Here is a 71,444-nt window from a genome sequence, read left to right on the forward strand (position 1 = left end):
ATTTTATTTGTCAAAATAATTTTTTCTCTTTAATAATATTTTGTCGCTTCACCTATGAGTTCTAAAAACTTAAAATTAGCAAATGGTACGTTTGCAATTTTAAGCCTTAATCACTCGTATTTCTTTCTCTAATTACTTATGATGCATTTGAATCTTTGACTTAAAAATTAATTACACTCTTCCACCCCAAAAAGAAAAAAAAAAAAGGTTACACGCTTATTTATTTATTTTCTAGTATCACTCACGAAACCTGCACGTGACCAAGTGGGACAAATTTTTCCTACTCGACTTCCAAAAGCAAACAATTTAATATTTTCCATAATATCCCAGATCTGGAATTTCCTTCCTCAAACAAACCCCTACCGTCCGATCTAAATTCTTTACTCTCCAGCAGAAACAAATCTCAACCACACGATCAAATATCATCAACGGTCACGATTCACCCAACTGGGGCGGGCATTGAGGCAAATCTGGCCTTTATATATAGACCAGAAATAGCCTATGAGCATCGGCCATTTCACCTCTTACTCGTAAGTCCTCTCTTTCTCTCTCCTATTTTTTTCTTTTTCTCTTTCTTCGTCTTGCCATTTTTCCCATTCGGATTTTTCTTTTTTCTTTTCTTATTTTTTTGATATACATATATATTTAATTTATTTTTAGTGTTTGATGAAGAAAGAGGGGTTTCAATTTAGGGTTTCTTTGTCTCGTAAACCTAATACGGGGCCGGTTTGAGATCCATTTGGATATTGCTGGTGGGAAGCTTTTGCTAGGGTTTCTGTTTCGGCGGTCCTTTTTTTTTTTCTGGTATTTCGCATTTGTCTGCTCTTACGGTCTCTGGGCTTTTAATTTTGTTATAAACTTTGGGTTGGATTATGATTGAATTGGATTAAATTGAGCTCCGGAGAAGGACGGAATTTTTTTAAATTAGGGTTTTATTGAATTGGGCATATGCATTTCCTGTTAGGGTTTATTTGTATTTCCTGGGAATTCTTTAATTTTTTGCTAGGAAAGAAACGAGAAAAAGAAAAGATTTTGGGCTCAATGTTACTGGGCTGAACAGAATATTTGGAAGATCAGACTTTTATGTGATTTTTTTGCTGAATTTTGGAAGGGGCGAATTTTGAATAAAGAAAAAGTTGCTATGTGCAGAATTTGTGGGTTGATAAGCTTATGGCACCTACTGTTCCCATAGAGTACAGTGGACAGAGGGAATTGAACTTGATTTCGACAAAGGGTGGAATAGGCAAAATGATGGGGAAGTCCCGGAAAGTTTCAAAAGGATTTTCATCCGGTTTTGTGCCAGATTATCGCCATGCGGTCGAGACCATGGCTGAATCGGAAGGGTTTGGAAGTTCAGGGAGAGTGGATACAGAAATGACTGCATCTGAGGATTCATGTGCTCCGAAGAGGAAGTGCGTGAATTTGAATGACCGAGAAGGTTGTGATAGATTCAGTGTGCCTATTCACGTTTTGCCACTGTCTAAGATGTCTCGCTCACAGAGGAAAGATATGGAGCTGAGGTTGAGAAATGAACTTGAGCAAGTCAGGATTTTGCAGAGAAGAATTACGGCTATGAGCTCGTTAAGTTTGAATGCAGTTGTCCATTCACCTGCTAGTGATATACACAGTTGCACTGATGGCCAGAGGAGACCTCCTGTGGAGAGTTTTCGGAGGCCTGTGAAGGAAGTGCCTACTCCACCTGGAAAGAAAAAAGGTCCTCCTGGAAGAAATGGGCCCCGTACCAAAGGAGCAGGTGCTAAACGCAGTGAGCCTGCAAAGCAGACTTTGCCTTCTGATCCAAGCAACTTAATGTTGATGAAACAGTGTGAGGCGCTTCTAAATCGATTGATGGGGCATGAATTCAGTTGGGTATTCAATAAACCAGTTGACGTTGTGGAGTTAAATATTCCTGATTATTGCAATGTTATCAAGCATCCGATGGATTTTGGGACAATAAAGGCCAAGTTGCTATCTGGTCAGTATTCAGATCCATTGGGTTTTGCTTCTGATGTGAGACTTACTTTGACAAATGCAATGACTTACAATCCACCAGGAAATGATGTCCATTTCATGGCTAAGACACTCGGTAAATTCTTTGAAATGAGATGGAAGTCTATTGAGAAGAAGATTCCTGCAGCGGTTGAAGAAATTTTGCCTCCAAATTCTGGTGCTATGATAGATAGGGGGACTGCTATTGCGATGCCTCCTTCTAAGAAGGCAAAAAGTACTCCTGTAGAGAACATAAAGAAGCCAGAAAACAAAGTTAAGCAAGAAAATATCAAGAGGGTTATGAGTGATGTTGAGAAGCAGAAGCTTAGTGCAGATCTGGAGCCCTTATTAACAGATTTACCGGATCATATAGTTGACTTCTTGAAGGAGAGTAGTTTCAATGCAAGTCAAGCGAGTGAGGACGAGATTGAGATTGATTTGGATGCCCTAGGCGATGATACCTTGTTCACGTTACGGAAGCTTTTAGATGAGTATTTAATGGATAAACAGAAAAACCAGGGAAAAGATCCACAGGCTGTAGAGGTTAGTTCGTACTAGATACTCATATATGCGGATTTTTCTTTTTGCTATGCATTTACAATGGGAAAATAAATTTGGTGTCTTTTTTCCTTTGTGCAGGTTCACAATGAGTCAGGCTTTAGCAATTCGTTTCTTCAACCTCAAAAAGGTAACTTGAGGTTTTACATATTGGTTTTGGCCACTTAAGTTTTGTTATTATCCTGTTTAAGTGCACTTTTTTGTATAAGTTGAAGTTTTAGTTGATCCCCTTTTGAAATTAGGAGATGAGCCAGCTGATGAAGACATAGATATTGGCGGTAATGATCCGCCCTCATCTAGCTTCCCTCCTTTAGAGATTGAGAAGGAAACTATCCATAGGAACAGCAAATGCAGTGGTTCGAGTAGCTCCAGTAGTGATTCAGGTTCTTCATTATCTGTCTTTATTGTTCTAAACTATGATGCATGTTTGCTTTATGAAATGTGCTATTTTGCATCGTTTTTGTGAAGCTTGTAATTTTTCAATTCTGCCTCACTGGTTAACATGTCTATATTATTACACCATGAGTTGTTGTGTGGTATAAATTGACAAAAAATTGACCACAGTGAGTTAAAAATTATTGGAATTGGATTCATTGCATTACTTTCAGTAGGTTTTTAGTTGCATCTAGAATACCAAGTCACTTGTGTTTAGATGAGTTTGTGATGGACAATGAATTTAATTGGAAAAACTTAATCCACAACTAAAACAATGATTTAGATTTTGTAAGTAAATGATCTTATCTTAACGAAAATCTACTACTGATAATTGTTTGTATAGCTGATCTTGTCTTGAAAGGAGGCATATTATTTTCCGGTTGTAAGTAGTTCATGGAAATCTCATGCCAATTACCTTCTTTAATGTTCATTTTTGTTGTGTTTATTTATTTATTTTTTCCCTTCTCAGACTTCTTCACGGTTATTCTACCAATATGTATATGCTAGGATCATGATCTTTGTGATCACAATGCTGATTGGTAACTTTTTGTCCTCGAGAAGTCAAAAACTGAGGTTGATAGGCGAGTTATTCATTGAGAATACTATAGGAGCTTTGCCACTACTGCCAGATTTTTATGCCTAGCTGTTTTTGGATCAATTTTCTGCTTTGCAGAAATGCAATGCTAAAGAAAATGCTAAAAAACAAAGTTGTAAATTTGCATATTATGGTTACGATCTTTTTATGAAGGTTTTGATTTAAATTCTGCTCAATCTCCAAGATATCACTATGTACCATTTGAACTGATAATATAGTATTTTCCAGATTCAGACACTGGAAGTTCTTCTAGTGGTGAGTCGGATGCTGCGAAAGATCTTGCTGTTCTGGAACCCTCCAAGGCATGTCTTGCTTCCCTTAGTTGAAGTGGAATTTTATCGGTTGATTTAGATTTCTGGGCATGCTTATCATCTTTAAGATCTCCAGCAGCTCATGTTAGTGCTCTTAATTGTTTATTTCTCTCATCAATTTTTCGTGAATGACAGGACAACTTAGGTCATGGGGAAAATTTAGAGCAAAAGACAGGTGATCCAGAAACTGCAGGTACATTTTCTCAGGCTTTGGTGGATGCTTCTTGATTTATATATTTATCTTCTTAGGTTTCTTCTGTCTTTTTTTGCTTTGTACAGAAACTATAAGTGGGCTTGCCAGGCAGAATCCAGAGTCAATTTTGGATCCTGTTGAGTCTGGATGCCATCAAGAGGGTAAGCAATGAAAATAAATGAAGATACTGTGTGCTATTACTTTAGCAGCACTATCTCACGAATCATGCTGGTACGTTTTAGCTGAGAGTGCTCCACAAGAGAGGCAGGTCTCGCCTGAAAAGCAATATCGTGCAGCTTTATTGAGAAGCCGTTTTGCAGATACTATTATAAAGGCTCAAGAGAAGGCTCTTGAGAAGGTGAGGTTCTTCATATGCTGACTCTGGATAAGATATAAGGTTCATGGTGCAATGCTCTCAGTATTCCTATTCTGATGTTCAGGGTGAAAAGTTGGATCCTGAGAAATTACGGAGGGAAAGAGAGGATCTTGAAAGACGGAGGAAAGAAGGTTAGAGTGTTACTAATTCCTTGGAATATCTGAAGATTTGGTTCAACTGTGCATGTTAAGTTGGAAGTGCTTTCAGTTTTAAACCATTCTATAATATATTTTGGCCATCCACTGTTTTTCAGAAAAAGCTCGTCTGCAAGCAGAAGCTAAAGCTGCAGAAGATGCAAGAAGAAAAGCAGAAGAAGAAGCAGCTGCAGAAGTGAGACGGAAAAGAGAACTTGAAAGGGAAGCAGCCCGTCAAGCTTTGCAGCAGGTAAATTATTCATGTTTCATCATTCTATTTTGGATATAAAATTTTACTTATATTTTTGCTGTTCGCAGATGGAAAAGACAGTTGACATCAATGAGAACAGTCAGTTTATGGAAGATCTGGAGATGTTCAGATCTGCTCCAGATGAACAATTAGTGAACTTCATAGAGGAGACTAGTCCAGAACACTCCCAAACTGGTCTTGGTAGTTTCAAATTTCAGGGAAGCAGTAATCCATTGGAGCAACTTGGTTTATACATGAAGAAGGATGATGAAGAAGAAGAAGAAACTGATGTCCATAGCGTTCCAGATGCATCAGATGATCCAGAGGAAGGAGAGATTGATTAAATGAGATATTTGGTGTTGTATTTGCAACTGCACTATGATGCTTGAGTCATGGGACTAAGGCTGTTCATTCCTTTTTGAAGACTCAAGGAGTAATCTTTGTTATGGCCTGTCAGGGGGTGAGAGATCCTGGAAAAGTAAAATGGATTTTTCGAGGGCAGAACTCCCCTTGCTGCTCTTGGCCGTGTTGTTGATTTCTCTGATTGTACAGTGATGATTTGGGGAAAATGATTTACTGCACTTGTCTAAATCACCCCCAGCCCCAAGAGGTCTTGCGGAGTGCAACCTTCGGATGTTTTGTTTTTTCGTTTTCTAGTTTTTTTTTTTAATCTTTCTTTTCTATTATTTCATTTCATCGGTTTTGTGTATTTGCCTTAGACGGGAATGGAATGGTAGCTAGTAGTCACCTGTCTTCAGCATTTGCACGTAGGAATGAACGTGGTGCTGAGCCGGGAGCAGTTTTGTTACATGCTATACGTGTCAGCTTTAGGATGATTAGGAACATTTGTAATACGAGATCAGTGCCTAACATTCTAACATTCGTAATCTCTCTCATCTTTTCTCCTTGGTTTCTTGTCTGGCCAGCCTTGTTGCACTTCCCTGTTAGGCTGGGGGGTTATGACCATGGTTCAAAGGTGGATTCAGCCGAACCGTCACTGGAACTCGGCCCCTCCCGATATGATACTGATAAAAGACGATTATGAGTCACTTGTCTCGTCGAGAACTCGAGTCATCACGAGGGTTGAATCACTCCCACTGTAGAAGAAGAAGTCCAACAGTTGAAGGTCCATTGTAAGACTTTGAAGGAACAAGATATTAAGTCCAAGGGTTACGTGAACAATTTTTATCAATCTCCGACTTGTGTTGGGAGAATACTGCATTTGATTAGCGAACATTTTATCAATGGCTGACTTGTATTGTAAGAATACTGATTTGATTACGTGACTATTCTAAAAGGAATATTCTGGTATAGCAGAGTGGTAGTAGTAACAAAACAGAATTTATTCATCTTGACAGTATTTTCAATTTTGACACGTTAAAGCAACATTGCTGATGCCCAAAAAAAATTGGTCTTCATTTCTGACAAAACTCCTCTTTACAACCGTTAACACTCCTCTTTCTTTGGTAGTCAACCAAGGCATCTTGTGTAGTAGATAAGGCCTGCAATTATCACAGTTTCAGCTTTCACTTCCCAGTTTTTCCCTGTTTCCATCCATTGCAAGCAAAAACAATCATTTCTTGACATCCAGGCAAAATAGAAACAAAATTTGCCAGTTTAAGATTTTCTTCCCCACCGATGTCTTCAGCAATCAAATCCGGATCATCAATCCAATCCACCAATTCTTTACTGCAAAATTCCTCCTACACACACTCCTGTGCACTAATTTTTTCCACAGACCTTCAATCCATTTACAATCCCGGATGGCATGCAGAGTGGAATCCGATTCAGCTCTGCAGACTTCAGTTCTAAAGATTGCTTTTTCTTCATTGGGGTAAACAGTTTGTTATGTCTTACTAGCCATGAGAAGAACTGCCACCTACCTACCTAGTCCTCGTTGCTCTCCCATTTTCTATTCTCTTCATCTTCTGCAAGTTCCAACAAATAGCTTCATGGGGTTTGGATTGTCGGCTACCAACAAAAGCTGTAATTTATTGAGAATGTCCTCTGTTAAGTACTCCGTCCGACAAAGAATCCCATGGTTCCAGTACACATTAACTTTCTTCTTCTTCTTCTCACAATCTTGGTAGTATGTCTTAAGTAATTGATTGCTTCCTCCCCAAGAGGCCATTTCCGAGCCTCCAGCAGCATCCTTTGTCAATTAATGCAATACTTCTCTCCAAGTATGTGATGCCCCTGGCTTCTTTTGGAACACCCCACTTTGTCTTCTTCTTCAATACTTCCGCCTACAGATAATATTAAGTGCTACAAACTGATGCCTCTGGACTAAGTTCTTCAATTTTTCATGCCTCTGGATTTTTTTTTTTGCCATGATATTAAATGCTACAAACTTAGAATATATGATAAGAAAGAAAGACAATAAAGACAAATTTCCTGTAATGCATCTGCTAAAGTAAATTGGAAATTTTAGTCAAAATTTTTTTTTTATTGATCCCTATTAAAATTGATACTAATTCTGCCCAAAGCATAATCTACAATATATAAAGGGGTAGCACCACTGCACTACACAGTGCTGACACACATTTGTTGATTTTTTGAACTTCGTATTACATTTTCTCACATATAAAATTAAAATGGTTTCTAATATAATTTGGTGACCACACTCTCCTATTTTTAAGCAGTTCATGTAAAAATATCAAATTATGTTAGTATTTATCCAAAATCAAAATTAACTAGCAGATAAATAACTAAATACCATACAAAAAAATTTATTCACCACAGATTTTTTTTTTATTTTCTTAAATTTCTTTTAAAAAAAAATACTTTCAAAGGGTAAAGACCTTACTAACCAATAGATTTTGTCCAATGAACAGAAATTACTACAAACTGTCTTTCCCGCACTTGTTTCAACTAGTTTATTGGGGACCTCATGCTTCATGTGAGATTGTCCAAATTTCTGCACAATTTGTGGAAACAGGAATGGTATGATAACTAGCTTGCAAACTAGTGTTTCTCTTGGGAATAACATATAGTCCTACAATTTGGATAATAACATTTTTTTTCTTGGAACTCTTTCAGCCTCGACTCAATCATGTACTCAATACAATAATCCCAAAAAGTTTTTCAAGAAAAAAAAAAAAGGACATGCACAGCCACAAAATATAAAACAAAGTGTGTGTTTGTGTGTGTGTGTGTATATATATATATATATCTCCACATGATAGTAATATATTAGAAGAAAAGAAGAAAAGTAACGTCATTCACAAACTCAGGATCAGCACCGGCAGAGTCTGTAATAACGGTCGAATTTGTGTTCTTGCTAGCTTAGTGCTACTAGAGAAGCATATATGCCATTTTGTGACTTTAGCAGAGATTCATGAGTTCCAAGTTCTGCAATGACTCCATGTCTCATAACTGCTATAATGTCTGCATGCTTAATTGTTGATAATCGATGGGCTGCCACTATTGTCGTTCGATTCACCATCACCTCATTAAGTGCCTCTTGAACAACTTGTTCAGATGAGAGATCAAGTGCACTGGTTGGCTCATCCAGCAGCAAGATTTTTGGTCTCCTCACTATTGCTCGTGCTATTGCAATCCTTTGCTTTTGTCCGCCAGATAATTTCACCCCGCGTTGTCCAACTTCAGTGTCATAACCCTACAGAAATTTGGTGCAAATTCACAAAGTTGAGCAATCAAATCAGAGTACAAAGTAGTCGAAAATTTAAGAAAATAGCAAGTCCATCCTGCAGGTTTTTACTCATAACTAGCTCCAAGAAATTACCTGTGGCAGGTTACTTATGAAGTGATGAGCATTTGCTAGGCTAGCTGCAGATATAATCTCAGCTTCAGACACATCACGGTCCAATCCAAAAGTGATGTTGGCCTTGATTGTGTCATCAAATAAAGCTGGTTCCTGAGACACCAAAGCCATTTGCTTCCGTAACCAATTAATGTTTAGCTTCTGAATCTCAATATCATCAATCAGAATTAGGCCACTGTTAAAGTTGTAAAATCTCTGAAGCAAAGAAATTATAGTTGATTTTCCGGAACCACTTTCTCCCACGAGTGCTGCAGTCTAAGACATGAGACATGGTGCAAAAAATTTCAAGTCAGTAACATAAATAGGGACTGCATGCATCTTATTTATTTACCACACTAAGATCTTGCCTTCTAGTTTTTATTCAGTTTGTGAATCTATAATAATAACAGTCACTTTGACTATTCTCTTACCTTGCCTGCAGGAATAGACAAGCAAAAATCCTTAAGCACTTGAATGTGTGGCCTTGATGAATAACTGAAGTTTACATGCTGGAATTCTATACTTCCTTTTAGGCTCTCAATGGTCAAGCCTGTATCCAATGATGAATCTAACTTTGATTCAAGATTGAGAATGGAAGAGACAGATCTCAAACAGGGCTTGACAACGTTGAACTCTTTTAAGAGTCCTAGCCAGTTGGTGACATTTAGTACTTCATCTGTCAGTGCAAAAAGTGCCTGCAAAGGGACAAGATTCAAAGGTCAGGCAGGCACAATGTGGATGAAACTTCGAGCAGGGAAATAAAACCCATGGAATCAAACCTCTAGCTGTAAGCTTTTACCGCTAAGATTCATAGCATTATTTCTTTTTCTCTTACTAACATTCCTTTCACTTGCATATCAATTTTTTTTCTATGTCAGAAAGCTAAATTATTCTGAAACTAATTGCTGTTGTTAGACTCTGACATTCTCAAAACATATGTTATGTCCAAAATATGGGATACATACAAGGTAAAAAGTAGTACTAGTTGCTCTTCCATCCCTTATAAGATTGGCCCCAACATAAAAAGTTGCTCCATAGATGAAATACAAAAGGAAGGATGATAACCCATATGAAGCTCCTTCAGCATAAGCACATTTGATTCTCTTCTTCAAGGGGCCTTCACATTTGAGCTTGAATAGTTGCAGCACCTGTTTGTCAGCACTAAATGATGCAACAGTCCTGATATGCTCAACTGCATCTTTTGTAACTTGTCCTGCTTCCTCATAGAGAACCTGCCACCAAGAAAAGCATAGCAATTAGGTGAGACATCAAAGTTAAAAATGGACATCTTCTCTAAATGATATAGCAAATGAAGCAAAATCGAGGAGTGGATCATTAGATAATCAAATGTCAGTAAAGAAAAATAATCAGGGTCTTTCAAATATGCAATAGAAGATCTTTTCACAAATAATCTAGCAATAATCCGAGACATTTTTAAGAGAAGAACTCTATATTGTGATGAAAATGTCCATATGAGTCATCTCTATTGGTACCTTCATTTCTATGGATTTAATTGATTAAAATTATGAGACATACCTTGATTATTTTACTGGAGTTTCCATTGAATTTAAGTTCTAACCATCCGTTGAAAAGAACAAGAGGTATAAATGCTAAGCTAAGAACAGCTAGCTGCCACGATCCAGATAAAACCACAACAAGACCAGCAATTACTGTAACTGCATGCTGAACAACCTGTGGAGCTGCGTCCCTAATAAATTTGGTTAGTGTTTCCGCAATTGTGGACAATCTAGAGCTAAGTGCTCCACTTGAGTTATCCACATGATCAAACCAATCAACTTCCATGTGCACAATCTTGTTGAAACATAGGGGATTTACTACCCTCAATAACCAACAACTAGCCTGAATTAGGATATATTTCTGACTAACTGCTGCCACCGGTGATATTAGAGCAACTACTGCAATGATTATGCACCAAAATTTGATTTCCTTTTGAAGCCTTCCAGCTTCCAGATTGAATGCTCCAATCACGTAGGCAATAATAACACCAAAAATTATAGGTATCAAGGCCTTGGTTATAGTTGCAACGAGACCAAGAAATAGAAAAAAAACCTGTTTCAATCTTACAAATCTCCAAAACTTAATAATGGTCTTCTTTGATGGGTATGATATTTCCGATGATGGAAAAACATCTCCCGAAGATTTTCTCAAAGATGCCCTTTCGCTCATAGAGAAAGGACCAATTGAGTTTTCTTTATTGGATTCTTCTCTGATATTCTGCATCTGAATCAGTTGACAAAATGGACCATTTTGATCCATAAGTTCGGAGTATGTACCTAAGGCACAAACCAATAAGCAAAACATATTGAGCTGGTATAAAACGCAATGACGTGAACGAAAAATCACCAATTTTCTTAGTTTCTTGCCATATTTTAGTGAAAAATTTTCAACTACATTTAGTCAACCACATTTAATCTACTACCTAAAGCTTATCTATTCAGCTGTCCTCTAAGACTTACCTTCTTCAACAATGGACCCACGTTCAAGAACAAATATCTTATTTGCATTTGCTACGGTACTCATGCGATGAGTTATAAGCAAGGTTGTTCTGCCAACAGAAATCTTGTTTAATGAATCCACGACTATCTGTTGTGACTCTAAATCCAATGCACTAGTCGCTTCATCCAGGAGGATTATGCGTGGGTTCTTCAGAATAGCTCGAGCTATGGCGATTCTTTGTTTCTGTCCTCCTGAAAGCTGAACTCCATTTTCACCAACCATTGTGTCAAGTCCCTGCAAATTTAGGCTTGTGAATAGATAAAACATGGATTCTTGATGTGGTAGTTTCAACATCTAGTAAGACATCAATATATTTGGTTGACTAGACATATAGGGAATTAGATCATGCATGCTTAATCCTTTCTTAACCAACAAAATGAGATGAAAAGCGGTGTTACCATAAGCATTGTATTCTTATCATTGAAAATCAATCAAATGCAGAAATGTCTTATGAGGATGCTCACTTCGGCCGCCCCGCGTGGCCGAGGTGAACTCACCTCGTCCCTCATCAGAGCTCGTCCGTGTCTTGAGCACGACCCCTGAGTTCGACCAGATCCCTAGTCTACCGTGTAGGTGACTTCGGCACCTCCACCTCGGCTCCACGCTGATGACGTCTAGCCCTTAAGATCACTCAGGACCAGTGCTTTATCTGAAAAGCACTGGAGACACTTAATGGAACCTGCTTAGTACTCCCCGTCATCATACTCAGGCGGCTACAGTGTCAGAGTCAGAACTCCTGACACGGGACAGAGCCGTAATGACCAGAGGGTGGGTCCCACCAGTATAAGCCCTCCGCTCTGTCCTCTACTCTCCTTCTATAAATACCCCAGACACACTCCCAACAAGTAAGCACACTGTTCATTTGCTTATACTTTAGCATTCTCTCGTTCCCTTACTAACTTGATCGTCGGAGTGATCCCAGGGGAGAAGCCCCGCCACTCACTTCGGACAAGGAGGTTCATTTCGGACACAGGAGTTCACCTCACTTCATTTCAGAGAGGACTGATTCAGGTCGGTCTAGTTACCAACCAAAAATCACCTCTTCAATTGGCGCCGTCTGTGGGAAACGAGACTACTATTACTAAAATGAGATGCACGCGCTCCAGAAGCGGAAGAGTTCCCTCGACAGGGCCTGGGCAGACCTCGGAAGCCCAGCAAGACCGCATTTCTGAAGAACCAGGGTCCCAAAGGACCCAGCCCAACAATGAGGAGGCCATCGCCAAGATGGCCGAGTTTGTCACGGACAACCCCAACATCTTTGAGGAACTAGGAAGGTACCTCAAGAGGCAGGGAAAAGAAAAAGCCGAGTCTTCCAAGAGGAGACCGACGAAGTCCCCTGAAGTGCCTTCAGGCGAGGACTCCGAAGATGGGCGTCTATCTCGGAGCACCTCCAGGCGAGCCTCATCCAAGGCAACCTCCAAGATTGCCTCCATCTCCCGAGCGTTTTCTCGGGGACTACTGGGAAAACGAGCCGAGGACCCACCTCGGCGTCCCGGAGGCCTAGCTTCTGATTACATGAGGGCTCCGCCCTTCACTGATGACATCAACGGGGAAATGGTGCCCCCGAACTTTAAGCTTCCAAATTTGCACACCTATGACGGCCGAGGTGACCCCGAGGATCACCTCCGCGCCTTCATCTCCGCATTCCGACTCTACTGCGTCCCCGACGCCGTGATCTGCGGGCTTTCCCCATCTTCTTACATGGGACTGCCCGAAAGTGGTTCTGGAGTTTAGAACCGGGGAGCATTTCCTCCCTGGATGAGCTGATAGACCGGTTCATCCACCGCTTTGTGTCGTCCCGACCGATAACAAAGACTTCAGCTTACCTCTTGAACCTGCAACAGGGTCCGGGCGAGTCACTTCGCTCGTACGCCCAGAGGTTCAACGAGGAGAATGTGCAGATACCTGATCAGAACGAGCAGGTAACCATTGCTGCTTTCACCAACGGGTTAGTGGCAGGAATCTTCAACACAAAATCCATCGGCAGTACCCCCGTACACTTCGGGAGCTCTGGGAAAGAGTGGACCAGGGAATCCGAAGTGAAGATGTAAATCGCATGAAGCGAGAAGCCCAAGCATCTCGTACGGGGCAAGATCCCCGGAGGAGGAAAGACACTGGCCGAGGTGAACCAGGCCCAAGTGGCACTTCAAACCAACTCCGAGACCGCCGAAGTGTCTTCGACCGGATCGTGAAAGGCAGATCGTCCACCTCGGACGCCGAGCTGACGCCCCTCAATTCGAGCCGGACCCACGTCCTGGCTGTGATGAGGCAGAATCACCTCGGCCGCAACCCTCCCGAAATTCCGGGGAGGAGAGATAAGAGGAACTCGAACCTCTACTGTGCCTACCACCGTGATGTAGGGGCACGAGACTGAAGACTGCAATGACCTGAAGCGGGAAATCGAAAATTTGATCCGGCAAGGATACTTGAAGCAATTCGTCCGCAAGGATGGAGGCTTCAACCGAAGCGTCTCCCACCGGGAGAACCGGGGCCCCCGCCGAGACGACCGACGGGACACGAACATGCATTGCCGAGGTCCCGAAGACCGTAGGGAGGACAAGCAGCCCCCACGCGATGGCTCACCGGGCTACGGCCCCAACATCGCCGGGGTGATCAACACCATCGCGGGAGGACCAACGGGAGGAGACAGCCAGAACTCCCGGAAGCGGACCTACCGCCAGGCCGAGATGGAGGTGGCCGAGCCGAGCTCTCGGCTGTCCGAGGTCATCACCTACGGCCCCGCTGACCCCGTTCCTGCGGCCTCCAGCAATCATGAAGCTCTTGTGATTGAAGTCCTCACCAACAACTACGTAGTCAAAAAGGTCTACGTAGACCCCGGAAGCTCGGTAGACGTCCTGTACTACCGAACTTTCGAAAGTTTGAAACTGACCAGGGAGCAACTCACTCCTGTCAGAACTCCCCTCGTGGGATTCGGGGGACACGTCGTCCACCCGGAGGGCATGTTGACCCTGATGGTAACAATCGGGCGTCATCCACGCTGCCGAACTGTGCCTGTCAGTTTTGCGGTGGTCAAAGCAGACTCCCCCTACAATATGCTGATAGGCCGGCCCACGCTCAATGCCTTGAGAGCCGTATACTCCACCTACCACCTGAGCTTTAAATTCCCAACATCTGCGGGGGTGGCTGAGGTGAGCAGCGATGTGGGCGCCGCCCGGGAGTGCTACCTCGCCACCATTCAAGCAGCAGTCACCCCCCGGCCCTCACCGAGGTCAGAAGAAAAGAGGCCAGCGGTCCTCTCCATAGACTGCATCGACCCTCAGAAGGCAGAAGAGCCCAACAGGCTGGAGCCCGGGGATGAGGTGGAACTGGTGGTCGTGGATGAAGCGAAACCTGACCAAGTGGTCCAGGTAGGGGCGGGACTCCCCCCACCCCTGAAAGAAGAAATGATCTCCCTGATCAAAGACCACCGAGACGTCTTCGCGTGGTCCGCGGATGAAGTGGTCGGAGTGCCACCCGAGCTCATGACTCACCAACTCAACGTTGACCCGCAGGCCCGACCTGTGCGACAGAAACGAAGGCACTTCGGCCCCGAACGTAGCCAAGCCATATCGGATGAGGTCGACAAGCTCTTGCCGGCCAAGATGATCCACGAGGTCCAATATCCCACCTGGCTGTCCAATCCCAGTCATGGTAAAAAAGGACACCGGGGGATGGAGAATGTGTGTGACTTCACCGACCTCAACAAGGCCTGCCCCAAAGATTGCTATCCTCTGCCAAGGATAGACGCCCTCGTCGACGCAGCGATGGGGTATGAAATCCTCTGCTTCCTAGATGCCTTCAAAGGGTATCATCAAATAGGAATGAGTGAGGAGGACCAAGAGAAAACGGCGTTCTACACCGACCGAGGTACTTATTGTTACACTACCATGCCCTTCGGGCTAAAGAACGCCGGGGCGACCTACCAAAGGCTGATCAACCGACTCTTCCAGAATCAGATCGGCCGCAATGTGGAGGCCTATGTGGATGACATCCTCGTTAAAAGCCTCACCACTTCATCCTTTCTGTCAGACGTGAGGGAAGTCTTTGGTGTCCTGCGAGACTCGAGGATGAAGCTGAATCCCAAGAAGTGCGTCTTCGGCGTCACCTCGGGAAAATTCTTGGGGTATCTGGTTTCCCACCGGGGAATCGAGGCCAACCCCGACAAGGTGAAGGCCATTCAGGACATGTCCCCACCTCGGAACATCCGAGAAGTCCAACGGCTGAATGGACGCCTGGCCGCGCTGAATCGCTTCCTGTCCCAATCAGCCGAGAAAGCTCTGCCTTTCTTTAAGGTGCTGAAAAATGCTGACCAGTTCGCCTGGACTGAGGAGTGTCAGGCTGCTTTCGACCAGCTGAAGCAGTACTTGCATCACCTACCAACTCTCGCTTCACCTCGGCCCGAGGAGAAGCTCTACCTCTACCTCTCCGCAGCCGACGAGGCTGTCAGCGCTGTGCTCATCCGAGATGAGGGCACCCAAGTGCCGGTCTACTACGTCAGCCGAGCCCTCCGCGGGCCGGAGACCCGATACACGCAAGTGGAAAAACTTGTGCTGGGGCTCGTCCACGCAGCTCGGCGGTTGAAACCCTACTTCTTAGCCCATCCTATCTCGGTCAGGACCGACCAGCCCATTCGGCAAATATTGGTGCGACCCGAAGCTTCTGGTCGCCTCACCAAGTGGGCTGTCGAATTGGGAGAATATGACTTGTCCTACGAGCCACGCACCGCCATAAAAGCTCAAGCTTTAGCTGACTTCCTTGCTGAGCTCACCTTCACGGAAGGTCCGGAGTCCACTTCAGCCTTACCCGAGGTGTCCACCTCATCCCTGTGGACATTGTATGTCGATGGATCCTCTAATGGAGACGGCTGCGGAGCCGGACTGCTCCTGGAAGGACCTCAGGGGGAGGTTTGCTCTTACGCCCTCCGCTTTGACTTCCCGGCCACCAACAATGAAGCCGAGTACGAGGCTCTAATCGCTGGACTCCAGCTAGCCCGCAAGCTCGGCGCCCAGCAAATCCACGTCCGCAGTGACTCCCAGCTCGTGGTACGCCAAGTTATTGGTGAGTACGAGGCCAAGGATGAGACCATGCAACGGTACCTCTCCAAAGTTCACCAACTCACCGCGTACTTCAAGTCATTCGAAATCCAAAGGATCCCTCGGTCCCAGAATAAGCGAGCCGACGCCTTATCCCGGCTGGCTTCCACTTCATTCTCTGACCTCAGCAAAACCGTCTTGGTGGAGGTCCTGAGTGAACCAGGGTACGTGGAAGAGGTGGCCTGCCCCGTGCACTCTGAAGAAACTTGGATGACCCCGTTCATCCTTTTCTTGGGTCAAGGAGTCCTTCCCGAAGACCGAGCTGAAGCAAGGAAGATACAACGCAAAGCCCCTCGGTATGCGCTCCGCGAGGGAGAACTATATAAGCGCTCCTACCTCGGCCCATGGTTGAGGTGTGTCACCCCCGAGGCAGGACGCGAGGTCCTCCACGAGATCCACGAGGGCCTATGTGGGGCTCACATCGGCCACAGGATGCTGGCTAAGAAAGCTATGCTCCTGGGATATTTCTGGCCATCACTTCGGCAAGACTCTCAGGACCTCGTTCTCGGCTGCCCTTCCTGCCAAGTCCACGCACCCGAGCACCACCAGCCTTCAAACTTCATGGTCCCCATCACTTCACCCTGGCCGTTTGAGCAATGGGGGACAGACATCATAGGTCCCTTCCCCAAAGCCGTCGGGGGTTATACATTCTTAGTAACCGCTGTGGATTACTTCACCAAGTGGGTCGAGGCCGAGCCACTTCGGACCATCTCAGGGCTGGCCATTCAAAAATTCTTTTGGAAGTGCATTATCTGCCGCTTCGGCATACCTCAGATCATCATCTCGGACAATGGGAGACAGTTTGCCGAGAACCCATTCAAGACTTGGTGCGAGAACCTCGGCATCAAACAACACTTCACTTCGGTAGGCCACCCTCAGGCCAATGGTCAAGCAGAGAACTTCAACCGAACTCTCCTGCATGGTCTCAAGACCCGACTACACCAAGTTGGGTCATCTTGGGTGGAGGAACTCCCCAGTGTCCTGTGGTCGTATCGGACCACGCCGAGGTCAGCGACGCAAGAGACCCCATTCTCCCTGACCTACGGTGCCGAGGCGGTCATCCCGGCTGAGATCCTTACCCCCAGCCCTCGGCTGGCAGCCTATGCCGCCGAGGTGAACGACGAAGAGAGGCAGCTGTACCTCGACCTCGTCGAAGAACGAAGGAACCTCGCCTCAGCCCGGATAGCTTCTTACAAGAACACACTGGCACACTACTACAATGCCCGCATAAAACATCGTAGATTCCAACCTGGAGACTTGGTTCTGAGAAAAAACTCGATCAGCCGAGCTGAGCCCCAAGGCAAACTGTGTCCGAAATGGGAAGGCTCCTACCGGGTTGTCGAGTCTAATCTCAAGGGATATTGTAAGTTAAGCTACCGAGATGGCTCATTGGTGCTGAGGTCTTGGCACGCCGAGAACCTCAGATTGTATTACGCCTGAATTTTTAATCAAGCAATGACTTCAGCTATTATGTTATTCTTCAACATCGTTGTTACGCTGTTAAAAAATAAGGGGGACAAGCAAGGGATGAAGTCAAAGCAAAAAATTAAAGCACTGAGACGAGAAGAAGTAGATATTTCATTCAATAAGAAAGAGCGTTACAAAAATATAAGGCCGAGGTCCGAGTGCTACTAAGCACTCTTCACCTCGGCCACCCCCTTAAAGCCTACGACCCTAGACCCCCGTCTCGGCTCCATCCCCGGTCTCGGCTCCCTCCTGGGCATCCTTCTCTTCGGCCTCTTTTCCGTCGGGGTGAACTTCATCTCCATGCTCTTTGCCGACGTCCCCTCCGACTTCGTCCCCTCCGGCTTCGTCTTCCTCAGCGTCCTCTCCTCCAGCTTCTTCCACTTCCACCTCCTCGAACACTTCGTCGAGTTCGGACAACCACTTGTTGAACTCGACCTGGACTTCGGCCAAGTTCCTTCCTGCCTGGATGCCTTCGGCCATCCGATCGCATAGCTCCTTGGAGTCCTCGTTATAGCTGGCATGGTTTTTCAGAGACTCCAGGACTTCGGAGGGGAGGTGAGCTGCAGCCTCGTCTATGGCTGAGGTGAAGCCAAACATGAAGTTCGGTGTGAGTAGCTGGCCGAGATCTTTGATGAAGGCCTCGGACCTTCGAAATGTGTCCACCGCCGAGGCCCCAGTGCTGTTGAGGGCTTGCTCATGGGACTTCTTCACCTCGTCCCCCCTCTTCTGCTCTTCTTCAAGGGCCGACCTGAGACTGTTGATAGTAGCCACGGCCTCCTCATCCTTCGCCTCGGCCTCCTTAAGCCGCCTTTCAAGCTTGGCCTTCTCAGACTCGGACACCAACAGTTTTTTCTCCAACTTGGAGATTTGATTTTGCAACTTGCCGGTGTCCTGCTCATCTACCAGAGCACAGTACCGGTGTGCCATCTCGGCCACAAAAGACGAGGTGGAAGCTGTGGACACCATGAGGCTCTGGACCATCTCAGCCGGAGTCAGCTTCTTCATGAACTCCAAATCCCTTGGCAAGGGGGAGTGCATTACTAGCTCTTGGGCGACCCGAGGATGCTGGCACCTGTCGTTGACCGAAATCTTCCAGTTCGGACACCAATGCCCGCCGGAGTGCGTCTTCTCGTCTCCGGGAAACACTGGGGGGCTGTGGAAACGATTCCATAGCGAGGTCCCTGACACCGGATTGACTGGAGGCTTCAACTGCTTGCCTCGGCCAGAAGGAGGTGTGACTGTTGTAACAACTCCAAGAGGAACTCCCTCTGGCATAGACGAGGTGGACCCAGTAACCGCGGTGGCCGAGCTGCTCTGGCCAACCTTGGTGGGAGTGCCTTTAGCCACCGAAGTCTTAGCGGCTGGTCCTTGTGACTTCTTCTTCTTTGGCGGAGGTGCTGATGTCTCGTCAGTGCTCTTCCTCTTCTGCCTCTTGGCCACTTCGGACGAGCCAGAGACGACGAGGTCGGACAGTTTAGTCACTGCACAATAAACAAATATTATCATACGCCTTAGCCGAAGTGAAAGCAAAGCTACGAAAGAAAAATTACAAGGTATCCCAAGTTCAGTGGAAAAGAAGGGAGGCTTGGTGGTATTGATCACAGCTCGGCTTATTCCCCCATCAACGAGCACGACTTCGGGGTAGTCATGGCTGAACAGCCGAAGGTCCGACTTCATCAACTTTTGGAATGACTCCTCTTCGGCATCCCCCGCAGAGGGGTCGGCCTTCGCCTTGATTGGTCTCCACCAAAAACCCCTAGGGAAGTCCACTCCGGACACGAAGAAGTAGTCGCGCTTCCAATTTTTGATCGAGCTGGGAGCACCAATCACCAACTTCGGGATAGCATTGTTCCGATTGCCAACATAAAACCATCCCTTATCCGTCGCGTGTGCCTTAAGGGTGTAGCATCGGCGGAAGAGGTCGACGGATGGAGTCACCTCCTGATGTCGGCACAGCATCTCGAACCCCACGATGATGCGGACCGCATTCGGGGTGAGCTGGGTGATCCTCACATGGAAGTGACGAAGCAAATTCCTGAGGAACCTCGACGTCGGCATCCTCAGCCCGGCCTCCAGCTGTTGAACATAGACGGCCACCATGCCATAGGGGGGCTTCGCGGCTGTGTCATCCACCTCGGGCGGCAGAATTTCGTACCCCGGCCGGAATGGGTACTTGTTAACTATCTTCTGGGCCCTATCTCTTCCTACGCGACTCCTAAACTTCGGCAACTTCCCGAAGTCAATGTTGGCCATATCCTTAGGAGCAACGGGCTCCAATACGTTCTCATCGTGTGGTATCTCGACGCCGAGCTCTTCGTTATAGTCCACCACGGAACCATCTTCGCTCATCTCGGACGACTCCAACTCCGAGGCTGTCTCTCCGACCCTCACCTCGGTCGACCCCTCTTCTGAACTCGGCGTCGACCCTTCAGAGCTGGACGTCGTCGCTTCTTCCTCAGGATCCGGCCTCACCTCGGTCTGGTAGCTCGGTGTCACGGTTTCTTTGTGGGTTTTAGCCGTTTTGGCCATGAGTGAAAGATGAGATAAGAAAGAAAAGGGATACTTACTATTGTCTACGGAACTGGACGAAGTGGATGACTTCGACTGTGACTTCGGCTGGCAGAATTGATCTCGGCAACAGACGTAAATTTGGCAAGTCCCAGGCAGAGGAAGAAAATGATGGGCCATGCGGTGAAAAGGACCCCCTATTTATAGGGGATGGCCAGAATCCGAAGAGGCGGCAAGAATGCGAAGAGACGACCACGTTCGAATTCAAAACGCCGTGGCACACTCTCTCTTCATTAAAGACCCGTCCTTTCGACTGACACCCCATCATCGCGAAACGTCCCACTACTTCACGACGTGACGGTTGCGTATCAACTGACCCTCCACGTTCTGATAACTGACTCGCCCACGTGTCACGTCCCCGCATCTTCCGGAGCAGTTTCGGGACCCCGACCCTTCATGACTTCGGCACAAGGAAGCCTCGGCACCTCCCTTGCTCGGAGCATCCGAGGCTTGGGGGGCTTATTGAGGATGCTCACTTCGGCCGCCCCGCGTGGCCGAGGTGAACTCACCTCGTCCCTCATCAGAGCTCGTCCGTGTCTTGAGCACGACCCCTGAGTTCGACCAGATCTCTAGTCTACCGTGTAGGTGACTTCGGCACCTCCACCTCGGCTCCACGCTGATGACGTCTAGCCCTTAAGATCACTCAGGACCAGTGCTTTATCTGAAAAGCACTGGAGACACTTAATGGAACCTGCTTAGTACTCCTCGTCATCATACTCAGGCGGCTACAGTGTCAGAGTCAGAACTCCTGACACGGGACAGAGCCGTAATGACCAGAGGGTGGGTCCCACCAGTATAAGCCCTCCGCTCTGTCCTCTACTCTCCTTCTATAAATACCCCAGACACACTCCCAACAAGTAAGCACACTGTTCATTTGCTTATACTTTAGCATTCTCTCGTTCCCTTACTAACTTGATCGTCGGAGTGATCCCAGGGGAGAAGCCCCGCCACTCACTTCGGACAAGGAGGTTCATTTCGGACACAGGAGTTCACCTCACTTCATCTCAGAGAGGACTGATTCAGGTCGGTCTAGTTACCAACCAAAAATCACCTCTTCATCTTACAAGTTAGAATTGAGAAAGAAAACCATGCTTTTTAGTTTGCACAAACTTTACGCTGGAGTCAAGAAGAGAAGTTCTATTATTTTTAAACTGCAAGAAGGTTCTAATGTTAGAGTAAAACCAACCTGAGGCAACTCTTTGAGAAACTTTTCAGCATTGGCAAGTGATATGGCAGCTCTTATTTCTTCTTCTGTCACATCGTCCCTTCCAAATGTAATGTTGTCCTTGATGGACAGAGTAAAAAGTACTGGTTCCTGGCTGACAAGTCCAATCTTCTTTCTTAAATGTTCTAGTCTTAATTCCTTCAAATCAAAGCCATCTATGAAAATGCCACCAGAATCAGGATCATAGTACCGTTGTATTAGACTAACCACTGTTGACTTCCCACATCCACTCTTTCCTACTAAAGCAGTTTTTGAGCCATGGGTTATGGTTAATGAGAAATTAGAAAGAACTTCAATATTCCTTCTTGATGGATATCTAAACGAAACATTTCTAAATTCAATTTCTCCTTCAACATGATCTAGAGTCTTCCCATGGGAATCGAATGCATCTATCCTGGACTCTCTATTGATTATACGGAAGATGTTTGATGCAGCAACCCGTCCTCGAGGGAATGCTGAAAAATTCCCAAGTGCATTTACCAGACAACTGTTTCACAAGAAAATTTTAGTGAACAATATTCTCATCTGATTAAATAGAAGCATCATTTAGAGGAAATTTTGCTTAGTGGTTAACAAATATAATGCAAAGATCCACAAAAAGATTACTAACCTCGTTCCAGAATTTATGTATGTTGCCACTGTGATCAGATCACCTCTCGAGTAACGATCGTCCAGGACAAAACGTGAGCCATACCATATAATTAAAGAGAAACCGCAATACTCTATGAAATCTATCAAAGAAATAATACTCCCCCCTGCAACAATGCCAGCTCGTGTCAGTGATCTTTGAACCTCTTCTAGAGTTTTCTCGTACTTGCTCATAGTTTGTCTCTCGCCATTCAGTGATATAACCTGGAAACGGACAGAACAATTTAGGCACCACATATCCACAGTCAAATACAATTCGACTGGAATCTAGTAGAAACGTGTGAGATACCGTTCTTATAGAAGCCAATGCCTCCAGAACAACCGAATCTCCTTTAGCATAAGCTACCCCTTCATTTACACACTCTCTAATCAAAATCTTAATGCCAAAATGGCCAAACAAAGTGATTGGCAGAATTGTCCAGCACATAACTGCAGCCAATTGCCATGCTTGGCTGAATGCCATGATCATCCCTCCTATGAATGTTGCCATGAGTTTTATGAACAAGCCCACCTGTTAAAGGCAACGGAGCATTTCCAGACTTAGTTTGATACATTTTTAGCAGTCCTGAAAAATTATCTTCTGAAGGTGGATTTAGAAGTGGTAAACAGGAACTTATAATAACAAGACGATAAAAAGTACTACAAGTTATTGAGTAGAGTTTTGCTTCTCAACCACCCGTGAGGTTTTTATTAGCTGGTAATTAATGTGGTTGATAGTTTTTTTAATTTAGCAATGCTAACTTAACGTACTATAGAGCAAAGTAGAACCAAAGCACATTCAGATTCAAGATTTCCAATTTACAGTCTTTATAAATACAACTAGGATTCAAACGAGTCTATGACTTCCAAGCAATTACTGACATATCACATGCCTAACTTTTCTCTTGCTTCATTGCATTTAGAGTTGAGAAAAGTGTGCTGTCTTATATTGAACACCCAAAAAAAAAAAAGGCTACAGCTTAGCAGGAAAATCAGTTTTTGGCAAACGTTAGTAGGCTAAAAACGAACCCGGTAACCTATGGCTGCATCAGTTCTGCCGATATCTCTTGACATATTACCAATAACTTGTCCTGTTTTTATTTCTTCATCAAAGAATGTAATATCTTGTCTGAGGAGGCTTCTTAAGTAGGAGTAACGCAGATTTGATACTTGTCTTTCTGCAGAGACAGCCCAGCAGATTCCTCCTATGAAAGACACATTAACGGATTATTATTTTATGTATTATGTTCATAACACAATGACAATTAATCAACATAAAATTAGATAAAGCGCCAGTTGTGCATGATATACAGATTAAAGAAACAATAGGTAGTCCAATTACAATCCTAATTATCATCCTTCATAGCTTCACAAGGGCAAACTGAGAAGGAGCCTTGACAGTGCATTCTTTTGCTAGTTTTACTAACTGATCCTTAAACGTAAAAGATTTTGGCTCTATCATCTTCCTAGGAGGCTATACTTTTATTCCCTAAGTTTTTGAGTCAGCCGATAAAAGGCTTTTCCAAAGTAATTAAAACGTACCCCATGTATAAAAATGTGTGCAAAAGTTTTTGAAGCTTTGCTTTGAACTAGTATGTTAGAGTAGAATGAAAACAAGGACAAGACTTACTGATGAAAGAAGCTACTGTGGCAGCAATTCCCATGTAGAGTAGCTTTTTTACAACCTAACAAAATACAGAAAAATGAGCATCAGTAACATCATTTAAGACCTGTTGAACTTAATTAGTGCATTGCTTTTTTCATGATTTGAAACAAAAATATTAGCTAGTTAAGAAACTCGAATTATTCACTCGTATTGGCACCAGAGCTTTAGATCACGTTTTTGGTGATAATACAGGAGAATACATCTCAAAGGATATATGGCCAATTTTGCAACTAATGGAAAGAAGAAACAAAACAAGCATTGGTGCATGATAGAAAGGTACTTTTCTCCACACCTCCCTACCTCGGAATAAAAAGGCCAAAGGATGAATACAAGACAGTTGTCTGAGGAAGAAATTCAACATTAGTTGAAAAGTTAAAAATCCTGTTTACCTATCGAAATATATGTTGAGGGATTAAGAACAACTAAAATTCTGACTCTCAAACTTGCTCCTCCACTACCTATAAAGACGTTTTAGTATCGATGATTGGGATCCGAATCCAACCCTTAATAGTTTTTATCTGCTGCCATTAGTTCAATTCTCTTCATCGTAATCCCATTTTCCAAAGTTGGTCACGGCACGAGCACAAACAAGCAAAACAGATTTGTGTTGTCTTTTCATATAGAAATTCTTGTGGAGTCTAGTATAAAATAATCAAGAACTATTATGGTATATGTATTACTCTAAGGTCCATACATATCATATACTCAACGAAGTCATTATCTATTTCGGCCACATGAATATCAGGTTAAGCAGAAGATGAATAAAAATCAAGGAAACATACACAACCTCAATGACTTGATGAAACTTCTCAGGCTTTGCATGGAGGTCACTTATGAAATCAATGGTCTGGCCCCAGAAACGAATTCTGTATACCAGAAGAAGGCCATCAACAATTGCAGCAACTGTTCCAATGATGATGAGGATGATATCAATTGTGTCTGCACAAGAATAGAGTTTATAGTAAGGAATGACTTTTGAAGGCTGAGTATTGGCCTTTTCTGATCCTTTTTGTGCTGACAATGGTTCAAACTTTGCATCTAGAATGACTCTTGGTGAAGCCTCGGTAATTTCTTCACTGGCCTTTTTGTCTTTTCTTGGTCCTTCCTGAGCTGGCAATGCTTCAGGATTGGCTTCTAAATCATCATGATGGCTCATTGTGGTTTGTGCAGGTATCTCTTGTTTCTTTCTGATAATCTGATGTTAATAATCTCCTAGCTAGGAAGAAAAATGGAAATTGAAGTGAAATACGAGAATATTTAGGAGAATGCACATACAGAGAAGCGAAGTGGGCTTTTGGAATTTGAAGGAATATGATACTTCAAACTTCAGCCTTCCATAAAACCTTAGACAGTGGGGAAACAGAATCCCTTCTGTCTCCTGACCAATATTCATAAATTTATGCACCAATTACTATTTCGAGTTAAAGATTTTTTCCCCTTTTCTTCGTAAGATGGCAATGTCCTCGGTCCTCCTCATAGTTATTAAAAGAAATTTATGTGCCAGTTGTTTATCCAGTTTGGCTAATGTGGAGGCATCGGCTAGTAGTTTTAGTGGGACAGAAGATCTGTTGCGTAGTTTTCGCTAATTAGAAAAAAATATCTAAATACAGGAGTGCAATAATTTACGTTGATGAGTCGTAATTTAGGTGTGTTAGTAAAAATACGTTATTTAACCTGAGCAAATCATTTTTGTCCATTTATATATTCAACAAATAGTTTGATTATTATACTCGTATTCCCTAATCTTCCATGCTCATTCAACCTGATCTATCAAAATTCCTTAACCTTTGCATTCTCTTCAGTGGCATGGCATGCTCTCTCATAATAGTACGTATTAAAAAAAGAGTAGAGCTTTTCCAACACAATCAAAAAAATCAACAAACCAAAACTATAACTCTTCATCAAATTCAAACACTGAGCTTTTCCTGACATAAACTGTTTTGTAACAGGGAAAACGAAGGAGTCCTCAAATTGTAAGCCACCATTTGCCGTGAGTTCATTATCACAATCTGTTATTCTTTACTGACTGACTGCAGGTTAAAAAAGCTTTTCATTATAATTTAATTTATAGAATGAGTTTGAATTGCTTTAAATTTAATGAAGTAGTCATCTTTTCCATGTAAAACATATAGTAAAGAAACATGTCTTTGATTGTTCACATTGAGAAGCAGCATCACTTTTAGGCTTTCTCTATGACAGCCCACAAATCATATATGTTCAGGAGTTCATCAACATCTAATTCTAAGAGTTGAATGTTTTGCGTCTAGTTGTACAGTATCACGACTTGTATAAGGACAAATTCTTTGATTATGTGCTGCAACACATGAAAATAAAATTGGGTAATAGAGGGTGAGAAAATGGGATATCTAGTGCTTTTTTCCTATAGTGTTATAGCTTAAAATTCGAGAGATCTTTTATGATTTTTTTTTAAGGATTTGGCTAACAGATGCCTCAGGGTATTTGTTTAGGAGTCAATTTTTTAGTAAGAGCAAAACTAACTAAGGAAAGTATCCAAATATGGAGGTGTATCAAATGCTTAGTGTGAATTGGAAAAAATAGGTCTGTTAGATGATAATAGCAGGTAGCAAATGAGGGGGAATACTCTCTATTAGTATTTAGTATTAGGGAGGGAGAATAAAGGAGGCAGAGAGGGAAATTAGGAGGATGAAAGTGACAAATGTGTTTGGTATATCTTTTCGGCCTATTTGGGCTTTTTCCCATTTAATTTTCATAACTTTTATCTTTTGACCGAAGAGTAATTATTTGAAATCAAATGTTGTCTAACAATAATGCACTGGAACTAGATTTTTTTTGGTTATTCATGCAATCATAGGTAGTTTAAAAATATACAAAATTCTTAGGGTACAATGTAATGAAAGAAAGAAATTATTCTAAAATGGGACAAATTTTTATAAGCAATTGTAAAGATATATGACAACTAAACACAATTTTTAGACAATAATCAAATGTTTTCTAATAATGCAACTGGAATTAGTTTTTTTTTTTTTTTTTTTGTTATTCATGCAATCGTATGTAGTTTAAAAATATACAAAATTCTCAGGGTGCAATATAAGAGAAGAAAGAAAATTTTTCTAAAATGGGACAAATTTTTATAAGCAATTGTAAAGTTATATGACAATTAAACACAATTTTTAGGCAATTTTATAGTTTCTTTCAAGTCCATGAGTAGCGATTACATTGTTTTGCTTTTATTCAAAAGAATATATTTTGACACTTAAATTGACACCATCTACTTTTCTTTTCCAAATGACATTTTTTAACAATAATAAGTTTATTATTTCGATTTAAAATGTTAACCCTGCTATAATCCAAATAGGTCATATTTTTTTCATAATAACAAGGGAGATTAAAGAAACACATTCAATCAGTAACCAAATAGAATGGAAACAACATATGATTAGCTTACTATTGAACTAAATGTGATCTATATCAAATAACAAAAAATTTTATCTTTCTTGCATTTCCTCCAAAGGGGCTAAAATGTTAAAAAAAATGTCAATCCAAGAAATGTAGATGAGATTTTAAAAACCTAAGTTAAGTGATATTATAAGAAACATCAAGAGAGGTCTCTGAAATTATCCCATATACATACACACACACACACATATATATATATATATATATATATATGTGAATTTAATTAGACTCAATTAAATTTGATTAAACTCGAGTTCAAGTAATTGTTATTACGGGATGTTAGCAACAGCAATTTTAATCGATGGAAAGGCTTAGGTCAGGACTGAAGATGTTGATATTATGGGATAATTGCAGAAACCTCCCCTGAGATTTCTGACATTTGCACTGATCTCCCCTCTAGGTTTAGAAATTGCATTCACCTCCCCTGAACAGTAACAATTCGTTGCAGAAACCTCCTTGACAGCTTTTGTAGAAGTGAGATAAGAATTTTCTTCCAATTTTGGCCTTACTTGCTTGACAATTGCTTAACTAATTATCTAATTAGTTAATAGTTAAACTAATTAACTAATTATCTAATTAATTAACTAATTAACTAATTATCTAATTAATTAACTAATTAACTAATTATCTAATTAACTAATTTACTAAAGCTGTTGTCTGTCCGAAACTAACAAACTATTTGCATGTTAAACTAATTAACTAATTAACTAATTAACTAATTAACTAATTAACAAACTATTTGCATGTTAAACTATATGCAATACGCATTACCTATTTAAAGTATCGGCTCTTTATAGGTATTTTACTTTCAAACATTTAATTTATGATAAAAACATCAATGTTTGTAAGTAAAATTCAAAAAGTATTACAGTAATATTCTTACAAAAAGGGAGGGGCATAGGGTCATAAATTAAATGTTTGAAAGTAAGAATAATGATATTACTGTAACACTTTTTGAATTTTACTTACAAACATTGACATTTTTATCATAAATTAAATGTTTGAAAGTAAAATACCCATAAAGAGCCGATACTTTAAATAGATAATGAGTACTGCATATAGTTTAACATGCAAATAGTTTGTTAATTAGTTAATTAGTTAGTTAGTTAATTAGTTAATTAGTTAATTAGTTTAACATGTAAATAGTTTGTTAGTTTCGGATAGACAACAGTTTTAGTTAATTAGTTAATTAGATAAACATAAATTAGTTATTTAGTTAATTAATTAGATAATTAGTTAGTTAATTAGTTAAGCAGTTAATTAGTTTAACATGCAAATAGTTTGTTAGTTTCGGATAGACAACATCTTTAGTTAATTAGTTAATTAGTTAATTAGTTAAGCAGTTAATTAGTTTAACATGCAAATAGTTTGTTAGTTTCGGATAGACAACAACTTTAGTTAATTAGATAATTAGTTAATTAGTTAATTAGATAAACAAAAATTAGTTAATTAGTTAATTAATTAATTAGATAATTAGGTAGTTAATTAGTTAAGCAGTTAATTAGTTAATTAGTTTAACATGCAAATAGTTTGTTAGTTTCGGACAGACAACAGTTTTAGTTAATTAGTTAATTAGATAAATAGAAATTAGTTAATTAGTTAATAGTTAATTAGGTAATTAGTTAATAGTTAATTAGTTTAACTATGCAGAAATAGTTTGATTAGTTAATAACTATTAACAATTAGATAATTAGTTAATTAGTTAATAGTTAATTAGATAATTAGTTATTAATTAATTAGATTATTAGTTATTTAGTTAATTAGTTAATTAGTTACACTATGCAGAAATAGTTAATTTAGTGTAATTTTTATTAACAAATGTTTTGTTGGGTTTGATGAAAGTACTCATCACATTCATTTGGTAAAATTAAATCATGTCAGGGGTACTTTAGTAAATTGACTCACTTTTGCCTATTAAATTGCCTCCAACTTTTGATAGGGGAGGTCAGTGCTATTTCAAAATTGATAGGGGAGGTCAACGCTATTACTATAAAAGTCAGGGGAGGTTTCTGCAATTATCCCTGATATTATTGTTAACGTGAATAAAAGCTTTGACAAGAGGAAACTTCACTCGGATCATATTTTTAGAAAAAAACAGGGAAGTACTCATGTTATATATTGTTGAACATTCACCTAACGAACATCGTTCAAGAGCAGTCAAGAAATCTTTTTGGAAATGTAAAATGAAAAATGAAAAAGGTTCACTGGATTAGTAAATCCTAGGCTCCATATGGATTCCTATTTTTTCTCAAAAAATGTTTTATTCATGGAGTCTACAATATCAAATTTCAAAAATTATCCAAAAAACACACAAACTCAAATACACCTGAAAATAACACAAGAAAAATTAAATAAGAAAACTCTCACATTTTTTCTTCCATACACCATCCACAGTCCTCACCCACCGCCACCGCTACCCCCACCGCCCTCCCCCTTCCTCTTTTCTTCTCCCTTTCCTTCCCTCCTTCCTTTTCCTTTTCCTCATCTCCATTCTGCCTTCTCTCCCCCCTTTCTCGCACAGGAAGGGAGAAGAGAGGAGGGGAAAAGAAAAAGAAAAATTAGCAAGGTTGACCGGTGGTAAATTAGGACGTGTATCAACCTAGGGGCGGAAAAATTAAAGCCCCCCTCCCCAACTCGTGTCGTCGGTTGGATACCCATTCTGGTCCTTAACAAGCACATTTGATTCTCTTCTTCTTCAAGGGGCCATCACATTTGAGCTTGAATAATTGCTGCACCTGATATGCTCAACTGCAGCTTTTGTAACTTTTTTTCTGCTTCCTAATAAAGGACCTGCCACCCAGAAAACCATAGCAATTAGGTGAGACATCAAAGTTAGAAAATGGACAATTATTACATGATCTTCTCTAAATGATATAGCAAATGAAGTAAAAATCGTGGAGCGAATCAAATATCAGTAAAGAAAAATAATTACCGGTCTATTTTTTTTTTTTTTGTATGCAATGGAAGATCTTTTCACTCGTGTCGGTTGGATACCCATTCCGGTCCTAAACAGCCTACTAATAAGAAGAGATGCGACTCATACTGTCATGTCCCCGGAAATGGGGCAGAGACGGCCATGATTTGGCCTCAAAATTTTGTGCGGCTTAGATCACGTCTTGTAACTCGATTTTCACGCTAAGTGTGGGGCCCACAAAAATTTGTTCTAAAGTTACGTCGTGTGCAAAGAAAGTTACACAGTGTGCAATTGATGTTACTCACAATGCAAAATGCACATAACCTGCACAAATGGTTGCAACCGTTTGTGCCCCTTGTCCCATGCCCCCAGAAAGCGACGCGGTCACATCCTGGTCTGTCGGCCCATCTTCAATGGATTTGGAGAATTCTTATCATATGAACTCAATGATGGAAGGGATAATTGCAGAAACCTCCCCTGAGGTTTCTGACACTTGCACTGACCTCTCCTCTAGGTTTAGAAATGGCATTCAGCACCCCTGAACAGGAACAATTCGTTGCAGAAACCTCCCCTGAGGCTTGATGTCCCATTAAAAAATTATTTGTAGAAGTGAGATAAGAAATTTCTTCCAATTTTGCCCTGATCTTGCTTGACATTTAGTATTAACAAGGGAGGGGTATAGGCATTAAGGATCAAGCAAGTTCAGGGGGTATAAATGCAACATATTTTTCATTCCAATATCTAACTTAGTTTGATGAGTGTTTCGAAATTAAATGCAATTAAATTTCAAATTTACCCCCGATATAACAATTCTTATAAAACAAAAGAATTACACATACGACAAATTAACATCTCCATAATTGTAATTACAATAGTTATTAACTTTTTTGATAAAATATAAGAAAATCATAAACCATAACAAAAATTAATACTAGAAAATAAATATAGTGGCTGTATTAATAAGGAGTAAATTCCCAAAAAGAGAGAGTTTTTAAACTAATTTTCTAAAGGGTGGCGATTTTTGAATCTCCTCCCAAACGGTGATCAACGCATCGAAGGAATGCGTTCTTCCAAATAAAAATGTAACTTTCAAATACGTCATTTTAATTTTCATAAATTTTTCATAAATTTGTTTAAATATGAAAAATTGGTTAAATAACGCATAACATACCAGCTCTTTATGGGAAATTGGCAGGTTTTGTAGTATATTTTATACCAGCTCTTTATGAAAAATATACCAACTCTTTATGGGAAAAATTGGTTAAATAGCGCCCAAAGAAAAACTAGTATGTTTTGTATTTAACATAAATTAAATATGTGAAAGTTTAAAAAAAAAATTGCCCATAACATACCAACTCTTTATGGAAAACTAGCAGGTTTTATATTTAATGCGCTATTTAACCAATTTCGTTGGCTTGTGGAGCTAATTAACCAATTAGCGCATTAACTAATTAGTTAATTAGATAAACAGAAATTAGTTAATTAGTTAATTAATTAATTAGATAATTAGTTAGTTAATTAATTAAGCAGTTAATTAGTTAATTAGTTTAACATGCAAATAGTTTTTTAGTTTCGGACAGACAACAGCTTTAGTTAATTAGTTAATTAGATAAACAGAAATTAGTTAATTAGTTAATTAATTAATTAGATAATTAGTTAATTAGTTCATGGTTAATTAGATAATTAGTTAATAGTTAATAGTTAATTAGTTAATTAGTTTAACTATGCAGAAATAGTTTGATTAGTTAATTAGTTAATTAGATAATTACATAAATAGAAATTAGTTAATTAGTTAATTAGTTAATTAATTTAACTATGCAGAAATAGTTTGATTAGTTTAATTTGTTTAACAAATTAAACGTTGATTTTGATGAAAGTACTCAAACCTTTCATCTGGTAAAGTCAAATACAATTGGAGATACTCTAGTAAATTCACACACTTTTACCTTTTAAATTGGCTCCAACTTTTTCTAGGGAGGTTAATGCTATTTCAAAATTGATAGGGGAGGTCAGTGTAAATGTCAAAAATCTCAGGGGAGGTTTCTGCAATTTTCCCATGATGGAAACCAACTATTCCGGTAGTTGGCTGTTTTAAAACCTAATGTTCGGTGGAAAGTTCACTTTTCTGCCCACATTAGGCAGGAAGCAATGCAATGAGCCTAACTGCGGTCTGTGGGTACGCACAAAGATGGACAGAGAAATCATTAATGTATCGGGCACCGGAGAAAGTCGGTTGTGCTTGGATGAAATAATGCAATATATTTTAAAATTACAATAATAAAAGCCCTCTTAAAAATTTGTTCATCATCTAATGCTCATTACTTAGAAAATATTTTGTGAGCACTCCAATCGAGATGCGAGTCCCAATGAAAAGTGAAGAGTGAAAAAGTGAAAACATGGAAAACAAAGGTACGGAAAGGTAGATGAGATTGTTGTAATGGAAAATGGGTGAAATTTTCAACATTATTTAGTGAATTTTATACATGTCAAAACAAATATTGTGGTAGTTTTTTTTTTGATTGAGTTTGATATTTAAAATAATTGAAGCGTAAAAATAAAAGGAAGAGTTGGGATATCAAACACAATTGAAATAAAGGAAGATGTGCAATTTTGTTCCCCAACGTTTGGCTTATGAGTTAAACTAGTCCTCGATATTTTGACCAAAATAAATATGGTCCCAAATTTTTTATTTTAGGCAAATTTAGGACAACTAATAGAAAACTACAATATCCAATGAGCAAAATCAAGTTAGAATGAGTCAAAAGTTTGACTTTATATTTTTTGGTCCCTAATATTTGAAAATTTGATCAATATGGTCCCTTATATTTTAAATAATTATATTTCAAATGAAATAAAATGTGAATTAGATCAAATGCATAACAAATGTGTTCTAAATCTCATTAAAATCCTTAAAAATAATCTGCATTGTCAAAACATATCATTTAGGCGAAAGAGCATCTTTTCGTTAATTTAAGGGTAAAAAACAAAAAAAAACCCCTGTGATAAACCTAATACACAAAAAAACCCATCATGGTTTCAAAATATACAACACGACCCCTCATGCTTTGAACTAAATTGTAAAGGTGACGGAATCCGTTAACTTAACGGAAATGGACGAAATGACCAAAATGCCCTGATATAATTAAGCAAAAGACAATTCAAAAAAATCATTTGTTTTATTCTCTAAATAGAGAGAATTGAGAATTAAGGGGTAGAATAGGTATATTTGATAAAAATTAGGTATAAATTTTTTTTTTTAGGTTCCAATAAGTCATTTCCGTTAAGTTTAATGGATTCCGTCACCTTTACAATTTAGTTCAAAGCATGAGGTGTCGTACTGTATATTTTGAAACCATAGGGGGCTTTTCTGTGTATTAGGCTTACCATAGGGGGTTTTTTTTTATTTTTTACCCTTAAATTAATTACAAACAAGTGATAACACATAAATCATATATAAAAGAAAATTTAGTGGAAAAAAGATAATTTTAATTTGGGCGTATAGTAACTTTAATTGTAAACAGTATAACACAAATCGTTGCATGACTCGTGAATATGAGTTTCAATCGGTTATGGTTAGGCATTGTGATTACAATAATAAGTAAAGGTGATTACCAATATAAAGGACTCACCTGAATTTTCAAAAAATTTCTTGCTATTTCGTCTTATCTTTCCTTCATATTAAATCAAATATTTCAATGATACAATTTAATGTATTTATATTTATGTTCATCTTAAATTGATAATTTTATTGAATAATTTAAATAATTATAAAATCTTTATTTCAATTGAAACTTAATTGACAACTAGTTGAAATGCCAAAAAAAGAAAAAGAAAATATTATTCAATCAATTCACTGACATATAGTTGTTTATATTATAATAGAATGTTTAATTAACTATCTTAATTTATCAAATATAAGTATCGGGCATTAGAAGATGAACAAATTTTTAAGAGGACTTTTATTGTGATTTTAAGAGGCCAACCGGCTTTCTCCAGTGGTGTCCGGATATCCTTCTTTGTGCGTCCCCACAGAGAGCACAATTGGCCCCCTTGCATCTCTGTTTTAAAACTCGGACCGGACCGGCCGGTCGAACCGGTTGAACCGGGAACCGGCCAGGTAGCCGGTCCGAGTCATATTAAAAAACCGGAAATTCAAGACTCGGTCAAAGCCGGTCAAAAACCGGGTTTGACCGGGAAAAAACCGATTTTTCCGGTTCAACAGTAATTTTTTTTTAAAAAATTACAAACTTTTTAATATTATGTTTTGACCCCCTAAATTGTTAAAACTTATTAATATATCTCAAATATTTGATACTTTATAAATATTGTCCTAAAATTTGATGTTTTTTTTCAATTAAATTTATAATTTTAATTCTGAACTTGTTAATATTTATTAAATAATATAAATTGCTACTTGATTGTTCTAATTTCTTTGTATTTTCTTGTTAAATATATTTGAAACATCAAATATATATGAATATACCTTTATTAATATCAATATATTATTAGATATTATATATATAATATTTTAATTTTTAAATAATTTTTATTTATGACGTCATCCGGTTCGACCCCTATCGACCCCCGGTCGAACCCATTGACCCCTGACCCCTGACCTCGGCCGAGTCGCTATCCGGTCCGGTTCTGAAAACATATCCTTGCATTGCTTCTGCCTACCATGGGCAGAAAAGTGAACCTTCCATGCGTGATTTCATTTCTGTACCTTTCAAATGTGTAGGGTATACACACACATATATATATATGTGTGTGTGTTTATTTATTTATATTAATGATAATCTAGAAGCCTTTTTATTTTTCTTTGTTGTTTGGATATTGAAGCACGAGAGAACATTTCTGGAATCGCATACTTATTAATTCATGCACTTTTGCACACATGTTATGTACAACATTGAAAGTCTTATTATTTTCTTTTCAGTTTATGGGCTATTTAGGATTTTAGCTTTTCTCCAAGACAACCATTTTGCATATGTTAATTAGCTTATATCTTGAATTTTTTCAGCCACATCTTTTGCTAATTAAACATATCAGTTGTAAGTCTGAGTTTTTCCCCTTCTTCTTTGTATTCCATGTTCACATGATTGAGTATTTCTAAGGCTCTTAAACTTGATTTTGTTAAGTCTACATTTTATAGTTTTCTCTTATATTGTCAACCGTCACAAGTGTTGGTGCGAGCAAATCATAAGGTCATGGTTTTGCTTAGTAAATAGCTTTGTTAAAATAGCTTTGAACCTTAATCATACCAAAAAAAAAAAAAGCTTTGTTAAAAGAGAATGCAATTTGATCCCATGACTAACTCCAAACCACTTGGAGTTTACATGATTCATTTGTGGCTGTGTATGTTCCTTTTTCCTTTTCCTTTTACTTGCACGATTAGCATTTGGTTTGGGTGGCTTTTTCGATGCTATAAACTACTGTTTTCTCAAGATAGTTTGTTCTCATTTCTTCTTATTACTACAAATGAAGCATTCCCAAGAGATCCATTGACGCCAGATTTGTTTCCAGAAATTGAGCAGAACCTCACCCGAAGCATGAATTAACCAATTGAAACAAGTGCTGGAAAGACATTTTGTAGTAATTCTTGTTCGTTGGACCAAATCGTGTAGGATGTAGATGATAAAAATAATAGTGTACCTCACAAGAATGGAGAAGATATACGAGACAAACAATAAAGAAATAAAATGACAGGAAGCACAAATTCTGAGAGTTTCCACCACTTGCGACGTGGAATAGAAGCTTCCATCCTTAATTATAAATAGAATAGCTGGGAATCCTAGACATAAACATTCATCTTATAGTTCTCTGCCATACTCTCCAAATTCAAAAGTGTTGGATAATTGGCTACAACAATGTTAACACTATCTGCTTGAGTCGTGCGTAGCACTGTCCTAAGAAACTATTTCATGAAATTGAAATGTTTCCCCAGGATTAAACAAGCCTTCTTCTATTTATTGCGAACAAGAAAGACAAACTTTCTTCTTGTTGCAAACTAGAAGGACCAGAACTAGCAAATTAAAACCAGCAGATATATATATAAAAAGGATGAGAACAGAATTATCAGGAAGATATCAACTAACAAAAAAATAAAAGAGAGAGAGAGAGAGGGATAGAGCAGCTATCAAAAGATATTAACTGAAACTGCTGGGGTAATTTTCTGAGGGAGAAGTGGATCCTATTTATAGACTTCAGAGTGAGATGCAACCCTTCTCACTTCCGATGTGGGACAAAGACTGCAACCCTTCTCACTTCTCAATGTGGGACAGAGAAAATAATACTTCTCATTTTTTCGATGTGGGACAAAGAATATTTTTGAAATACTATATATTTTACAACAATCTCCCACCTATTTCAAAAAAATTCTTTGGATAAAGGAAGAATTTTAAAAGTACTCTGCTGGATTTGGTTGAAATGTAATTAGATTGGTGTCTTTTGGACTATGAACCAAACATAGATTGATAAAATATGATCTACAGAATTATTGGTGAAATATAAATTTCTATGAACCAATAACTCTTGATGTATGACAGAGATTTTATCAATCACATTACAACCCATAATTTGCTGTTAACGCGATTTTGCGCTTTTTGGCCGTGCGCCTGCCTGGTTATTCATGAGAGCTCTAAAGATTTGACCAATGACTCTTATAGGAGCGGCCCCACTCCACTCTCATATAGGTGAATTCATCAAGTGTATATTGCTTTAACTACACCTCCCTAATGGGATATGAATTCATTAAGAGTTTTAACTCATCCTCACAATTACTCAAAGCACTTATCTCTAGAGGGACTTAAATTTGAAGTGCTTTACTATCAATATAGACTTGTTATTACCCATATGAACCTACTTCATGGGATCACCAATCACATAGGTTGGGTTACCGTCTCTATTGACAACTTGTTGGTCGAAGTCCCATTTCTTTCGTAGTTTGAAGAATCAATTTTCTTCCTACGGGTTTAGTCAGAGGATCGGCCAAATTCAACTCTGACTTTACATAATCAATGGAAATAATTCCATCTCTAAGCAGCTGCTTTACGACATCATGTCTCAAACTCATGTGTCGACTTTTACAATTATACGATTTATTTTTAGCTATGGCAATCGCTGCTTGACAGTCACAATGTATGGACACAGGAGGCAACAAATCCTTAGTTGAAGGAATGTTAGCTAAGAAATTTCTCAACCACTCGGCCTCAGTCCCTGTCAGTTCCAGAGCTACAAACTCTGACTCCATTGTTGATCTAGCAATGATTGTCTGTCTAGCAGATTTCCATGCTATTGCACCACCACCAAGGGTGAACACATAACCACTAGTGGATTTCGTATCATTTGAATCAGAGATCCAATTAGCATCACTGTAACCTTCTAATACAGTGGGAAATCCACTATACAGGATACCAAAATTCATGGTACCTCTCAAATATTTCATTAGTCTGACTAATGCAAACCAATGCTCACGGTTGGGATTATGAGTATATCTACTCAGTCGACATACAGCATAAGCTATATCAGGTCTAGTAAAATTCATCAGATGCATCAGACTCCCAATAATCTGAGCATATTTAGACTGAGCAATTGGGTCACCATTATTTTTCTTTAATTGAGTGTTAGCATCATAAGGAGTACTCACAGGTGTCACATCATAATTTTCAAACTTCCTAAGAAGTCTCTCTGTATAATGTTCTTGAAACAACATTATACCATCACCTTTCCTTATGATTTTAACACCCAATATTATTTTGGTTTCACCCAAATCTTTCATATCAAAATTAGAAAACAAAAAAATATTTAGTACTATTTACAATATCTAGACTAGTACCAAATATAAGCATGTCATCCACATATAAACTGATTATCACATATTGATCATTTATAATTTTGACATATACACATTTATCCACTTCTACAGACGAAAATCCATCTTTCATCAATACTTGATCAAATTTCTCATGCCACTGTTTAGGAGCTTGTTTTAAACCATAAAGAGATTTAATTAGTTTGCAAACCTTATTTTCTTGTCCAGGTATAATACATCCCTCAGGTTGAAACATATAAATTTCTTCTTCTAAATCACCATTTAAAAAGGCTGTTTTGACATCCATTTGATGAATAACAAGTTTATGGATAGAAACTAAAGCAAATAAAACTCGAATAGACGCAATTCTAGTTACTGGTGCAAATGTATCAAAATAATCAATATTTTGTTTTTGAGAAAATCCTTTTGCTACTAAACGAGCTTTGTACTTTTCTATAGAGCCATCAGAGTTATATTTTCTTTTAAAAATCCACTTGCAACCAATAGGTTTTGCACCAGGAGGTAAGTCTACCAAAATCCAAGTTTTATTTGACAAGATAGAATTAATTTCAGATTTAATTGCTTCTTTCCAAAATTTACACTCAGGAGAAGAAATAGCATCGCAGTATGTTAAAGGATCATTATCAACAAGAAAGGTTTGGAAATCATTTCCAAATGAAAATTCTTTTCTTGGCCTTTTGCTCCTTCTTAATTCCTCAATTGGAATAATTTCCTTATTTATTTCAACAGGTGCATGAGAAATTTTACTAGATAGTGGAAAAATATGTTCAAAAAATTCAGCATTCTTTGTCTCAATAATTGTATTACAATCAAGTATATCACTTCTTAACACAAGAAATCTATATGCAGCACTATGTTCAGCATATCCAATAAACATACAATCAGAAGTTTTAGAACCTATTTTCCTTTTCTTAGGTTCAGGCAACAAGACTTTAGCAAGACACCCCCAAACTTTTAAATATTTCAAATTTGGTTTATAATTTTTCCATAACTCATAAGGTGTTTTGCCAGTCTTTTTATGTGGGATTCTATTTTGTAAGTGACATGCAGATAATATAGCTTCTCCCCATAAATTATCTGGAGCATGAGAACTAATTAACATAGAGTTCATCATTTCTTTTAACGTTCTATTTTTCCTTTCAGCTACTCCATTAGATTCTGGTGAATAAGGTGGAGTTATTTCATGTATTATGCCTTCCTGTTCACAAAGGTTATCTAAAGTTAATATTCTCCACCCCTATCTGATCTAATTCTTTTTATCCTTTTATTAAGTTGATTTTCTACTTCAGACTTATAGGATAAAAAGGCATTATAAGTATCATCTTTATTTCTAAGTAAATAAACTTTGGTATATCTAGAATAGTCATCTATAAAGGTGACATAATACCTTTTCCCACCTCTAGTCATTGTTTGTTTTAAATCACCTAAATCAGTATGAATTAAATTTAATAACTCAGTTTCTCTATGGACAGTTATACAACTTTTCTTTGTTATTTTAGCTTCTGCACATATTTCACATTTGTCCATATTATCATTAATACCAGAAATTAGACCACATGATTGCATTTTCTTTATATAACCAATATTAACATGTCCTAATCTAGCATGCCATAAAGAAATGGAATCAACAATATAAGCAGAAGAAGATGCATTTTCATTTATCACATTGGAAATATTAAGTACAAAAAGTCCCTGATTACAATAGCCTTTCCCTACAAACACATTATTTCTTGTCATTACAATCTTTTCAGATTCGAATGATACTTTCACCCCAACTTTTCCAAGCAAAGCCACAGAAACAAGATTTGCCCGAATATTTGGAACATGCAGCACATCATTAAGAGCCAAAGTATTTCCTGAAGTGAGTTTCAATAGTACTTTGCCCTTACCCAGAACTTTAGTAGTTCGTGAGTCTGCAAGGTAGACTATTTTTTCATCATCCCCTATTGAAGTATAGGAGGAAAACGCTTCTCGATTCGCACATATGTGCCGAGTAGCCCCAGAGTCTACCACCCATTCTTTAACATTAGCTGCAATGTTCACTTGAAAGATGACTGCAGCAATTATTTCATCTCCTTCGGTTAAATTAACCTTAGGAGGATTACCATTTGCTTTGTCACCTTTATTGTATCTATACAGGGCAACATAATGTTCTGATTTTCTACAATAATGGCAATTGCCTTTCTTTTTCTTAAAGTTGGGAATATTAGGCTTGTAATTGGAATTTTTTAGTCTATTATACTGGGACTTATTGGCTTGCATATAGCTACAATACACGTCAAATAATTCATTTAAGAGTGTTTGTAAAATAGTATGCCTACATACCTTATTGGCATATTGCCACGATTCTTGTATTTTGACATCTGTGGTTGAAGCAGGTTGGGACTCCGTTAGTGCATAGACCACTCCATGGATGTCGAGTCGTGAGTGTACTCGTTCTTGCCACCTTTTGAAATTTTCATTGGCGAAAATTTCAATTTTGGATACATCTGGAAAGGGCTTGGCGAATGGTAGTGCCACTGCAACAGTTGCTGATGAAGGCTGCGGGGTGCTAACATTGTCAGATGCCATAGTTTCTTAGATTGTTGGATAATTGGCTACAACAATGTTAACACTATCTGCTTGAGTCGTGCGTAGCACTGTCCTAAGAAACTATTTCATGAAATTGAAATGTTTCCCCAAGATTAAACAAGCCTTCTTCTATTTATTGCGAACAAGAAAGACAAACTTTCTTCTTGTTGCAAACTAGAAGGACCAGAACTAGCAAATTAAAACCAGCAGATATATATATAAAAAGGATGAGAACAGAATTATCAGGAAGATATCAACTAACAAAAAAATAAAAGAGAGAGAGAGAGAGGGATAGAGCAGCTATCAAAAGATATTAACTGAAGCTGCTGGGGTGATTTTCTGAGGGAGAAGTGGATCCTATTTATAGACTTCAGAGTGAGGTGCAACCCTTCTCACTTCCGATGTGGGACAAAGACTGCAACCCTTCTCACTTCTCAATGTGGGACAGAGAAAATAATACTTCTCATTTTTTCGATGTGGGACAAAGAATATTTTTGAAATACTATATATTTTACAACAAAAAGCATGTTCAACTTCAACGTAATCATCTTCCTCTTCCTTACAACTACCTCAAACCTCATCTCCGCCACTCCAACCCCAACACCACCATCCATCCTACCTCCCCACCTCACCACCTCTACTCCAACCGCATCACCACCGCTCATACTGTCTCATCCTTCCATCTCAAGACTTTGGTCCAAGCATGTCATGAATGACATGCCTGAGACCAACATATCCCTGCTATCCCCCTTGCATGGTCATGATACTGATCACCTTAACCTTGCATCTATACCCAACAATGCCACATTTTGCGAACAAGCAAATTTGGCTTGTAAAGCAGATGTCGATGGCATTACACCCCTGTCCATGGCTTACGTTATAGCACTCACCCATCACTTGATCCGGTTGATCCGTTATCGTATTTTAAGAAATCTTTGTTGTTTACCCAATCAATCATGGTGAACCTCCCCAATTTGGAATCTCAATTCCCCAAAAGAGCCTTCCTCCCACTAAAACTCTCCGCTAAAATTCCGATGAATGCGAAGGACCTGGAAACCCACTTTCCACAATCATTTCAAAAGGCGATGTTGAGAAAAAATATGGAGATCAGTTTGATGCATTGTTCGGCTCCCAATTTGCAAGGTGAGGAGAAGGGGTGTTTTAATTCACTAGAAGGAGTTATCACATTTGCCCAAGCTGCCTTGCGTGCAAACAACCAACAAATCGTCGCACTTACATCTTCATGCCAGGGAACTCACCAGGGAAGTCAAGTTGTTATCCGCAGCGTCCATCAAGTTGGGGCTAACACAAGCGTTAGTTGTCATGAAATTTTCTTCCCCTTCATGGCATATTATTGCCATGTCCTACCCTCCACCCAAGTGTTTAGTGTGGGTGTAGTGAACAGCAAAGGCTTGGGTGCTCCGGACAGGGGGAATGGGACAACACTCTATGCCATTTGTCATTTGGACACATCTTCTTGGCCTAAAGATCATCCAGCCTTCAAGAGTCTGAAAATGTCTCCTGGGGAAGCTGAAGTTTGCCATTGGTCGACCAAGTCTAATATTATCTGGATTCTCGGTGCCGACTACAATCAGCATTAAAAGTGTTATCCTCCGTATACTCCTTATCATTGGAGTTCTGTCATGCTTACTGGAGTTCTGTTATGCTCCTGTCTTTTATGTATGATTCCTGCTACCATATGAGAACTGCTTATAAAAGAATACTAAATATTGATCAGTACTTTATGTGTTATTGATGTGTGATAGTATTCTGGCCTTATGATGACAATGCTTATATGTTATGATAGTGCTTATCTAAACAGAGTATATTGTTTATCCTGTTCAATCTTTTTGTTTTAACAATTTATTACTGTTTTCAAGTCACCAAAAGTTTTGCTTTAACAATTTATTACTGGTGTCAAGTCACCAAAAGTTTGGACAAAGGAAACACCCCCAGTAGTGATTGGTCATAAAAACTGATTAGTCATAAAAAGGGGGGGGGGGACGGAATTGTTTTTCTTGCAATTCGTTAGTGATTTGCAGCGAAAGCACACATTACCACCAAAACCTGTGTTATCGTCCGAACTCAACCCTTCCAATCATAGCAATACAACAACAAATGTGCGTCTGTCAAGCATTAGCTTCAACTTTTACACTACGATTACCTACATAAGCTAATTAGTATAAGTTTCGAGCAGCCAATTAATCAGGCTGACTGTTGGGAATTTGGTTTGGTTGAAGATGGTTTCCGCATGAGATATATAAGACATGGTGGTGGTGCAGATGGATGGACGGATGGATGGGGAGACGCATCTTAAATGGGAAGGCGGGGACGATGAGTTTGTGACCATTTATGCATGAATTTGTCTGATCGAATCTAAGGTTTTGCATTCTCGTAAGAGTTGAAGAATTGGTTGACATTTTAAAGAGGTGTTCATTCGTGTAAGGTCAGTTAATGATTAAATATCACAGTTTTTGTCTTTCCAGCATTCTTTTTCTTTTTTAATTATTATTTGATTGTAGAAGAAATTTTCTTCAATCTTACTCTTTGGCATACTAACAGTGGTTGCAAAATTTCAATGACTGAACCAATATGGAGATCACTAGTGCTCAGCGATAGTGTGTGGCATACAATCACACTGTCTTTCTCATAACATCCTTGTGAAGATCACTACTGATCTACAAAGCCTTTAGACCTCAAAGTGATAAAAACTAGCAATATGAAGAACTTGTGACATTTTCTTAAAGTATGCTATTTTTGCAAATTTGTGCATGAAGTCAAAAGATAATACTAAAAAAAAGATTGAAGATATCAAAAAGTATACTATTGAATAAATAAGTATACACAAAAGGTTAGTGTGTATTCACTACTTAAGTCCCCAAGGTCCCCTCATTGGTTACCGGCTTTTGAGGTGGACTTTGGGAATAGGTTTAGGTTAGTGTGTGTGTGTGTTTCTTCCGGCTGTTGAAAAAAATAAATAAATAAAGTATACTATTAAAAAAAAGATTAAAGATATCAAAAAGTATACTATTAAAATAAAGTTGTCTCTTGGAGAGATGGTTAGTATTAGTTTTGAACAAAGAACTATCGAATTCGAATCCCTTTCTCTCTTTTTTCTTGATCATTGAATAGATTTGTTTCTTTATCCCTCCCTCTCTTTTTTGGCTGATTGAATAGATTTGTTTTTTTATTGGTTTTGAAGGATGGGTATCACAAATCAAAAAGAAGGGGGAATGACTCAGCTATCCCACTGAACCAAAAATAGTTTATATAAATGAGTAGATACAGGGCAACCGTTAAGATATATTTAAGTGTTATATTGTTGGAAATATAAGATTAATTAGGGAAAGTAAATAAATACAAGTGAGAGTAGGCAAAATTAAATAATGAAAGTATATAAATGTAAGAGAGGATAATAATCTCAAATACAATTTAGAAAAACAAAAGAACCAAATACACATAACCACTGCCGCCACCCTCTCCCTCTTCCTTCCCCTTCCCTGCCACCCCTTTCCCTCCCTTTCAGCCCTTGCTGACCTGTTCCCTTACCTTCTTCTTCCCTTTCTAGTCGTCACTTGAGATCTGGTAGCGACCTTGTGAAGACTCAGGGGCACAGACTAAGGCTATTCCTCCATTCGGTTTGGGAAAATGACCAGTTTCATCCTCATATTTCACAAAAATATTCTTTTCGTACCTCACTTTTAAAACGAAGCAAATTCGTCATTAACATTTAAAAACTGAAGCTATTTGATCATTGAAGTCAACTTTCAATCTGTATCCAACCACCTAACAACTCGATTACAAATTTCAAGGGTATAATTGGTAGATTCCTTTATTAATTTAACTTGATATTCACGTGAAATTTAATGAACCCAAAAAGAAAAAATAAAAAATTATTGCATAAAAAAGAAGGATTAATCTTTCTTACATTATTATTCTATACACTAACAAGTCTAGATACCTACCACATCAACTCAATTTAAATTTAAATACCAAACTTTATATGTGTGATATACATCTAGACTTGCAAGTGTTTATATCAGCGGTGTATGAAAAAATTTATTCAAAAAAGAAACCCTACTATTCTAAGACAAAGAACGACATTTTATTTTATAATTTCATAATTTTTTTATTTTTTTGGTTCAATAAATGACATGTGAATATGATGGAATTGACCGAGTAATCTATCAATTTTATCCCCAAAATTTATTACTAGATAATTTGATTCATATTGAAAGTTGGATTCAAAGATGTAATGGTTTCAATTTTTAAATGTCAGGGACGAATTTACTTCATTTTAAAAGTGAGGGATGAAAAAAATATTTTTTGTGAAATGTGAGGGATGAAACATGTCTTTTTCCCGGTTAGTTTTAGGAAAATGGTTTCACGCTCTTGTCTAATTTACTTCCAGAAGAGCTTAACCTTTAATTTTTTTTTTTGGTCCAACTCCTTTGTATCTTTCTTCTCTATTATTTCGTTTCACCGTTTTTATGTTTTTGCCTGGACTGGAACAGAATGGTAGCAAGTAGTAACCTGTCTTCAACAATAGCATGTTGACATGAACAAGGTGCGGAGCCTAGAGCAGTTTTATTACATGCTATACCATGTATGTATGGCAGCTTTAGGATGTTTGTTACAGGAATGTTTGTAATAATACGAGATTGAGATCAGTGCCTAACAAAAATCATGGGGGTCGCTCTCGCTCGTACCTTTTCCAAATCAAAGAGTTTGGAATAGCTAGAGGCTAGAGCTTTGCCAATTTCTTAGGACCGTGTAGACTAGTATTAAGATCTTTTTTCCTCTGCTGCCCGGGCATGAAAATCAAATCAGGGTGCTGGAGGAGTTTTTTCTGTTTTGTCTTTGCGAAGCCCAGCGCTCCTACTATATATAGGATACAGGAGGAGGTCCAACGGTTTAACGTCCAGTGAGGTCCAACGGTTTAACGTCCAGTGTAAGTAGAGCATTAATGGAACACTATAATACATTTTTAAGTTATTAACCTGATTGAGCAAATGAAAGGCAAGTTTTATAGACTCTGAGAAGACTTGCCAGAAACCTAGAAATACATCCCAATGCCGTAGAGAATATGTTTCTTGGTTCAATATTGGGGAGAATAAAGGTATATCCGAACTGCTGGGGTTCCTCTTCTGTTTTCCTATTACTGTACAAACAACATAATCCCAACTCCTACAGGGCAGGGCGGAGTACCAGCTGCACTAATTCTCAAACATCCCTTCATCAGATAATCTGGATGATTCTGTACCATTAACATGAGGCTGCTCAGACAATTCCACGCTGGGGCCAGACAAGATGCTGTAATCAAAATCATCATCATCATCATCCTCGTCGTCACCATCTCCATCTCCATCTCCATCCATGTCTTCTTCATCAAATTGTTCCTGTGTGTGTCCTTCGGCTTCCCTCTGCATTTTCTGCTTAATTGCATCTTCATAAGACATTTCATACCAAACTGTACCCTTCCCAACAATAGATTTGTTATGGGCATCTTTCATCCGCTCCTGCTTACTTTTTTCTGAATTCTTTGGTTCCCCCCAATAGTCATAACGATACAGAGGGCTGTCAGGATCATATTGATCCTTGCCAAAGTAGCTGCTGTCCACATACCGCCCAGGCTCATCTAACGGAAGCCCAAGGGCCTGACGGCTGTGAGAGCATAGAGCAAAGTATCAAAAATAGCAGACATTAAGTATTTCTAGCATTAATCCTGATGTATATGAAAAACAAAAAAGATATACAAGATTGAAATGAGGAAAGCTTCTAATAATTTGTCCCAGCCTCACCAGATGATGAAAATGTTGCAAACATGTATAAACAGTAGATAATAAAAGTGGATGTCCTTAACTACTAATTGTTTTACAAACATGTATAAGCACGTTCAAAGCAATGCAAAATGACACTTTACATCTTGACCACAAATAAGAAACAACATAAGAAGGATATCTGGTCATAGATGACTGCAAGTATGAACTATAGGAGAATCATAAAAAATTGCACCATATGGATGATTATTAGCAAATACAAGTTGACGACAAAATATCCAGAAGTTAAAACAGGAAACAAATGTATGTGCCTCAGCAAATTGCTCTTTCCTATCCTCACCAACTTCCAAAGTGCCATAATCTCCAGCAGTTAAAATCCTCGTGAGCAACAGGAAATAAAAGTATGTCTTTCAGTAAATTGCTTATTCCCTTTCAGCACCAATTTCCAACGTGCCAAGATCTTAACAACCAATAGCAGGCAGAATTAAAAAAAGAAGAAAAGAAGAAAAGGTAATTGACAACAAATATTACCAATCTACCTAATGTTGGTTAATGGCCACACGTCATGCCTCATTGTCAGTAAGACAATTGGAGTTAGATGTGTTGCTAAACTAAAAGTAATTACTATTAAAAAAAAATCCCCAAATTGGGAGAAGCTTTAGGGCACAATACAATAATGTATTTGGTACTGTAGAAACAAAAGGATATTTCAAGCAGCATATTCATGTATTCTAGAGACAGTCGTTCACAGAACAACCTGCACTCAAGTAAATATCATTTTCTTTTCCAAATTGGTATATACGCTACAATATCATCATCTCCCAAAAATCTGAATAAAGGGAAGGTTGGTTGGAATTGACAAGCTATATAAAAAGTGAAAACATAATTGCGAGTTCAATTCAATGACAGACTGCTGAGTTTCATTTGACCTCCGTTAAATTACTTGTGCTAACTATGCCCTTTTGAGTGTTAAACTAATACTTTTAATGTGTTTGACATTTTGCACTCCAGAATCATTGATTCTGGGGAGTCGGAGTTAAAAAGGAAAAGAAAAGAAGGATATACCAGCTAATATCCCTAATCAGAGCCTCCCTTTCTTCAAATGATCGACGCCAATGGATAAGGTCGTATTCATCCATTTCAGCATTTCTCCTCATCTTGGTAACTTTGTACTTTTTTCCCCTCTCTTGTGCTTCCTTTCTCAATTTGTTATGGTGCTGCATCAACAGAAAAATAAGAAAGATCTTGAAAGGAAAACCTTTGCTTCATCAAACAAATTTAATTAAAGAAAATCCTCGTAGAAATACATTCCACCTCATCAAAGTTCTTCTACATTGATTAGTATAACAACCAGGTGATGATAAAAGCACTAAGGAACATTAAGAGATGTTATCAGTTGTTTACAAGAAGGCAGGCAAATAAGAAGAGGTCAATAAAAAATTGTTAGTCTATTAGGTGCCTTTACTTTTTTATAGTGAGAGAAAATCAAAGAGATGATATGCATCACCTACACAGCAGGACACAACAAAGTGAAAATCGATCTGTAAGGTTTCCATAAGTACACCTGGAAAAAAGGAAAAAAGAAACCCTGCTCCAAATCTGTTTAGTAGCAAACTGGAGCCAGTTCATATCTAAGTTGTCTCAGCAGTCTTGTATTAGAGGCCATAGGCCAAAAAGTAGCATCTTCAGTCAACCATTCTGGTTGACAATGCCTTAGTAAGACTTTTGAGAAATCCACAATGAATGCATATACATCCAGAGAGAATATGTTTGCAGATGGTTCAAATTTCCCAATTAGTGGTTTAGACTGAAACAGCACATCCAAAATCCTAAGAACAACATACAGATATTCAAAGCACATAAATCATGAAATCAATGTTGTGGCAAACCTGACGCTCAGCAAATGCTGCTTCTAAGTCGAGATCTTTTACACTAGTTTTCTGCAACACGGTGCAAGCATGGTCAAAAATATGCATAACCAAGCAGACCACTTTAATATACAGAATAAAGGCTTACCAGAATCATTAATGGTAGTGTACTTTTCTTGTAAACACCTTTGGCATACTGAACATTATGTTCTTCATCATAATCTTCATCATCACTTAACTCTGCCAACTTTTTGCCCTCATACTTTTCAGGATTAGCCTCCAAATCATCCAAAATCATCTGTTCCGCATTATGGATCTGCCACAGCTGCACCAAAATGATTGCATAACCAACTCGAGCAGAAGTTAAAAATATCACATTTGCACAAGTTCAAACAGCATTTTATGCTAAGTGAAGACAGCAAGAAAAAGATTAATTTTCCACTGATAATGAGAAAAAGATTAACTCATCAGTAATGTCTGCAGTGAACATCCTTGTGGAACAACAGGAAGCAAAAATGGAGCAAAAGAGATTTTTGTCAGAAACTATATGCAAGTCCAACTTTCTTTAGCAATCGATCCTAAAAGCCATGTGAAAAAATAAAAATAAAAACGAAAAAAGCAAAATAAAAAAGGGAAAAAGAAACAGTGAAAATGCAGAACTTGTTAAAAATGTGATCATAATTGAAGAAGGTAATATTTTTAGCATTTGACCACTTTTTATCCAACTTATCAAAGATGGTGACTGTATTCTCATCACGGCTCAGGTACTTATGCTAAAGCAACGCTTATCACTTAGACGAGTTACTCAAGACTCGGCTAATAACTAATGCATAAATGTTCAAGAAAATAGCAGGATTACTATTTTAGCATAGCAGTAGATGGTGAAGCGGAGTTGTTCAGCTAGGCTGGAAACTTTTGTGCACCTTCATTCACTAGGAAACAAAATAAAATGCTACTATTAATCAGGTAACCATAAAAATCTGAATAAATGTACCCTGTACGGTATACCTCAGTTAAATTAACAGAGGAAATGTTGCGCCAATTAAATAAAACTCTGAGATAGAAATCAACAGCAAAGTTAATTCAACACCTACAAGAGAAAGTTTTTTGATTTCTTCTATATTGTCCTTTTCTGATAATTAATCTTGTTTCAGTTACAAGTTAATCTACAGATGCATGGCACAAGTCAAACAAATTCACAATGCATTCAGCTCAACATGCCCCCAGATCCCATAAGTAAGGCATGTTGTATGAAAGGCTATTCTTAACCTTGCAGATTGGAAACCAGAATCTAGATGAAAACTTTCATATACTCTGCAAGAAAAATACAAGGAAAAGCCTGCTTTGGAGATAATTGAAACTTACTCGATCAACATAAGGGTGATTTGATATTAATGGTTCCTCTTCCACCTTGATGCCCGGATCTTTTCTAGGAATTGGAGCTCTTCCACAATCCCGCTGTAAAAAGGATGGACAACCAACTAAAAAGCATCAGATTAAACCCATATCCAGTGTTTGCACTACAGTTAAAATACTTCAGGCCCAACCTACACAACTCAAAGCTTATTTGTGAAGAAGGGATAATAAGCTTCAAGATGACAAATAACTTCTATCTTCCAAATCAAACTACTAACCAGGCTGTTATAAGAATGTCACAAAAAGTGCATGCTCATTTGATTTTTTAACTACCAAAGGAAAAAAAAATGTGGCCATAAATGCCAACAAATTATCAATATATCAAGGTTCATCTACAATTTTATTGACAATAAGCTCAGCATCTCCTCCTGTCAACAATGTACATTAAGCTGCTATTTAAAGGAGCCACAAAGGCAGGTTTAAGTCTTTTTCATTGTCTTCTTTCTTGAAAAGGTAGAAAAACTTATGTTGCCATGCCACATGGATGAATTAGCATTTAGAGATAAATATGCTAAAGCATCTATGCAACTAGAGATAGGCTAATCATAAAATACACGTGAGGTATCAGATGCAACTTTTCTGAAATTAAAATGGTACTCACACGCAACTCATCTGGATTAGTATCATCATCACGGTGAAATATTGGTGGAAAATCAAACGTATTGAAGCTGAAAACAAGAGGACAAATGAATGAAATCAATCAGCCAGAGCACTTGGATAACCAAACAAAGATTACCAGCAGGCATGGGAAGATTAATAAAATAACTAGGCAACGTAATTAAGTAGAATAAATCAAGCAATCTAAGAATGAAATATAAAAAGAAAAATACACCCCAACATACATCAGATGGTCTATATTAGGGTCAACAAACCGCATCTCAATAGGGAACCTGAATCGGTAAGGATCTCTCTTTGCCTGCAAAACAGGCAAAATTTTATTCAAAGTGAGATCACCATCATTTAAAATGGGTCAGATATTACTAGGATATCACTTGAAAGGGAAAGTAAAATCCATGAAGTAGGAGTTCTTGTAAGACATTTCAAGTAGAATACAAAGAACCAAAATTTCATTTCTGTGTTCTTCTGTCCAGATAAGGTAAAGTTGATACTTAAGGAAAATGATCACTGAGTCATGTGCAAGGAGCTTACATAGTGACCTTATAGTGGTCCCAGGACCTTAATACCAAAGCTGTAAACACCACAAGGATAATATGATCAACAAAAGAGTCCTTAAGGAATATGCATATCTTTGAGAATTTTGAGGACACTAGTCCCCGAGAAAGACAAACGTGCTGACAAGATCCTTACTCCTAACCTCAACCACAGGACGTTATAAGGCCATAAAGATACAATGTTCTGTAGGCAGGCTCTTGACACTCCAAGATGGTCATGATGATGATGCGTGATTGACAAAAATAGCGGTCAGACACGCAACAAAGTTTGCTTAAAACACATAAAGGAAGAGCTAATTATGATGTAGGATGAGTTGAAGTGAGTGATGTGATGTGGTACCCATGAAGCATGGAACAAAGGCCCATAACATCTACTCAGCTAAGCAAAGGCCCATACCGTGTGGCATCAAAAGGTCTCATCCGAGACTATGCAGCATGAACATTAGGTTATATTAAATTAACAGAAACCAATTTACACAACAATAGTGGGAAAATATCACTAATCCACTCCCAATTTGTGAGGCAAACCAAATATGCCTATGTACATATATGGAAGTGAAGCACATATCTATGAAAATAGATGATAATCTAAACAGCAGGGGAAAAGGAAAGGAAACAATAAACTCTAGTAGAAAACAAAATTATGAAGCCAGATCTGATCATACATTATTGATGGAACCCGTAAAGAACCACCGTGAATAATTTCATATGCTAGGACTCTGAAAGGGGAAAACACTCACAAAATGTAAATGCCCTTAAACCTAGTGATATAAATAGGAGCACCAAGTATCACTCACCAGAATTTCAACAGTCACATGCATACCAACTTTTATATGGTGGCGGATCCAAAACCAATCATTACGTTTGATAGGAACCCACCTGCAACACATTTGGAGATGTAAATCTGGCAAGCATTTCCCACCATTAGCACACCAATTTTTTACAAGTCTGCCATGAGAACTCCATATATCTCTCAATTTCATTGAACTTTCAGGAAGTATTCAGTTGCAACTGCTCTTAGCTGTATGATGACATATCATAATCTCAGAATGTCCTATGGGGTCATAACTCATAAATGCCAGTAGAGTTGTGAGCATGTGTCTTACTGTGAGATGTTGTGGAAATATCAAGCAGCATTTCATTATTAGCGACCAGAATCTTAGTCAACATAAAATTCCAATTTCCAGTTGGTGGTATCTTCTAATTAATGGGTTCAATCACAGGGCACAGTGTACATCACCGGAGAAGTACTTCTTTTCGCACAAGATAATCAATGCAGAACTATAGACAGTTGAATTTTATTATGAAACAATATGCACATCAAACACAATAAATTGGCCAATGGCCCAAAAACAACACTCACCCGTCATGGACACCTCCAATGTCAACAAACGCTCCTTGATAAAGGTGCACGCCAGTCACTTTACCAGCACAAATCTGCAAAAAACACTCCCAATAACTGTCGCAGCTAAAGAAAACAGGGCTCCTTTAAGTGCCCTGACTCTAACTTCTTGGCATCTGAAAATAAGAGATTCTAACATGTATGCCAGCAATGCAAGTGCATCTAGCATGCTAAGCTATTTTGGCTCATAGACAACTTGCATCTGAGAAAAGCATGGGATTATTCAAGGAAAAGTACTTGCACAGATTTCTCTTTTTTGTTAAGTTTTATTTCCCTCCTTTGCTCAATATGACAAAAGCTAGAACATTGCCTTGCAGAGTACGAAATGTTTGAGAACAAAAACCTAATGTTGTTGGCGCAAATAAGTTTCTTGGCTTAGGGCTTGTATATTTAACATGTGAAACTAAGTACGACAAGCTTCTACAGAAGTGTCATTTAGCTGATACTTTAGTTGCATGAACATTACGCATATCAGATGTTTACTCGTATATATCAAGTTTGATAGATGCAAGAAGAAGGTGCTCCATTTAACCTTTTAATTTAATTAAAAAGATACTTTAAAATGAAAAACACCACAAGATTTCAGAATTTGGACTTCTAATCTAATCATTCTGATGACAAAATAGATTGTCAACACTAGTCCAAATTTTTTCAGCAGAGCTTTGATATATACCTCCCCAACTTATCTGCGTCAGGTTCCTCTTCAGTTAAGATGTTGTCACAAATTTCAAATCTTACTACTAGCTTGGCTTTTTTGACTATTAACTTCAAGATAGAAATTGAAGCATTGGTTCAGTAATTGGCATTCTTCCAACACAGCTGTGGAAGGAAAACAGAAGAGACTTGGAAGAGTCTGGAGATACTACAACCAGAAATCCTAAACAGTTTCTGAGCTGTAAATAAGCTCTTGACCCAAAAATGCAGGATTACCTACTGCTCACCACACAAGACGCCCCAGTCTGTGTCAAAAGGATCACTAATTTTATCCTTTTGAATCTAAGAGATCAAGAGAATGTACTACTAGTCCATACTGGAAAACTTGACGAGATGGCTTAGTTCAATGGTGCTCATAAGATGAGGACTTAAGGTATGAAATTATAGAAAATCACTAAGATTGTAGATTGTGAACACCACTTATACAATCAGTAATTGTATATCAAATTACAACTAACTATTCTTAGTCACCAAGTATCCATTAGAAAGACATAGACCAATATTTTAGTCTTAGGGTTAGTAGAAGTATTGGTTTCATAAACGAAGAAAAAGACAAATATGCATGACATAAAAGCAACTTACTTGTCCTGGATAGTAAAATGGTAGCTCGTACTGCAAAAACAAAAGAACTATAAGTATCATCCATGCATGGCACCAGGATAAAGTCAAAAAGTACAATAAGAAAAACTCAAAAAAAAAAAAAGAGAATAACACCATATCGTACCATCCCCTCCACATAATCCTTTCCCCTTTTCCTTCTTCCAGGATAGTAATCTTGGTCATGCTGCAGAGTCATAAAAAAACAATATGTAATTTTTCTGAATCCAATACTTAGAAATATCTCACAACTGATTTCTTTATCAATTTTTTGGCCACAATTGGAAAAGTGTAACATAGAAACTACAAATACGCAATACTGTGACAATATATACTTACATTGTGCCTGCAAATTTACCTATTTGAGGGGATCTTACAACATAATTATGAAAAAGGTTGATGCAAACAAGCATCACATATACAACCAATATCTAAAGAGGATATATTATTTATGAGGGAAAATCAGTTCTGGTTCAAGAGAAACAAAAATATTGCATGTCAGGTCTATCACAAAGATACTTATCTGTTAGTCTGTATGTCACCGAGAATCGCATACTGATAACGACACTCGAGCAGGTAATGTACTTTTTCCATCATGTACTGAAAATTGCTACCTTCATTACAAGAACTCAGTGCCCATTTCCACTATCAGCACTCCTACCCTTATATTACACGGGTATTCAATTTTGTTTCAATATTTACAACATCCCGGTTTCGGTACTACCAAACATGTATTAGAACCACCTAAATAAAAGCCAAAAGTATTACTCAAAAGTCCATGGAGAGCAAAATTTTACACATTCAAATCCTGGGCTAATGCTCTAACAACTAAACAAGTTACGAATGTGATCATGGTAAAAGCTATAGACAATCATAGACAGAGAAAATACAATAAAATCACAACTTCCACTACCACTACAGAAAGGCAGGAGAATAAGATCAAAATTCAACCTTGTAAGACTCCTCCTCCAATCTATCTTTATTTGCAGCAACCCACTCATTATACTGCTTCAGGAACACTTTATACCTCTCCAAACACATATCATCAGTTTCCTTCTGCGCCACCTCCTCCACCTTCTCATAGTCCACTCTGGTCACATGATGCAACTTGTGTGCCCCGCGTATGAACTCCAGCTCCTCCCTATCGACCTCCCAGCCCGGTGGCGGCCAGTCACGTGGCGGCAAGTGTCTCAACACCAAAGGGCCAGCCCAGATAGTCTCCAGCGGGTCAGGAATCTCACCCTTTATCTCGAATTGCTTCGCGTAATACTCATCTTCAGTCAATCCCATATCCTTAATCTTCTTATCTCTGTACCTTGGATTCAACATCTTGAAAGCCTCAACGGATTCAGGGTCTTCGAGAGGGACCTCTTCGCCTTCGTTGAGGGATTTCCGGGCGAATTGGCCTTCGGGGGTAAGGATTTCTTCCCACGGAGCCCATCCGCGCTCGACCCAGTTGCGGCGCCGGGCTTCTTCCTCGGATTCTTTGTCTTTTGGGCCATATTGTTCGAGAAATTCCTCGTCTACCGGAAGCTCATCTGCGCCGTAAGCTAAGGTCATAAATATAGAAGGGGTTTTGGGTTTATGGGATTGGAAATTCGGGAGTTTTCTGCAGGGTTTAAGGTGGGTTTTAGGTGGGAGAAGGAGAAATGGGGAGAGAGCGTAGGGGGTTTGGAGTTGGAGAAGAGAGTGCATCTTTTTGGATTTTTGGTGGGAAAGGGCGGGGAAATGGGTAGACAATAGTGTGGAATGGATAAAGTTAGTTTAATTAGTTATGGATAGAGTTGGTTTAATTAATTAACCAGGAGGAATAATTTTTAATCAAATTTCCAAGCACATTAACTAAATATTAAGTGTGTCTGGATAGGTATTATTTGCACAAAAATTTTTATTTGCGTACATCACAAATATATTTTTCAATCAACACGCTAAAAATATATTGATTATTTCAAATAAACTCCTAACTGAATACTCATGAATTAACATAAAATAATAAAAAAGATGGAACAATTCTTCATTCGAATTCAAATAGACAACAAATGGTTGAGGAACTCATGGATAAAGTTGAAATTGAATTTTTTTGAAGCTCAGGCTGTGCTTGTACCTCAAAATATGCTGAATTTTGAGCTATGTGTATATGTTTTTTGGTGGCTAATAAAATGTATATTTGTGTAATTTGAGTGCATTATATTCTATCCTTTTTCTTGATTTGTAAATGCTGTAATGATTTATCACCTATACTGATCAGCATTTGGCACCAGAATGAATAATATTTCACAATCCGCATAGCAATTAAATTCATATCGATTATGGATTAATGGAAAAAAAAATGATAGACCAGAGAACTTTAATTAGTACATCGTATTTGTAAACTAGTCCTCCAGTCTTGAAATAATTTGGGATGCAATTGTTTGAAAAAAGATCAAAGAGTTTAAGGAAAGAAAATTGGATTAACAACTCAATTTCTGAGAACAACTCAATTTTTCATGATAAGAGGTGAATAATCCGTCCCAGGCACTGAATATATGACCAGAATAACCAGCCTCTAGTATTTGAAGTTTATTAGGCATTGAGCTAGAGTTGGCAGTGCACACTTGACTACTTTTGAAGAGAAGAAAATCATTGTGCAGAAGATGTTATCAAGAAAATTTGTCAGAAACAAGCAACCTATAGTATTTGATAGTTATTGAGTGTGGAGAATGTTTTGAAGGCAATTGGTATGCAAGTGTTTTGGACAAAATTAGAGACGCCAATTATAAGCCAATTATGTTGACTCGTTCAAACTCGTCGTCATACTGATAAGTGAATTTGAATATGCAATGAATTTTGAATGGATCTATTTAATTGATGGGCAGTGAATTGACTCGACTCGTCCATTTATATCTATTTAAAAATAATTATGCATTTGAACACAATTTTTAGCGAGTGCTAAGTACATGCATTTCCTACCTATCTAATAATAATAATATATCATTATTTCTTAGCAAACAACATGTCAAAAAATTTATAAAAAAAAAAGTAAAATTTCAAGTGAATCATAAATGGTTAATTGAGTACACCCATACCCATTTATTAAATAGATATAAATGAGTATATTTTGACCCATTTATTAAAAGGATATAAAACAGTTAACCCAATTATATCCATTATCCAATTATGACACTCAATTTTTACACCTCTACAACGCAACAGGATGTGTCTCAGTTTATGACCGCATAAGAACTCTTCTTGATCCCTCTACTACTCTTTAAGGACTCCTTATTAGCAGATGTGGGAGATTAATTATTAAAAGATTAGTTGCGTTTTAATGGAATTTGGTCCAATTGAATAGAAAAAGTAAGAGGATTGCTAAAATGAGACCCCAATTCGTAGAAGATTGATCCATCATATTTGGCAGAAAACAGTATTTCTATTAGACTTTCACTTTAGTTAAAACGATAGGGAGTTAAATTGTAAGTTTTCAAATCATAGGAAGGTAAAGTGTACATTTGGCAAACCACAAGGGGGGTTTTTAGTATTTTACCCATGCTCAAAATGCACGAAACATTCTTCCAAGGGTTTGACTTATAGAGGGGCAATTTTGACATTTTTCGTTCAGACGTTAGTTTAGATGTTTTCCGTCAGACTTTCACTCTAGTTGAAATAACAGGGAGTTAAATTGTAGGTTTCCAAACCATAGGGAGGTAAAGTGTACATTTGGCAAATCACGGGGGATTTTTGGTATTTTACCCCAATACTAATACTCAAAGTTTGACAGGAGAATCCCAAAATCAAACCTCAATTGCATGACCAAATTCGCATACAAATCTGGTTGTTTTCCATAAATAATCACACTCCTAAAAGTTTGATAATGCAAAACAAAAGAAAGTATTATAATCCTCGTGAGAAACACGGAATCTCTCCAAGCTCATGAATAGGAAACAATATAACCCTCAGAAAAAACAACAGGGATGTGGATCCTACTTCTTGCAAGATAATCAAGAAAACAACTTGTAGTTTTTGGCTGACAACACTATCTCTCTCAATGCTCCAATGGGGGCTAAAACCATCAGCAGAAAACCAAGAATTATGCATATCTGAAACAACGAAAGCAAGGTTAGAAGATTGCAAAATCCGGAGAAAGAACAGAAAACTCACTACCAAGAGAGAGAAAGAAGGCCAACAAACAAGGAATATGATGATACTGACCCAATTTATGAACCAAGTCAAGCTATATTTTCTTGGTTTTCTTATGACGAGCCATATAATGCACGGAAGCTGCAAGAGAATTGATGAAATTAGAGTAATTATTACCAATGAAGACAAAATAAAGAGTTTCTGTAAAAACTCCTCATATATATACGGCAAGATTAGAGGTTTGTCACATGCTGAATAATAATACTTGTACAAAACCTTAGTAGTTGATTATCTGGTGAAAATCTGAACAGTTCTTCCTAAAAGTCTATGTCATGTGGAGAATAAAACTTATGGAGAATCTTAGTGGTTTGATTATCTGGTGAAAATCTGAATAGCTTGTGAAAAAATGTAGTAGTAATGAAACAGGTGCATTCAGAAATTCTTGAAAAAATTCAGAATTCATACAAGAAAAAAAGAGATGAATAGTATAGCTTACATAGTAAGTTGTTGGTGCAAAAGCAAACCCTCCAAAGAAGCCGAGAAGGGCACCAAAGAAAGGAAATGCCATCGCTAGTACCATTGTAGTGGCTGCATCCATTTAAAACAAGCAGTTTATTCAAGTAATCCCCACTTCTACTGCTCAAGAATTATGGTATCTGAGATTAGCAAGAGGCAGAATTTAATTACTTGAGTGACTTACCAACATATGTAGTTCGAGTGCAAATACGAAGCAGTAGACTTGGTTTGATGCTCAACACTTTCACCAGAAAAGATTCCATCATGTCAAAAACTGGCATGGCAAATACCTAATTAATACACAAATGAAAAGCCTCATTAGAATCAAGTTATGAAAGGAAAATAAATTATTTTGGGGTAAATCAAGTGAACAAGATTGACCTGATAACTTCCAATCACATGAATGACAACAAACAAGTTAGCAGCTGCAACAAGCCAAACTGGTTTGTTCAATGAAATTAGGATGTTGTCCTCAACACTGTTTCCGAATGCCCAGTATCCAACAAATGCAACTGGGAAGTAACACAAGGCCACAACAATGTAGGCAACTACGACACCTTTCCACATGGGTTTCTTGGAAGGTTTCTCAGGTGAAGAAGGCATTGTTGCCTGAATCTCCAACACCACATTATGACCAGCAAAAGCAAAAGCTACATCACCCAATGCACTCAGGAATTGGAAGACTTTCCCTGCATCGGTTGATGCCCTTGGAGTGTACTTCACATCTGGTTGAACCCCCTTCTTAACAGATGCCACCCAAGCTATAAAGGAATAACTGTTTAACAATTCGCGAATATTAGAGCAAAAATATGAGATTAAAATGCAGCTATCGACATGCAAGTTTAAGTAGTGAACAGTTCATGTAATCCAACAGGCGAAAGAACATTAAAGTGAAAGAAAGGAAATAGTCTTTCCACTATGATTAAGGTTGCAGCCTTGATTTTTCATGTCCTCTATCACACTTCTTGTGTCAAATTGTGCTAAAATTTATCTTACCCTCTTTTTTTTTTCAGTCACAAGTAATTTCACGTGCAACGCTAGTTTGAATATTAATTCCATGTGACAAGTTAAGACATGACAAGGAAATGTAGAGAGTGGAGATCCTGAACTACTTCTCGTACCACAAGTATTTAAAGAAATGAACTTGGGGAGGGAATCACCTGAAGGACATGACTGCAGCAGCAAGAGAGACACCTGCAATGGAATTAAAATTGGGAAGATGGGAGAGAACCAAGTGAACTGAACCGAATATGGCGATAAAATAGGTGGTCCTGATGTGGCTACAGTTGGGGCAGACAAGGTCATGGAATTTCTGTAGGGATTTTCCTCCAGTAACCATGTATACAATGTTGACTCCTATTTCCACCATCAGCTGTTGGGGTACAACAACCCATAGCCCTAGTTTCTCACCAAAAGCCTCCTGACCCAACTCATGGTACCTATCAAGTCTCCTGCCAGGCTCAGGTTCGTGCATTTCCACCATCTGCCATAGGGTATATAGGGTAATGACCCATGATAGAATCATTATGGCAATTCCAGGACCCCTGAAAAGCACAACAACTGTAAATTAGATCCAATACTCATCAAAGGCCAAGGAAGCCTCTCAAAACCGTGAGCTCTCTGTCCACAAACTATTCATTTGAAAATCATCCTAGGACTGAAATTCCTATCAAGGGAGATTCCTCATATATGTTACCATAAGTTAAGAGTCGACCTCTTGAAAAAGGAAACAGTTTACTAGTGTCGCATCTAGGAGAAGATATAAGATTGTAGAACACCCTTTGTCCTTCTTTATTTTTGTCTTTTGTTTACACCCTTCCATGACAAGGCACAAGCATACAGAATCTTTATTACATAAACCCTAGTGCCAGCAAACATAAAAGCCAAACCTCCGCAACACTATATCGCATAAAGAAACGTCCAAAATAAACTAGTACAAATTTTTAGAAAAAAAAATCCAAATCATAGTATTTTGACATACCATCCCAATTCAGACATGGCATAGGGGAGGCCGAGGACACCAGCACCAACCATAGCAGTAACGTTGTGGAAAGCAGAATAATACCATTTTGCATCTCTTGAGGAGGTTACAGGAAGCCAAGCATTGATATCGTCATCAGCAGCTCTTCGTTTCTGCTCTGATGATGGGTTTCTTTCCATGTTTCCTTGTGCTGGATAATGGTGGCTAACACAGGGAGGGGATGAATATTGTTACAGAAGAAACTTAAACGGCATGGACTGTGGAGAGAATCTTGCGTTGTCCAGACTTTCTCAAAGAGTTTGCTTACTATTATAACTCATATTTTGGTAGGATAGTATGTATATACAGTTGTCATCATATGGATAAGGGGATCTAAAACTGAAACGAGAGATTTATGCATATGCCTCTCTTAAGATCCTACAATCTTATAGGTTTCATGATTTAAATTTTAAAGAACAGATTTCTTTACTTAATTGACATCTAATCTATCTACTTTTTAAACGCATGCACACGCTTATTACTTTCTTAACTTTCCTTAAGATTTCAGATTTAGTTTCATGCTTACCACAAACAAGCCCATTGATTATACCTTGCAAGTAAATAAAAACTCGTACATTTAAGATAATAATAAAAATTAATGCATTATTTGTAATAGTTATATGAAAAGGTTTAAAAAGTAAAACGATTACTATTTTAGTATCTAATTTATATTGTAATTTTGTATCTTAGATAAAATCTTTAAAGTATATTATCGGTACCATTTTCTTTATCTCTTTAGTTCAACCTTTTTACGTCTCCCCATCCCAAACTTTACATTCTCATCGTCCTACCCTGATCTTATCTCATTTGTCCTATTTTTGACCTAATTTTACAGTCCATTTACCTCCAATTTTACTGTACTTTTTACCTATTTTTAATTGTAAATGGTAGCCTATTTATTTTGACTTGCCCATTAACAAATATGGATTTGGATACGATAATTTAATCAAGTTTAAATGAGTGACCCAATTAAATTCGTGAATTGGTAGGTAATAAATGGTAGATTTAGATCACTTATTCAAAACCTAATTAAATTAGAAGTAGATTCAGACTCAATCATTAGTGGGTAAATTTAAATAATACCAATCTGATAATTATATTCTACTTTTTGCAAAAACATATTTATCATTCTTTTCCTCTTCTTTAATTTTCATTCGTTTGTTTCTTTTTAAATTTTATCCTACTTCCTCCATCCCCTTCATGAAAGTTTAATAAACTTTTTTATTGTTAATTGATTGCTTGCATTAATACCAAAATTATTTCTAGATTCTTGGTAGATTTTAAAAAAAATCTAAAACTCACTATGATTATCATTTTGGATTCGTCTATGTAATATTTTATATTTTTTTTATTCGAGTAAAATTTTATTTACTAACTTATTTTTTTTATGGGAAAATCGTTCAAAACATCTCTCACATTTTACAAAATAACTTTTTGCGTCCCTTACTTTTAAAAGTGTACTTTTACGTCTCTTACTAATTCACATTAGTTAAATTTGGTCCCTATCTAGGTTTCCGACTAGTTTTTGATCGGAATCTACCATGTGCCTTGCTTGTAATCATTTTTGAAAGGCAAAATTGTCAAATCAAAGATTACATAATCGGATCCATAGTCCCTCACATTTCACAAAATAAATTTTTTTCATTCCTCATATTTTACAAAATAAATTTTTTCATCCTTCATTGATCATGTGTACGAATAACTTTTTTTTAAAATTAATATATATCTATTTGATTTCATCTGAACAATATGAATAGCATGTAATATATCTCTATTTGATTTCACCTGAACATACTGTTCAAGTGAAATTAAAATAGATATATACAGGGGTTTAAAAAAATTGTTAGTTTTTTACTCATGTTCATTCCTTTTACTCGAAAATTAAAAACAAAGAAGATATTTAATTCTAAACATCATCAAGCATTTATATCGAATTAAATTTGGACAGAAAAAATAAACAAAGGAAAGGTATGACAAAATGAAGTAAGTGGTTGACACTTTTAAATTTTAAGATAATCATAAGGTAAGAAATTCAACTGTTGGTCTTAAAAGTAGCGAGTAAAAATTTTAAATTTAAATTGCAATTTGTTAGCATGACTATAAAATTCGAATTAACATTGATTAATTAGATGGTCTTATTATACAACTTAATAAATGAATTATTACCAAAATAGAAAAGGTAACAAATATTAAATAAATTTACATGGTGAAATCAAATATAAATATATATGGGTTTAAAATAAAATTATTAGATTTAAACCCACGTATATATCTATTGAATAGCATATGCATAACTACAATTAGTCTGTTTAAGTGAAATAAAATAGAGATATATTATATACTATTCATATTGTTCAGGTGAAATCAAATAGATATATACATGAATTTAAAAAAAAAACTATTTGTATACATGGCCAATGAGAGATGAAAAAATTCATTTTGTGAATGTGAGGGACGAAACAATTCATTTTATGAAATGTAAGGGATTATAGATGGATTATATAAATTTTGATTTAATAATTTTACCCCTAAAAAATAATCACATGCAAGGCACGTGATGAATTCCGACCAAAAATTAATCGGAAACCTAGGTAGGGACCAAATTTGAACAATATGAATTTGTAAGGGACGTAAAATTACATTTTTAAAAGTGAGAGACGAAAAAAGTCATTTTACAAAATGTGAGGGACGTTTTGAACGATTTTTCGTTTTTTTATTACAATTGTATACTATTTTGTTTTTAACCAAATTAATGTAGGATAAACGTAAATAAAATTTTTAGTAGTAAATCATAAATGGGTAATTGGATAATCGAAACCCACTTGAAACCATATCCATATCTACTTACCCATTATTTCGAAGTTTTAATTTGATTGGTGGGAAATTTTTAATTTTTAGATTTGGCTGGTGATAGGATTAGCTATAATCCATTATTGTAAAGTTTTTAATTATATTTTATGTTTTGAAATAAATGGAAAATCAAGAAAAAAATGAGAGGTTTGGAAGCTGTTGGGAAGTTTACCCCAATTTTAGCTAAATTTTACAAATATGATTTACATTTTGGGTGTTCCAAATTAGTAGAGAAGCCTATGAGAGTCGCGTAAATATGGCAATTTGAAATGGAAAAAATGGATAAGGTTCACGTATCGGGGAGATAGTAACTAACAATGTTAGTAGGTATTTTTGAGTTGAATTAAAAAATCTAAAAAATTCTATATAAAAAAAATGGGAATCGGAATTGTGGACGTGTCTGGAGACTTGTAACCAAAACCTCCTCAGCAATACATATTTAGATTTTAAGTACTTGGACAGCAACAAGGTAGCTTTCCCCAACACTCCCTAAGCTCACCGTTTCTTCCCCTTTTAGTCTTTAGAGAGTGAAAGCTAGGAAATAAAAACAAGAAATTTCGGTCCAAATTTCTAATCACCAACGCGGAAGCAAAATCCCTTTTATGCCCCTGACAATTCAGTTGTACCCTGTTCAGTCACGGACTCGGGGCAGGGACGGTTGCAGGTGCAACCGTCCCTGACAAATTTTCTCTTCATCAACAGCGAGTAACTTTTTTTGTTCACCGTGTAACTTTTTTTCCACAGGTTGTATTTTCACAACAGATAGTGATGGGCCTCACATTTGGCACGAAAATCGAGTTACCACTTGTTATCTGAGCCGCACATTTTTTTAAGGTCCAATCTGGACCATGAACCGTGCAGGGACGGTCATACTGATGACCGTCCCTGCCCCAAATCCGTTCAGTCACACATGAACCAGGCATCTTTAGCCTCAAAGGAAATATCAATCAGTCCTGTAGTATCCATTTCCTTTCTAAGCATGAAAAAATGGCTGGCATTGCATCGTGCCGATACCCAACTCGAACTAAAAATGGCTTTAGCCTTTATGTACCTCTTCTTTAGTCTTACAACCAAGCTTACATCTCCAAGCAAACAAGCTGAATATTGGCTTATTTGTTAGGGGAAATGGAAAGGAGATGTAAATACAAAAGAATTATGCAGTCTAGCGGGACCAATTTAGCTGCCACGGTCAATACTACAAATGTCATGCAGTTGCACTCACTCATTGTACATTGGATCTACATATTCTTTGAGAAACTAAACTAGAGCACATTACTACAGAGCAAAAGACCGCCTGAATTTATTCGGTTTCGCTCTTTGTACCTTTCATACAGAAGTTCATCATTCTGGCGAGGCAAAAGATACTCTGACATGTCGAAGCTTGACATCAGGCGAATTCCAGAGTCCCTAGATTTCTCTCTATCATCCACACTTGAGTTCACCGAATGAACATTGATAAATCCTGGGCTCGAACTCCCATGACTACTGATGGAGTAATGACTAAGATCTCGTTTCACGGATATAGCCTACACAGTTTAATGATTAAATTACACAAATGAGGATAAAAGGTACCATGATAGAACACGGAAAGCCTACTACAAGACTGCAGGCGTAGTAATTATTAGTATCTTGTTTAAAGGCTATTACCCAGATAGTTTTAACAATTGAATGCAATGAAATCAGCTAAAGGAACCATGAGAAAGAATGTAAAGTTCAATGCGCTGAAGATGCCATTTGTATGTTTGTCACATTTTTACCAAAAAACCACTGCCTAACGGCCTCTCTCAGAGGGTAAGGTCCTTTGTGGAGGACAAATGGTTCAATTTATCTTCCTACACCCCAAAAACTAGGGCGAATGAGAAGTACGAAACTTACTTGCCTTTGCTGCCTATGTATATTTATTCCGTTTGCCCTGCTCTAATGCAAAGTTGACATGCCCAAGCAGATCTTTCTTACATACGAGTACACTCTCTCTTAGAGATGAAAATTAAGGAGCACAAGAAATCACTGATTTTGAAAATTGTGAGTTTCTTTGAGCTTATGTAAGTGTTGAAATACGAGATTTTTTACTCACAGCAGCTTTCAGAAAAGTATCTTAACTTGTTTCCATTCATGTATGAGATCCATATGAAAGAGAACTGCCAACTGTACATCACCTTTATGTCAAGCCTCGTACAAAACAATGATATGACATGAAATTAATAATCCTAGGAAAACAGAATTCAGTTGTTCTATTAGTGAGCTTATTATGTGAATTTCACGATCTTCACAAAATTGTACCCAAAAATATTAGAAAAAATATCATCTATACGGTAAGTAGCAGAAAACAGAATTCAGTTGTTCTAGCAGTGAGTTGAGCTTATTATGTGCATTTCACGCTTGAAAAACTATCATCTTCCCAAAATTTTACCTAAAAATATTAGAAAAAATATCTTCTACACAGTAAGTAGCCAAAAAGTTAATAAATATGGCATTTGAATGGACAAGATCATGGACAAGATCAGAATTACTCTCATTTCATCTCCCCATGCACTTAGTAAATTATTTTTTCAAATTGTAGAAGAATCCCATTTATTCACCCTCTGAGATTAATAATTCATCCTCTCATCCCCAAATTCTTCCCCGTGTTTCAATTTTATTATATTCTATATCCTTCTCCCCCAGCCCAACCACCACCCCTCCCCTAGCATCTCTCCCTCTCTCTCCCCCTCTCTCTGTCTGGTGTCTGTACCTTTTACTCTTTTCAGTTTTACTTCTTTAAGCACCACTTATTAGGCTTGTAAAAGTTTGATACAGCATCATGATCATAGGTACAATTATCATGCACAAATCATTGAATATTGAAGGATATACAGTATGACATGATTCTTTGCAGAAAGACCAGCACTTAACTCACCTGTTCTGCATCCCATTGCAAAGTTTTTGGAGTTATGGGAGTGTGTTTTCTGACCTTGTCCAATACAGAACCATCATTACTAGTCTCCCACTGTAACCAAGGCAAAATAATGCCCTCCATCTCCACAGGATGTGGATCACATCCTATTGGGCTCTGGAAACCTTCAGTATTCCTAATTGTAGAATCTCTTGGCTTTGTCATTCCTCCTAAAGTTGAACTCCCATCACTTCTTTCTCCATCAAATGAAGATATATCAGTATCTTCCACATTTGAGATGAAGTCCTCAAAGTATCTCTCCGCCTCCTCAGTCAATCGTTTAGACATCCTATTTCTGTCTGTACTCCTCTGTAAATAGCAAAGAGATAATATATCATTATCAGAAAAAATCCTGCATTTTTAAAATGGCTTCTGAACATGATACCAACGTAACTGTAAATGATAAAAATTATGTGCTCCTCTTGAACTTGAGTAGAAAAGATGAAGGGTGTGATACCTTTCTGGCTCTGGCTGGTTTTTTACCATCAGACACGCATTTTGAATCGGGAAGTAATTCTTTAACAATTTTTGAAAGCTCCCGACCATGCTGCTCCTCCAACAACATTTCAGCAAGTAAATCTTGTTTACGCTTCCGAGACTGATACAGGAATTAAACTTCAAACATAAGGGGGGTAAAAAAAGTGACAGATGTAGTGAGATACCTAAGTTCAGACATCACTTGTCTACTCTCATGATTAAGGTCATCAAGGAACTTTAAATAATCTCCAACAGGTTATTTTGAACAGAATTATGCACGTTATACACTAGGAAGTGCTCCAACAATACACGCAAAGCAGTTTGTCATTACAATACCCTCAACTGAATTATTTCTCTTATTTTTACCTAAAAGGAAGGCTCATAAAATATGGGAAAGCTATCAAGGAGTAAGGTTTGCAAGATCAGTGGAACACCCTTAAGTGCTGATAGAGATGACCTGATCTTTATTACAAGTGTAGACAGAGATCAATAGCAGGATTGCAGGAGTGCACGACCCAGCAGTAAATGAGTGCACTCCACAATTGATTGAGATGTGACAAATGAATCGATTGTGTGATAGATGAGAAACAAGAAAATACAAGATTGGCAAGGCAAAACTTGTCTCCTGCATTATCTATGTATAATTGCCCCATCCTGCATTGAGATCCTTCACACGGGTATTAAAATCAAGGTAAAAAAAGAAAGGCCAGTTTTGACATATTTCTTGGTGTGTCCCTAGAGGTGAAGAAGATATGACCTTTGAAGGCGTAAACAAGTGATAAGTTGGGCTAGAGAGGATAACTATTTATTCAATCTTCAGTGATTATGACAAAAACTCCAGAAAGAGTGGAGACACATGAGATAATGGATAGCCGTACTTTAAGAACCAAACATCGGTAATAACCATGATGAGCTAACACCATAAACAGCATAAGTGGTTATAGAGTTCTAAAAATTTGGTGTTAGTTAGATGTATTTCCATTTTCCAAATAAAAGAAATAAATACATCGAATCTAGAACAAAACCCACACAGCAAAGAGCAGTGTACCTGCTCCAACTTTGTTGCATAACTTTCTAACGCCTGAAGACCATTAGAGTCCGAGGGCACTCCATTATCATTTTTTACCCTGGCCTGCCAAAAATGAAAGCGCTAAACCTCTTAGAAAAGCAAGCTTCCTTTGCATACACAAACGGCTGCACCACAAAATATTGTAGGCATGTAGACTTTTCTGTTGTTTGCAACATATAACTTACATGTTCAAGTTCAGTTCGGATTTCTTCAACAGCATATCTTAGTTCTTTGCACATCACTTCATATAACCCACTATTTATAACACTCTCATTAGGATGTTGAGCCTAAAGAGTCAAAAGACATGAAAATTGTGAAGCAGGAACTTTCCAAGTAAAAATGACATGGAAGAGCAAAATCAACCAACCTTCTGAGCATAAACTGTTCGAATAGTTCTCTCAGCTCCATTTTTCCCACATCGAGCATCCTTTGTTTCCTCATCAGTTAAGGCTGAAGAGTGACTCTGACAGGTCCCACAAGAAAGGTTAGAACAACTTTTGTACTCAAGATATCCTACCAGAACTTACCGTAACTCACCATCCAGAAAAAGAATTACATGAGAAGCTAATGCATGTAGCTTTTAATTTTATACTGCTAATAGATTTAGAAACGCCAATAACAAATTTTTTGGGAAGGCTTCAAGAAAGATGCTCACATAATTCCCTCATATAGTGATACAAGGCAAGCACATCCGAACAACAGAGAACAACTAAAGCTTCTAAACATATAAGGTTAGGAATCTTACAGAATATCCATCATGTAAATGAGCAAGATCTTTTTGGCTGGCTGACTTTTGCAATCGCCGATCCGCTGAAGCTGATGTCTTCTGAATTTGGCTGTTCCAGCTGTTGATACTCTTCACACTGTAATGACTCTGAGAATTTCGAAATGCATCATTCTGTCAACAGAGAAAGATAGAAGACTAGAACGGTGATGACATAGTAAAACCATACTACTCATAGAATATTTTTTATGCATTATGACCTAAGCATTTCCTGATTTTCCCAATTTCCCATATAATCTCCATTTTCTCTAAGTTGGAATCCAACATTATTTGGTTTACCATCTGAGATCATGTTCTTATGAACTTGGAAGTAGACTTTTGATTGATGACAAACTTTACATCATGCATATAACTTTACATCATTTCTAGCTTTTTTAGCAAATTACAGAAGTACACCAAAATTGTAGCTATTTTAAAATACCATTTCGTCTTGGGAATATTTCTTCTCGTCTGATAATCATTCAACGTAACAAGTAATATGACCTTAACAATTGACCAAAATTTGTCTCGAATTTGCTGGACTCAGACTAAACAAAGTAGAAATTTTATAGTTTGGATTGCAATTATTGACAGAATTCAGTTTTTAGAGCTCCTCGTCAACTGTAAAACTAATCGCACATTAGCAAATAATAATAAGCTCGTAAGCAACATGTTCAGGCTTTTTACCTCTGAGTCACTAACCCGATGGCGCACCACTGAGAGCGATCTTCTCCGCCTCGAATTCGGCTCGGAAGTTCCAATTTTGCTTCCGGTACAATTTGACACAACCTCTGAGTCACTAATTCGATGCCGCGCCACCGAAAGCGATCTCCTCCGCCTCGAATTTGCCTCAGAAGTTCCAATTTTGCTTTCATTACCACCCGAAACCACCTTTTTATGCTCAACACCGTCACGATGTCTAGAAACGGACCTCCCACGCCTCCTGGACGACGCTGTATCACTCGCCCAACGCCCAATTTCCGGGCCACGCCTGGCCGAGCGGCTTCTCCCTCTCTCACCGCTCTCAGTTGCCTCGTCACCATTAGTACTATTACTAGAGAAAAATTCGAGAGCTAGATCATCGAGACTAATCTCCAAAGCCTCCGATCCTCGAGTGGTATTCACGAACTTGCCCCTCGGTGCACCTCTATAATCAGCTGCAGCCGTACTTGAACTCTCCTCTTCTAGCTCCAAGGGAAGCCGTCGCGAGAACTGGCTCAGACTCCTCGACCGGCGGTGAGCTTTAGCTGTGTCATTATTACCCGAGCTGAAGGAGTCATCAGCGGACGCTCCGGATGAGCTCCCGCCGCCGCCGCCGCCGACAGATAACCTCTTGGTAGTTGATTTAAATGCTGAGGTGGCCATCAAAAATCAAGCCGACCGGAACAACAACATTGGCGGGGGCGGGGGCGGCGGCTTTAGAAAGTGAAAGTGGGAGAAATGCTGGTGCGTGAGTGTGTGAGAGAGAAGGTGGCAATTTTGGCGGAGGGATCGAAATTTGGGGAAGTTTTTGAAATATCGAAAAAAAGAGTTTGGTCGGGGGCGTGGTGCGCTGGCCGGATGAAATGGTCCTGAATCGATTGGGTAAAGAATTGAATTTGGGCGGTACTACCATTGACCCGTGCTCAGCAGTGACCGACTGGACCTTTATATAGTAGTAGATGTTTTTTCAATGTGAGTTCTTTTTTCTTTTTCTTTTCTTTTTTTGGTAGTCCCTTCTTTTTTCCTAATTAGTAAACTTAAGACTAATTAAAATTGAGATTTGAAGAAATATATATATATATATATACTATAACAAAAAAGAAGAAGACATTACATATTTAAAGATTTTTTAGAAGTTGGATAATTTTCACTTTGGATACATAAAATCACAGAAATAATTTCATTGATATATTTGAAACACATTTCATACTTTAGAAAATAAAATAATTTAAAATTAAAGTTTAAGTATCAAATAATTTAAATTAAAGCTTAGGCACTAAAATTAAAATGTGACTATAATTCAAAAGTCCAAAGTGAAATGCAAAGAAACGTGTTTTTAGGAAGTTGTAAGGTAGCATCATTTTAAATTTGATTAACCAAAGCTAATAGATTGTTATCTAGGTATAAAAAAACACGGGTATATATATATATTCAAATTTTATTTGGCTTTAATTATAAATACATTTTTCGACCAATTTTTTATATTCTCAATTATTTTTAATCACAAAAAGTACTATTACTATAATTTGCCAAATTTTATTTGCGAGCATTATTAACATATTTTTCAACCATCTTTTTATCTCACAAACATCATATCAAAAAAGTGCAACATATTATTTTTTTACAAAATTATCCCAAATAATCTACTATTCAAACACACTCTATTCCAAATAATTTTTTATCAAATATTCTCATATCCAAACACACCTCTTGCTTTTCAAAACTGTAATACAGTCGAGAATTAAGAGTTTTTTTTTGGTCTATTTATAGTTTGTTCAACACTTCTTTTTTTTTTTTTTTTTTGCATCACATTGAGTTAGGGTATGTTTGAACGTTAAGCCAGAGCTATTTCATTAAGATCCTTGTGTTTAAATTTTTTAACCGTTATTATCCAATATAAATTGCTTTACCGTTGCAGTGCAACTTAAAAACGAGTCTAAACGTAAAATTTTGATAATTATAAATTGTTTGAATAATTAGGACTAAATCGCCTAGAATCCCTCATGTTTAAATGCAGTATTAGATGTATGGATGGCTCAGGATATGATATTTGCTTTAGTTGACCAATGGAGGTTGATATGATATTATATTGAAATTGAAAGAGTGGCCAAATGACGTATGACGGTAGAACTTAAATTACTCTTTCCTCAAAAAAAAAAAAAAAGAACTTAAATTACTCTTAATACGTTATTAAATTACTCTTAAATTACTAATTTTGTGATTAATTAAGCTTATCTTCTATAACATTCCTTTTTTTTCCTTTATAGGAAACAAATTTCATTAACAAATAGCCGGAAATCTTCCTGTATGATTCGATCTACATCATTACCCTAATAATAGCAGGTTAAGAAATTATAGATATGCAATTTAACAAATATATATAATAGATTTCAAATATTATGAACAGATTTGAAAAAAGCACAAGAAATTTTAAAGTTGTCTTTTAACAGATAAATAGCTGCAACTCCCTTATGTACATGTTGCAATCGTCGTATTTACTAATCAATGTTTTTAAACTCCAATAATGGT

At 38.0% G+C, this 71,444-nt stretch overlaps 5 protein-coding genes across 7 annotated transcripts; 1 reads left to right on the plus strand and 4 right to left on the minus strand.

Annotated features, from left to right (window-relative positions):
* The first annotated feature begins 589 nt into the window (after positions 1–589).
* On the plus strand, positions 590–5,750 carry LOC113767811 (transcription factor GTE10). Of its 2 annotated transcripts, none has more exons than XM_027312012.1 (10): positions 590–2,532; positions 2,629–2,677; positions 2,790–2,930; positions 3,806–3,879; positions 4,024–4,081; positions 4,168–4,242; positions 4,324–4,439; positions 4,522–4,588; positions 4,711–4,841; positions 4,910–5,750. In XM_027312012.1, the coding sequence occupies exons 1-10, from the start codon at positions 1,171–1,173 to the stop codon at positions 5,183–5,185; spliced, it is 2,349 nt and encodes a 782-aa protein (XP_027167813.1). In that variant the 5' UTR covers positions 590–1,170; the 3' UTR covers positions 5,186–5,750. The 2 variants fall into 2 exon arrangements, with proteins under 2 accessions (XP_027167813.1, XP_027167814.1); XM_027312013.1 differs by having other exon boundaries at positions 3,812–3,879.
* Positions 5,751–8,121: 2,371 nt separating this feature from the next.
* On the minus strand, positions 8,122–24,923 carry LOC113768998 (ABC transporter B family member 5-like). The gene is made up of 12 exons (XM_027313490.1): positions 24,555–24,923; positions 23,732–23,786; positions 23,131–23,306; positions 22,412–22,633; positions 22,085–22,326; positions 21,436–21,961; positions 11,082–11,355; positions 10,141–10,898; positions 9,570–9,836; positions 9,036–9,299; positions 8,587–8,880; positions 8,122–8,460 (listed from the first exon to the last, which is right to left on the minus strand). The coding sequence occupies exons 1-12, from the start codon at positions 24,921–24,923 to the stop codon at positions 8,122–8,124; spliced, it is 3,786 nt and encodes a 1,261-aa protein (XP_027169291.1).
* Positions 24,924–45,525: 20,602 nt separating this feature from the next.
* LOC113767399 (protein PLASTID TRANSCRIPTIONALLY ACTIVE 10) lies at positions 45,526–55,175 on the minus strand. The gene is made up of 12 exons (XM_027311480.1): positions 54,422–55,175; positions 53,598–53,657; positions 53,456–53,485; positions 52,121–52,194; positions 51,555–51,636; positions 50,428–50,501; positions 50,187–50,253; positions 49,535–49,627; positions 48,318–48,494; positions 48,191–48,241; positions 47,367–47,518; positions 45,526–46,185 (listed from the first exon to the last, which is right to left on the minus strand). Exons 1-12 carry the CDS (start codon positions 55,163–55,165, stop codon positions 45,738–45,740), a joined length of 2,052 nt encoding a protein of 683 aa, XP_027167281.1. The 5' UTR covers positions 55,166–55,175; the 3' UTR covers positions 45,526–45,737.
* Positions 55,176–57,447: 2,272 nt separating this feature from the next.
* LOC113768857 (lysine histidine transporter 2-like) lies at positions 57,448–60,214 on the minus strand. Its single transcript, XM_027313364.1, has 7 exons — positions 60,084–60,214; positions 59,263–59,646; positions 58,484–58,877; positions 58,287–58,392; positions 58,083–58,174; positions 57,659–57,727; positions 57,448–57,546 (listed from the first exon to the last, which is right to left on the minus strand). Exons 1-7 carry the CDS (start codon positions 60,134–60,136, stop codon positions 57,448–57,450), a joined length of 1,197 nt encoding a protein of 398 aa, XP_027169165.1. The 5' UTR covers positions 60,137–60,214.
* A 3,777-nt stretch (positions 60,215–63,991) lies between these two features.
* On the minus strand, positions 63,992–69,768 carry LOC113767337. Of its 2 annotated transcripts, none has more exons than XM_027311392.1 (8): positions 68,901–69,768; positions 68,196–68,324; positions 67,818–67,913; positions 67,636–67,737; positions 67,430–67,513; positions 66,362–66,502; positions 65,869–66,213; positions 63,992–64,498 (listed from the first exon to the last, which is right to left on the minus strand). In XM_027311392.1, the coding sequence occupies exons 1-8, from the start codon at positions 69,576–69,578 to the stop codon at positions 64,235–64,237; spliced, it is 1,839 nt and encodes a 612-aa protein (XP_027167193.1). In that variant the 5' UTR covers positions 69,579–69,768; the 3' UTR covers positions 63,992–64,234. The 2 variants fall into 2 exon arrangements, with proteins under 2 accessions (XP_027167193.1, XP_027167192.1); XM_027311391.1 differs by having other exon boundaries at positions 68,196–68,348.
* Positions 69,769–71,444: the final 1,676 nt, after the last annotated feature.

The sequence above is a fragment of the Coffea eugenioides genome, chromosome 4, assembly GCF_003713205.1.
Source record: "Coffea eugenioides isolate CCC68of chromosome 4, Ceug_1.0, whole genome shotgun sequence".
In the NCBI taxonomy this organism is placed as follows: domain Eukaryota; kingdom Viridiplantae; phylum Streptophyta; class Magnoliopsida; order Gentianales; family Rubiaceae; genus Coffea; species Coffea eugenioides.

Coding starts and splice junctions, on each gene's coding strand:
- LOC113767811 (XM_027312012.1), top strand. CDS start 1,171: ATGGCACCTACTGTTCCCATAGAGTACAGTGGACAGAGGGAATTGAAC. Junction 2,931..3,805: donor TAGCTCCAGTAGTGATTCAG/GTTCTTCATTAT, acceptor AGTATTTTCCAG/ATTCAGACACTGGAAGTTCT. Junction 4,589..4,710: donor TGAAAGACGGAGGAAAGAAG/GTTAGAGTGTTA, acceptor ACTGTTTTTCAG/AAAAAGCTCGTCTGCAAGCA.
- LOC113768998 (XM_027313490.1), bottom strand. CDS start 24,923: ATGAGCCATCATGATGATTTAGAAGCCAATCCTGAAGCATTGCCAGCT. Junction 23,307..23,731: donor CACAGTAGCTTCTTTCATCA/GTAAGTCTTGTC, acceptor TGTCTTTCATAG/GAGGAATCTGCTGGGCTGTC. Junction 11,356..21,435: donor TTCTCAAAGAGTTGCCTCAG/GTTGGTTTTACT, acceptor CTAAATTTGCAG/GGACTTGACACAATGGTTGG.
- LOC113767399 (XM_027311480.1), bottom strand. CDS start 55,165: ATGCACTCTCTTCTCCAACTCCAAACCCCCTACGCTCTCTCCCCATTT. Junction 53,658..54,421: donor TGGAGGAGGAGTCTTACAAG/GTTGAATTTTGA, acceptor ATGACTCTGCAG/CATGACCAAGATTACTATCC. Junction 46,186..47,366: donor CTGATTAGGGATATTAGCTG/GTATATCCTTCT, acceptor ATGCTCTCACAG/CCGTCAGGCCCTTGGGCTTC.
- LOC113768857 (XM_027313364.1), bottom strand. CDS start 60,136: ATGGTTGGTGCTGGTGTCCTCGGCCTCCCCTATGCCATGTCTGAATTG. Junction 58,878..59,262: donor GCTGCAGTCATGTCCTTCAG/GTGATTCCCTCC, acceptor ATTGTTAAACAG/TTATTCCTTTATAGCTTGGG. Junction 57,547..57,658: donor TGACTTGGTTCATAAATTGG/GTCAGTATCATC, acceptor TCGTTGTTTCAG/ATATGCATAATTCTTGGTTT.
- LOC113767337 (XM_027311391.1), bottom strand. CDS start 69,578: ATGGCCACCTCAGCATTTAAATCAACTACCAAGAGGTTATCTGTCGGC. Junction 68,349..68,900: donor ATCGGGTTAGTGACTCAGAG/GTAAAAAGCCTG, acceptor CTCTGTTGACAG/AATGATGCATTTCGAAATTC. Junction 64,499..65,868: donor TGCAATGGGATGCAGAACAG/GTGAGTTAAGTG, acceptor TAAACTGTGTAG/GCTATATCCGTGAAACGAGA.